The 69,373-nt window shown below is 37.8% G+C and overlaps 10 protein-coding genes and 2 pseudogenes across 11 annotated transcripts; 7 read left to right on the top strand and 5 right to left on the bottom strand.

Moving 5' to 3' along the window:
- The first annotated feature begins 12,526 nt into the window (after window positions 1–12,526).
- Window positions 12,527–14,497, top strand: LOC137726007 (peptidyl-prolyl cis-trans isomerase FKBP13, chloroplastic). Its single transcript, XM_068464857.1, has 5 exons — window positions 12,527–12,947; window positions 13,126–13,218; window positions 13,836–13,896; window positions 13,990–14,058; window positions 14,155–14,497. The coding sequence occupies exons 1-5, from the start codon at window positions 12,567–12,569 to the stop codon at window positions 14,217–14,219; spliced, it is 669 nt and encodes a 222-aa protein (XP_068320958.1). The 5' UTR covers window positions 12,527–12,566; the 3' UTR covers window positions 14,220–14,497.
- A 713-nt stretch (window positions 14,498–15,210) lies between these two features.
- LOC137725946 (uncharacterized) lies at window positions 15,211–16,940 on the top strand. The gene is made up of 2 exons (XM_068464791.1): window positions 15,211–15,479; window positions 16,611–16,940. The coding sequence occupies exons 1-2, from the start codon at window positions 15,263–15,265 to the stop codon at window positions 16,751–16,753; spliced, it is 360 nt and encodes a 119-aa protein (XP_068320892.1). The 5' UTR covers window positions 15,211–15,262; the 3' UTR covers window positions 16,754–16,940.
- A 3,282-nt stretch (window positions 16,941–20,222) lies between these two features.
- On the top strand, window positions 20,223–24,735 carry LOC137725607 (vacuolar-sorting receptor 6-like). Its single transcript, XM_068464350.1, has 13 exons — window positions 20,223–20,661; window positions 21,523–22,215; window positions 22,303–22,391; window positions 22,530–22,599; window positions 22,740–22,823; window positions 22,954–23,030; window positions 23,133–23,214; window positions 23,310–23,392; window positions 23,556–23,619; window positions 23,773–23,901; window positions 24,031–24,134; window positions 24,244–24,361; window positions 24,441–24,735. Exons 1-12 carry the CDS (start codon window positions 20,364–20,366, stop codon window positions 24,358–24,360), a joined length of 1,890 nt encoding a protein of 629 aa, XP_068320451.1. The 5' UTR covers window positions 20,223–20,363; the 3' UTR covers window position 24,361; window positions 24,441–24,735.
- Window positions 24,736–26,704: 1,969 nt separating this feature from the next.
- LOC137726640 (pentatricopeptide repeat-containing protein At1g12775, mitochondrial-like) lies at window positions 26,705–28,783 on the top strand. The gene is made up of 2 exons (XM_068465579.1): window positions 26,705–27,499; window positions 28,610–28,783. The coding sequence occupies exon 1, from the start codon at window positions 26,724–26,726 to the stop codon at window positions 27,492–27,494; it is 771 nt and encodes a 256-aa protein (XP_068321680.1). The 5' UTR covers window positions 26,705–26,723; the 3' UTR covers window positions 27,495–27,499; window positions 28,610–28,783.
- Window positions 28,784–29,850: 1,067 nt separating this feature from the next.
- Window positions 29,851–30,877, top strand: LOC137724668 (small ribosomal subunit protein mS33-like). Its single transcript, XM_068463407.1, has 3 exons — window positions 29,851–29,904; window positions 30,020–30,201; window positions 30,737–30,877. Exons 1-3 carry the CDS (start codon window positions 29,851–29,853, stop codon window positions 30,822–30,824), a joined length of 324 nt encoding a protein of 107 aa, XP_068319508.1. The 3' UTR covers window positions 30,825–30,877.
- Window positions 30,878–31,862: 985 nt separating this feature from the next.
- LOC137725978 (pentatricopeptide repeat-containing protein At4g20090-like) lies at window positions 31,863–34,952 on the top strand. 2 transcript variants are annotated; one of them, XM_068464827.1, is made up of 3 exons: window positions 31,863–34,033; window positions 34,734–34,789; window positions 34,904–34,952. In XM_068464827.1, exons 1-2 carry the CDS (start codon window positions 32,078–32,080, stop codon window positions 34,755–34,757), a joined length of 1,980 nt encoding a protein of 659 aa, XP_068320928.1. In that variant the 5' UTR covers window positions 31,863–32,077; the 3' UTR covers window positions 34,758–34,789; window positions 34,904–34,952. The 2 variants fall into 2 exon arrangements, with proteins under 2 accessions (XP_068320928.1, XP_068320926.1); XM_068464825.1 differs by having other exon boundaries at window positions 31,863–34,789.
- A 622-nt stretch (window positions 34,953–35,574) lies between these two features.
- LOC137725976 (cationic amino acid transporter 5-like) lies at window positions 35,575–37,600 on the bottom strand (annotated as a pseudogene).
- A 555-nt stretch (window positions 37,601–38,155) lies between these two features.
- LOC137725977 (uncharacterized) lies at window positions 38,156–41,362 on the bottom strand. The gene is made up of 10 exons (XM_068464824.1): window positions 41,033–41,362; window positions 40,861–40,917; window positions 40,705–40,767; window positions 40,540–40,608; window positions 40,274–40,366; window positions 39,935–40,039; window positions 39,786–39,863; window positions 39,545–39,673; window positions 38,957–39,062; window positions 38,156–38,694 (listed from the first exon to the last, which is right to left on the bottom strand). Exons 1-10 carry the CDS (start codon window positions 41,144–41,146, stop codon window positions 38,501–38,503), a joined length of 1,008 nt encoding a protein of 335 aa, XP_068320925.1. The 5' UTR covers window positions 41,147–41,362; the 3' UTR covers window positions 38,156–38,500.
- Window positions 41,363–42,518: 1,156 nt separating this feature from the next.
- Window positions 42,519–44,807, bottom strand: LOC137724667 (uncharacterized). Its single transcript, XM_068463406.1, has one exon. The coding sequence runs from the start codon at window positions 44,805–44,807 to the stop codon at window positions 42,519–42,521; it is 2,289 nt and encodes a 762-aa protein (XP_068319507.1).
- A 1,543-nt stretch (window positions 44,808–46,350) lies between these two features.
- On the bottom strand, window positions 46,351–47,481 carry LOC137724478 (uncharacterized; annotated as a pseudogene).
- Window positions 47,482–47,589: 108 nt separating this feature from the next.
- Window positions 47,590–54,284, top strand: LOC137724666 (receptor-like protein EIX2). Its single transcript, XM_068463405.1, has 3 exons — window positions 47,590–48,038; window positions 48,333–49,280; window positions 53,069–54,284. The coding sequence occupies exons 1-3, from the start codon at window positions 47,590–47,592 to the stop codon at window positions 54,282–54,284; spliced, it is 2,613 nt and encodes an 870-aa protein (XP_068319506.1).
- Window positions 54,285–55,443: 1,159 nt separating this feature from the next.
- On the bottom strand, window positions 55,444–58,259 carry LOC137725832 (proteasome subunit alpha type-4). The gene is made up of 2 exons (XM_068464635.1): window positions 58,165–58,259; window positions 55,444–56,333 (listed from the first exon to the last, which is right to left on the bottom strand). The coding sequence occupies exon 2, from the start codon at window positions 56,320–56,322 to the stop codon at window positions 55,570–55,572; it is 753 nt and encodes a 250-aa protein (XP_068320736.1). The 5' UTR covers window positions 56,323–56,333; window positions 58,165–58,259; the 3' UTR covers window positions 55,444–55,569.
- Between the last annotated feature and the right edge of the window lie 11,114 nt (window positions 58,260–69,373).

Here is a 69,373-nt window from a genome sequence, read left to right as displayed (position 1 = left end):
TGTGAGAGAGAGAGAGAGAGAGAGAGAGAGAGAGAGAGGGAGAGAGAGAGAGGATCACTGAGTCTCTCTTTGAGTGTTTTGGTAGCTTCACTGTCTCATCAACCATATGGCTCTCAATTAACTTGATTGTTACACTTTTCTTTAATAATAGTTAATTTGAATCTTACTTGATGAGTAAGAGTTTAGTAAGAAATTACAAAGCATGGTCCTCCTTAAAATGAACTGTTTGATTTGTGGAGTAACATTGCAATTAGTGAGGATCATATTTTATCTCTAATTAATACAGGGAAATGATTGCCCCACTCTTTTTTTTTTTTTTTTTTTTTTTACACACCCATGTTTTTGTAAGTCTCCTTAAAGATAATAATAATAAAAAATCAAATAGATGTGTGCAGAAAGAGAAAAGTCGTGCAATGTAAATCCCTTCTCTAAATATATTTCAAGTACACATCAATTGTGATATAAAGTGATCCAAAATATGATACATTATGTATCTAAGGCAATGGAATATAGGACCTTATGAGTAACTGCTCTTTGATCACTTGAGTTTAAGTCCCTTGCATATTATCAGAATATTTTTTCTATAGAAAGTTGTTATTAATTAGCACTCTACAATGTGTTGCACATCCACAATACGTTAAAATATAAGAGAGAGAGAATTAACCAGTGTCAATAATATCATAATTTCTATACATAAACTATTGAATGAATGATTGAGGTGATTAAATCCCAGAAAGCATGGTGAAAAGATGCAAGTTTAAGAAAGTGAAAAAAAAAAGTCTAAAGAATTACTTTACCCCGAGATTAATTAAACGTTTGATTTTGATCTTCTTTGCTTCTTCTTTTTTTCCTTTAAATTTTATATTTCAATATTGATTGATTCTCTCTCCCAGATGATATGATGTAACTACACCTTTGGCGAACATAGAAACAAAATTGAACCATACTATTTGAAATGAATATATTACATATAATTGATGTTCATTTGTGGAAGGCCTAATGATTTAAAGCGAACTACATCATTTTCTTCCACGCCACACCACATTTCTATATGTGTACATTTTTTTATGCCATTTACGTCTTATAATTTATAAATCAGAATAGGCGGCATTTGACATGCATCCTTTCTTCACTCAACTGTTGCTTGAAGGTTTCAATCATAATTTCTTGGTGTCAACGAAGAAGATGATAATTGGATATGTCTCCTTTCATCAATTTTCACCCCTGTCCCTTGCTACCCTACTTTCCTTAATTATTTGTTTAAAATTTAATTAATTGATCGTTTTCCCTCATAAACTAATTTTCTTTAGGAGGAAATCACGTGGAAAAGCAAAAAATTAAAGAGCACACATACTAAATTAAACCAGGCCATATCCCCCAAGAGATCATTACACTGAGAGCAACGACAACTTTTTATTGTTTTGTACAGAAATGGGAAAAGTCCCTTTGTCTTGTCGAATATGAAATGTATGGCTAAAGTGAAGTAATTAGTCTACTTAATAAACCAAATTCAGCTTGAGTAATACTGGATCACAAGGCTTATAAGGGTGAAAGTAACTCGTTTGCATGAGTGGCTGTCATAAAATTATAAAGGCTTGCTAGCAAGAAAGAGTGATATATAAGATTAGATTAAATAACTCAGAGATCAAAAGAACCTGAAATTCACACTATCAGGAACATTTTTCACCTATTGTCAAAGTATTATTATCAATAAGTGTGTATAATTTAATTGAAACCATCCTCTTCTCTTTCAATCCCCTTCCATTTCCTCCTCTCACATTCTCTATTTTGTTTTTCTCTTTCTATAAAAAAATTAATATAGAATGTTGACGTGACTTAACCGTGACCGTTCAAATAGGAGGAGAAAGAAGGAAAGGGAAAAAAAGAGAGGAGAGAATCCTACTCCTTACGTGTTGCCTTGTATCTCCCTTATGTCGTTGTCTATTGATTGAAACAATTTGTTTCTTGACCTATTAATTTATGGCTTTTATGTCACTAAAGGTATATCATTATGAGTCTACATATATAGTTATTATGTGTCAACGTCACGTAATGAGTATTTTAGACTCTAAGGATGTATCCGAAGAATCTCTGCTCTCCATCATACCCCAAGTCCAATCCCAATTCTTTTCCCCCTTTTCTTCTTTTGTTGTTTTGTTTTTGAGTCATCACTTACTGTTCTTTGTCTAACTTTTCGGGTTGCACAGATTGGCGAAACTACAAAGGACTGGGAGGGACGGTCGCCCCTCTCTTTTTAGGAAATCAAGCCGAGAAGCGACGGTCCGCCTCTCTGGTGTTGTCTGAAAACCTGCAAGGTGAAGTCATGGTTGCTGCAGGCTGCATCTCTGTGCAGCGCCTGTGTTTTGTTATAAACAATCATATGGAGAAGACCGTGTCCTTTGCCTTTATAAAATAAAAATAATAGATATTGAACGGCGTCGTTTGGGCATAAAAATATTTATTAAAAAAAAAAAAAAAAAAACACAACAGAAGGGGGACCACTCGTCCCTATTTATTAACCTCACATTCACTTCCCACATTCCCACCTCACTGCCATGCCTTCTGCCTTTTTAAATTTAAATTACTAATTCATAATTTAACATAAATATTTGCTTAATTGACATTCTTTATAAGAATTATATATGATTATTGATTAATAAGTAGATTTTTAGGCAAAATTTAGCTTCATTTTTCGAAAGAGTGCAGATTTTGTTAAAATTTGATGTTGGGAAGGAGTTGACGCATCAACAGTCTATTGGTTAAAGTTGCAGTTCTTATCTTGAAAAAAAAAAGGTTAATGTTTATTAGGTAGATATGTTTGCAAAAAACTCAAATTGGTATGATAAGGTTCTCTGTTTTCACATTTGGCATATCACACTACAGTGGCTTGTATCAAATATAGGCTTCGTTTGGATTCTAGGATTGGATTTGAATAGACAAACATATAAATTCAATCCTCTAGACCAGATGAGGCCATATAGTATTATGATCAAAGAGATGAACATCACTGCAATGCCCCCTTCCCTTAAACCTATCAAATAATTAGCATATTTATGGCATAAAATTTCGTCGGCAACAATTGTATTTTGTTTGTCTTGATAAATATATGAGCAAAATTAATAGATATGCATGATGCCCAAGCTGGGTGATTAACGAGATTAAGATTTTAGTGTCCCATGTTTAAGAGTCAAATGAAATATATTGTATGCTCATTAATATCTAACAAGAATGATAATGGACCAGCAGTGCATTATATAAGCTTTTCTGCGCATAATCTCACCGACAGTTTCTAAAATCTTCTTTCTTTTTTTTTTTTTTTTTTTTGGGCCTTAAGTTCTGATAATCATAACTTTGAAGAAATTTTAATGCAAAAGCCAAAACAAGCTTGATTATCCCCACTAATAAAATTGTTAATGTAATATAATACTGTTCATCACTCATATTATTAATTTGTAGGTTTCTTTCCTTGCCCTCACTCCTTTTCATAACTTTTTCGTATTTAACTTTCTTTGCCTTGGTTTAGTAGAACGATTAGCGTTAGTAGGTTAAATAATTAGTCGTTAGTGATAGAAATCAAACCTGCACATAATACATAAACATGATTGCTTCTCGCTACTGCTACTATGGTAAAGTGTGATCTTATCTTTGTTACTTAATTATTTTGTTGAATGTTACTAGTTTAATGAAGAGAATTAAATCTAAACATATCTTGGTGCTATCCTTATGGATCCCATCTTTGTTCACCACTCGGCCTAACTCTAAGGGCTTCTAATGACCTTTTAACCCAATATTTACTTCAGAGTGTCGTTGTGTGCTTCTGCCCACTTATTTCCTTTTGCGGTTGTACGGACAGAACCTTGTGACCAAATGCAATTACGTTACCTCAAACATATCCATCCACTCAAAAGTCAAAACAAATGCCAATAAGGAAAATGGCAAATATGTGCAGCTTACCTCTTACTAGGTGTTAGAATTAATCTTCAATATTACCCTATTTATTAGGTAAGAATTCTCAATATTGCACCAGCCATCAATTGGATGCAATGAAGAATTTGGGGACGTGAAGTTGGCTTACTGGTCTAGACATGTGTACCACAAGAACACCAAGAGAATATATAAGATCGGAATGCTTATGATTGATGCTTTATATATATGATATTGGGTTTTGAATCTTTTAATATATCTCATCAAGATTTGCTCCATATTTTAGACATGCATGCAGGTTTCTTATGCTGGCAATTGCCAATGTCTTGTAAACATGATCGGTAAAAACCTGAAGCAACCAAGCAGCCTTGTAGAATATATAATTTCCTCAAATGCTGATTCGCAAAAACAATCATTTATATGTGGATAAATATTCAACACCAATTGGGTTCCAGATCGAGGGATCTCAGAAGTGGCAGATACAACTACTAGAAAGACAGAAACTGATTAATAATAGTTTCAGCTTTGGAAAAACAAGGAAAAAGGATAAGGAGATGAAGTGTTTAAGTGAATAATCAAAGTTTACACTTCAAATTAATTAATAGATACTGTAAGAGAATGTATTGGCTGTCTAATTTGACTAGCAGTCAATGATTGCTTGACATCTACTATATCCATTGATATAATTCTTAATTAGTTACACATTAATCTGTCTCTATAGTTTACGTTTTGTTCCACTGTTTGGTTTTTTAAAGGAGGCCACGCTTTGTTTTGGTTCTTTACAGCTACCGTATAATGGCTATCTTGCAGCCACGGCAAAAAGAATGGTACAGCAACTGATAGACTGATATATATTGTTCACTTGGATTATTGGATATAACCCGATCGGTTCGTTTCCTCAAACCCACGTAAGGTTGTAGATAAGGGAAAGTGCATGAATTTCAAGAAGCCTATGGTGCGGTGAAAGTTCCACGAAAATATATTTTAGTTATGACAGTTTTCGTGCTTTTCGTAAAATCGATTAAAAACATGAATAACAATGCTTGTGAAAATGCAATTGTTCAGCTTTTGCAAGATCTTTTGTGTGCGCATTAAGAAAAACGTTATGATTGTTAGGACTGCATTAGGAAAAACGTTATGATTGTTAGGACTTTGAAGTGAAAATGCAATTGTTGAGTAAGCTTTTCTGGTGTAAGCAGAACTACTTGCCATTAATAAAAGCTAAAGGTATGCTTGAAGCTTGGTACTCGTTGGCCTGATCTAGCTGGATTTCTTTTTAGGAGAATACCTCGAGGTAGAACTGGTGGTGTCACGCCCTGATTCCGAGATACAATTAGAATTGGATCGTAAGACTGTAGCAATACAACATAAATACATAGAGTCATTGAGACTCATATATATAATATACAACAGAACTTTAGTAGAATTAATTAACAATATTCCTACTCTCGAGTGTATTGGCCACACAGCTACCCCACCTAAAACCTCTTCTCTAAACGCTATATGTTACTCTACAAAATAACCCTACATCGTGGGAATGATGCACCGGCCAATCCGGATAAGCTGCAATTTTTCTGCACAGTCGTCATTCAGTCAAACGTCACGTCACGCTTTAACGGAGCTCCTGATGCCCAGGTTAATAGTAGTATGAATATGAGAGCAAAACGTAACTTTATCATCTGAAAGTGAGATTAAAAAAAAATAATAATAAAAAAACAAAAAAAACCTAAAGATTGTAAAGTACGAATTTCACGATACTTAGAGCACTAAAGTGATAATTAGTGGGTGAAGATCTTGCTATGTCATCAATTAACAGAAAAGTTAACGGCTAGACTAACGGAAATATCAAAGTAGTAAAAGAATCAAACTTCAGGTATGAAAGTGTGACAAAAAAAATAAAATAGGTGTAGTAAAGTACAACTTTGGCGAAACTTGAGAGTAGTAAAGTTTTGAATTATCCAAAAAAATGATTGGGCTAATGCCATTATTAATGCCCACATTATGAACTTGGGTTTAGGTTTGATTTATATGTGGCCAATTCGCTTCTCCATGCATGAGCTTTTGCTTTAGGAGATGCAACAAGCCGGTGTGAGGCCTAATGAAGTGACTTTCACAGGAATTCTTAGGGCTTGTAAGACTGATCGAGGAAGGCCGAAAATACTTCAAGTTGGTGGAAGAAAGTGGCTTGGAACGTACAATTCAGCATTATGAATGCATGGTCGATTTGTATGGGAAGGCAGGACTTGGACCGTGTTGATTTGTGAACCGGCACAACAATATGGCCACAGCGAAGCAGCATTGTCTTTGTTTGAGATGATACGAAAAGCCAGTGTAAGACCTAATGAACTTACTTTTACAGGAGTTCTTAGTTCTTGTGTGCATGCAGGACTAGTAGAGGAGGGCTGGAAATATTTCAAGTTGATCAAGAAACTGGCTTGGAGCCTATAATTCAGCATTAGGGATGCATGGTTTTTTTATTTTTTTTATTTTATTTTTATTGTGAAAATATATTAAGAAAAAAAAAATAAAGATACAATAAGTTAGAGGGGACATGAAGCCAAATCCTAAGAAGAAGAAGAAAATTATTAGAATAAAAAAAAAAAATCAATTAAGAGAACTTCTAGGAGAAACGAAAATTTGGAAGCCATGAAAGATTATGAGCAATAGTTGCAACTGCACATGGCGGACAAGAATCCCACCAATGAACCCCAACCTAATCAACACCATAGTTTGCCAAACAATCTGCCACTTGATTTTCTTCGCCATAAATGTGAGAAAACCGAACTTGCATGGAAGAGAGGATGGTACAACAATTTGCCCAATCAACCGATAAACACCAAGGCACCTGAGAAGATCCATTAGAAAGAAAATGCACTGCTAAACAAGAATCACACTCAATCCAAAGAGAATGTCAACCCCTCTGCAAAGCCATATAAACAGCCTGAATAATAGCTTTAGTTTCTGCATCCAAGGTAGTCGCAATACCAAAAGATCCTGCAAAGCATCCAAGACAATGACCCAAGTGGTCACAGAAAATACCACCAAAACCAGCCATACCGGGAGAACCACAATCCGCAACTTTAACTTGAAAAGAAAAAGGAGAAATCAAAATAACCTCATGAATTCTAAGTGCCCTTGAAGGCCTTCCATGCGCTCCAAGCGCTCTAAGAATGCAAAGCTCATCAACTGAATTTAACATAAAACCCATACCCGAAGAATTCACCTCACAAACTTGCAAGCGAATGCCATTAACCAACTGATCAACTGTAAACATTTTTCCTTCAAAAGGGATTAAATTTCGAGCTTGCCAAAGTCTGTAAAAACCTGCCCCAATCATACCCCACCACAATAATTGAAGTTGAGTACCGAAACCACGCCGCAAAGGATAAGAAAAAAATTATGTGATATCGGAGAATAATGTAGAAACTTGTATGGCAAGGCAGGACTTTTAGAGGAAGCTTATGAGGTTATTAGGAAAATGAGTCTTGAGCCCAATGTCGTTATTCGGACTGCTTTTTTATCTGCTTTTAAGGAGCATAAACAGTTTGAGATGGCGGAACCAGTGGTTGAGCAGGTCATGGCAAAACGAGAGAACGATGGTGGGGTTTATTCTCCTCTCGAGTTTTTATGCTTTGGGTGGGAAGCGAGAGGATGCAGAAAGAGTGAGGAATTTAATGGACAACCAACGTGTGAGGAAGGTCGGGGCATCCAGTTTTGTTAGAAGTGGATAGCAGAAAGTTCACATTCCATCTCTCCTTGGGCAAGTTATGAACTTGGGGTGAGCCTTCAATATTATTACATGGTTTACTTGTTCACGAGCAACAGTAGTACATTGTCCGGAAAAATAACATTATCTGGTTTGATTGTTATGTTCAACTACTGATGAGATGGTGGATAGAATCTGACTGATATTCATACTAATCTTCCAGGTAAATCAACATTGACAGCCGGCATTTGATCAAATTTAAGCTGTATGTATCACGTGCAAACGGTTGATCGGATTTGTCTCCTCAATGTACTATAGTAGAAGTTACATTCAGTAGTTTCTTGCAAACCAATTTGTTGCTGTTTCACCCCTTTCTTCCCCACAATTTTTCATTCTTGGCAATCATTGTTGTTTTAGTGTGCATATTGTATTAGTTATCAGAGAAAAAAAAAGAAAAAGAAAAAGGCAATTAGTAGGAACGTTCATTTTTTAACATTTGATTGCATAGCGATCTGGTGTTGGTTAGTGTACATACTGTATATCTTTCTTTCTTCGCTAATACCGCAATGGGATCAAAAGAATTACACTCATCTGCATCCTTTATTAACTTGACTGCTAAAAAAAAAGTAAGAAACAACCAGGACCCAACAAGACGGACACAGGCCGGCACAAGCCGCACAACCAGCAAACAACCAAACGTAACAAACCAGCAAACAGCCAAACGTAAGAATAAGACTAATTCCTAGAGTCTAGGAACTGGTGTTGGCCACCACGGGAGCGCATATGGGTAACTCTCTCCAAAAATTAAATGGAATCTTTGTAGATAGCACTAACCTTCCTTCACATATGTGATACATGAAAATGTCTTTTCCGAATCTGAAATACACGGTGTCTTGATTTTTCGGGTGGAAATTTAACAACTCAACCCAGCGGTGCCTGTTGCTTAATTGTTCAGAGATCAAAGCAATATCTTTGGAAGGCAGGGAAATTCTGTGGACTGACCATATGCATTTGTTGGCTTTGTCGGGTGCCTCTGGTAATTTCAACTCCCAAATACTGAATTGATCATCACCACTCCATGTCACCTTACACATCCGCAGACACCCTCCACACTCACCTAGAATCCAATTATCTCCATAACATATGGCATCTGGCTCCTGAATGAAAAGATATTTAGGAATATTATCACCACTCCTAAAACTACCCCACGGATCCAACTCAAAAGTATAAACAAAATCATTAAGCTTCCAGTAAAATCTACCGTTGTGAGCAACAGCCGAATGAGAAGTAAAATTCAAAGGAAAACAACTGCGAATCCTTTGTTGGCCGCGTAACCAAGCGAACACCCTCCATTCACCCCTAGTCTCAGAAGAGATCATCTCCACATTGAACCCGTCATGATCCGATAATCCTCGCACAACCACCCACCTATACTCAACATTAAGTTGGATGATATTATAACTAGTACTGCTACAGTCTTTCTTAGATGGGGAGTTGTTATAGCATGGATCACACATGAATCCCACTCCTACGGGTTTAGTTTCACCATTGTGAACTTGAGGGGTGAGGGGAAGAGCGCGCAATCCATTGCCTGGTGTATGGATTGCAGATGTAGTAATCACGGTGAGGAGTTTTTGTGCAGCACAAAACTAAGTCATTATATGTAGCCACCACGATCAAGTTGTGCTCTTCTTTATCTCGAAAACAAGGGAGGAAACTCATCGGAAAATTGATCGCCTTGAACGCTGGATGCTCAGACGTAGTACAAGCTCCAAATCTGTGGTGGGTACGGGGTAATATAACTAGGGTACTTAGAATGGGCTTGTGCCGGTCAAGTTGGAGGTACAGAAGGCGGCCAACGAAATAAGAATCGGATATTAGACGAAACCAACGCTTTGACACACACTTGCATCTGAACGCAAGTTTATTGCATGGAAGTCGGCAAAGGATTTCAACCAATAACAGGTCAGGAAGATCATCAATACAATTCATGTTCATCTTTCAATGTCTCTATTGGACGTGATGCAACGTATTGAAGATAGAACTTTGCAATTGAAGTTTTGATTCTTCTACAAACATGTTCACAATATTTACAACCAATCCAAGTACCCTCTAACCAGGATTTAAGTTCGATATTTTTCGAAATTGATTGCATAAAACATTCACCATAACATGAAACCCTAATTTACGTTTTAGGAACTTTATATTCTACTTAAAACTATTTTTCGCAATTATACTATATTATTGTTGGTAAACTTAAATGAGAATGCTCAAAATTTTGCTTTGTTTTTGGAAATTAAATTTTTTTATTAGGAAATGCATGAGATGCAGTTCAAAACGTAAATGAGAAATACAAGAACACCAAGTTTAACCTGACATAAGAAACAACATGAAATGAAATGAGAGGTACACACGCCACAGGCTAGCAAACAACCAAAAGTAACTAAAAGGACTAGTTCCTAGAGTTTAGGAACTGGCGTCGGTCATCATGGGAGCGCAAATATGCGGACCTCTCTCCAAGAACCGAGATCAAACGGAGTCTTTGGAGCTATATCTAACTCTAACTTTCCTTCGCGAAAGTTGCCCGTGACAATGTGTTGATCAAATCTGAAATAAATGATATCTTGATTATTCGGGTGGAAACTTAGCATCTCAACCGTGCAGCTTCTGTCTTCCTGTTCAGAGAACAAAGGAATATCATCGAAAGGCTGGGTTATTCTATCGGCTAACCATTCAAATTCCCAATCTCCCTCGGGCGCCTCTTGCAATTTCAGCTCCCAAACACTGAAGGGATCATCAGCACCTAATCCCACCTTGCACATCCGCAGACACCCTTTGCACACACCTAGATGCCAGTTACTTGCGCTAATAAAAAGAGCGTCTGGCTCGTCGATGAAATGACATTTAGCAACATTATCACCATTACTATTAGCAATGAATGGATCCAACTCAAAAGTACATTCAGAAGTAGCAGGCAACCAATAAAACTTTCTATTGTGAGCAACAGCTGAATAAGAAATGAAACCTTAAATATCAGTATGAATATTTTGCAAGTGTTTTAACTGTTGTGGGCTGCATAACAGAGCCAATTCTCTCCATTCACCTCTAGTCTCAGAAGAGATCATCTCCACATGGTAGCCAGCATCTGACAAATTCCGAACCATTCGCACAATCGTCCACCTATACTCAGTATTAAGCTGGATGATATCAAAATTTGTACTGCTACTGTCTTCTCGAGAAGAGGAGTTGTAGTATGGATCACACATGAATCCCACTCCCAATGGTGCAACTTCACCATTGTGGACTTGTGGGGCGGGCGGAAGAAAGACTTCAGTTTTGTGCCCCCTAGCTCCACGTCGCTAAAGGCCAATATAACTAGAGTACTTAGGATGGGCTTCTGTTGAACGCTTTGGACACATAGAAAACGGCGAAGAAAAGAAGGATCGGAGATGAGACGTAACCAACGCTTCGACACACTTTTGCACTGAAAAACAACTTTACTGCAAGGAAGTCGACAAAGGATTTCAACCAATAAAGGGTCAGGAAGATCTTCAATGCATATCATCGTGATCAACTCTGATGGTCACTGGGTGATATACTATTCTGCTGCAGCTATATATTTACTTTTGGTAGCAAGCTTCCAAATGAGAGATTTTTAGTGTGACCGTCACATGAGGTGCTACACCATGTATCCCTAAATAAATGATGGGTTATATGTCTTAAAAGGTTAATAACTTAAAAATTAAAATTTTCCACCACTTGCATAAAAACACGTAGTGTACATCCGTATTCTTGTTATAACTAAAAATTTCTCCTTCCAAAGAATTCTGATGGGGTAAGATCGACACTTGGAAACATAAATTGGAGTGAAAGTCGGGGAAATTTATAGCAATGCCACTTGAACTTTTACTCGAGTTGCAAAATATCACCTGAGAGAAAAATATAGATTGCGTAAATTTTCTGTTCAAACAAGTTATGTACAGTGCGGGTGCCCCAAATTTTTATTTATTTTTTTAACACAGAATTATATTTAAGACGCAGGGTTTCACAATTTAAAGTTCCAATCTTTCACAAACAAACCCCGGAATTTCGAAAAATACAAAAATATCGAAAGCAAATTGAAACGAAAACAATATAAGGTACTCTGCACACACCTTAAACAATCTCTCAGGCCACCGGTGAACGGACGGAAATCTTGTATCCCTGGGAAGTTAGGTCAAGGAGAGAGAGAGAGGTAGGGGGATCGGGAGGGGCGTTGACTGAAATGAGCGTCCATATTTTAACAGATTCGGAATATCTTCATTTCTTATTTCTCCCAAGTATTTTCTCATTACCCAAAAAAAAAAAATGCAATGGTGTGTAGAAGAAGAAAAAGGGTATACGGTTTTTTCGGTGTGTAATGCACATGAGGCCACGCTTGAGATGATACGATAGTGATATTCACATTGACATATAAACTTATAGAAAATTAACGTACATAGAAGTGCTTGATAAGTTTGAAATACAATAGTTGTATCATCTCGAGCAAATTATAAGTTTCTTGTACTAATATACCTTTATTCTGTGACATATATCTATCGCGTAATAACTGTGTAAACACAAACTAATTTTAAGAGAAATTATGACGAATGTTGCAACAACTGTTCAACATGCGTGAAACGTAATTTATTCTGTCACATTTTTCAAATTCGCTATAGTTTTATCTTATAAATGATTTCATAATGCACACCGTTGTTTATTTTTGTCCCGTTAAATCCAATTTGGCTAATCCTAATTGGGCTTTCCAGATAGTCACTGACAAATCCTAATTGGGACATCTTTAGCCCATATGAGGTCCTACTTTGGGTTGGTCCATATAACATTCACCACAACTTTATTGCAGAAGCCAATCTTTGTTTTATCTCTCGGTTGGTAACTGGTTGGTTCAAAATTGCAAATGAATTCCTTGGCATCTTCACTTGGCACTTGCAATCCCAGAAACTTGAAAACACCCAGCATTTTGCTCCAAAGGGATCATCTCAGCACATCAGAATCCCCAAAACTCAAAATCTTAAGCCACCCACACAGAAGCTTATCTTCTTCTTCTTCTTCTTCCCAACAACTGCAGAATAATGAGAAGCCAAATTTGTTCAGCAGAAGAGAAGCAATTGGTTTTGGCTTCTGCTTTGGGCTTCTTGATGTGCTTTTTCATCCTCAGCCCACCAAAGCAGCTGAGGGGGCAGCAGCTTGTGAGCTAACTGTGGCTCCTTCTGGCCTTGCTTTCTGTGACAAAGTTGTGGGGTATGGCCCTGAGGCTGTTCAAGGACAGCTGATTAAGGTAATTAATCAGGAATTTATTTTTCCAGATAATCAAAGCCTATTACTGGATTCTACAAACTGGGTTTTCTTGTTTATGTATTTAAATTCTTGAAGCAAACACAATATTAAGGACCGTAATTATGATTAGGGTGTTTTTGCATGTGGGTTCTGAACAATTTTGTGAAACAAATGCACAGGCACACTATGTTGGGAAATTGGAGAATGGAAAGGTGTTTGATAGCAGCTACAATCGTGGGAAGCCCCTTACTTTTCGTGTCGGTGTTGGTGAGGTATGTCGCTAATTGTACATCTATGAGTCATATGAATGTGTTCATAATTTTCAGCAAATGTTGTGCCTAATTGCCTTGTCCAATATCAAATCAAGAAATCTGTTTTGTTTGAGCTATGAACTTGTCTAAATTTGGCGGTGTCCTGCTTTCGGAGTTTTGATTTGATAGCTCAAGAACCTTACTTGACGGTGTTTAGGGGCTTTCTTTGTGATAAATTGTTGCCTGAAAGGGAAAAAAAATGATCGAATGATTTCGGATCAAGCCCGAAATTTGGAGTATGTAATATGGATAGGAGAGGGAGCATTGTGTTGAATTTTTAAGGAAGTAGGACAATGGAAACAATGCAGAGCAGCAGAAGGTAGTATCTTTGTGCTGTTGCCAAGGCTTAGAACCATCTCTCCTTGCGCCGAATGTGTGCAACCTTGTGCCTATAGAACGTATCAACCTTCTTGAAAGAAATCACCCCATCTTTTGCAGGGTTCAGAATTTAACTCAAACGTAATTATTTTTACTGCATTTAGTTATCACATTACTTATTGATCAGTAAGTGTAGCACACATAGCGGTTTTCTCTACCCCTAGATTGAACTGAAGTATTGTATTCTGTAAATTTCACAGGTCATCAAAGGGTGGGATCAAGGTATTCTAGGCGGCGATGGAATTCCTCCAATGCTTGCCGGTATTGTACAAAATCCACGATTACACTGTTTACTCTTGTGTTCTTACTCATATAATCGGCATCAGGAAGTTGATTGTTTTTCAACTTGATTAGGGGGAAAACGTGTGTTGAAGCTTCCTCCGGAACTTGCATATGGCGGAAGAGGAGCTGGGTGTAGAGGAGGTAAGCAGTCAGTCAGTCATGTTAGGCATTTTCCATTTTGTTCCCTGTGTTTGTAGTAGAACCTGATGAAGTGTAACATTCTACGGCATGGTGCAGGCTCGTGTATTATTCCACCAGATTCAGTTCTTCTGTTTGATGTGGAATTCGTAGGCAAGCCATGAGATCGAAGCGACCGAAGGGAGAGGAAGCAGACTACCAGTTGATCTTGTGAATTGGTTTTCTAGTGGTAAAATGGAAGTCCGATACTCCGTGTCTTCTTGTTCTGTGGATATCAGTAAATTCATATGAGAAGAAGAGTACGAAATTTATGGCCATTATTCACTATAAACTGCTCTATTCTCCTCCTCTTTCATTTTAGTCCTCACTTAACCGATCATCTAAGTTTATTTCGTTTTTTGCTCCCATCTTAAATTGGAGAAAATGTGGTTTGTGACCCTAATATTGTCACTAGCCTACGCATTATAACATTGGTGAGAGACAGTATATATTTCATGATATAATATATGCAAGCTATAATATAGATGGGTGGAAATGATGTGTGACGATGTAATGCTAGCGAGATTATTTAGTTGAATCATATTTTGTGGATTACATGATGTGGGCATCCAACTCGGATGGCAGACGTCACTGAATCACCTCCATCCCCGAACTTTGGGCAACCATTACTGGAAATATTTAAGGGTATTTAAAGAATGGCGTAGGGGTGTTGAAATCGATATCTTATTGAATGGTGATTTACATACTCAAGGGACATAAATAAAAAGGAGTCATTTTTTTTATTCAATCCTGAAGCTAAGGAAAAGCGATGGCGGCGCATGAGAAAATTTTCATTGTGACGGGAACACGGGTAGTACACCAAGTGTTTTTATGTAAGTGGTAGGAAGTTTTAATTTTTAACACACATTTCCCATCATTTGTATAATGACACGTGGTATATCATCCCTTGTGACGGTTACATTGAAAAATCTCTTGAGGCGGAGGAGAAAATGATTGCGAAAATCACTTCCATTTATTAATGCATTCAGGGATAAAATTGGAATTCCAAATAACAGAATAAAAAGACCAATTCACCCCCAACCAATCAACCGAACCAATGGGACTCTACCGAACTATAAATACCAAACGTAAATACTGGTTCTGCCCTTTCGCGTTTCGCAAAACCCTAAACCCAAAAAGCAAGAGAGGCGAAGGCGGTGCAGAAACAATGGCGAAGTCGATGAGATGCAAGAGAGAAAAGAGGCTGAGAGCCATTCGCAGAGAGATGGTGGAGCCCTACTACGACAAGAAAGACGAAGCTAAGCTCGCTGCCCAGGAAGCTGCCCTCGCTGCCCCTAAGCTTCCCGTACGGCCGCCTCCTAAATCCACCTCTGCTATGGAGGTCACCACCACTAACGGCGCCTCCGCCTCCACGAGCAACATGGGTATGCTCTCTTTTGGTCGGTACCCGTTTTAATTTTGTGCTAAATTCAACTACCCATGTTCTAATTTGTACTTAATTTGTTGGAAATTATGTGTTTCCACCCATTTTTCTTCATTTTTTTCATTACCCATCTGCTAGTTTTGCTTAGATTTCTATCAATCCGCTTGCTTTTTGTGATGCCCTGCTCTTGCAATGTGCGATTTCGATACATATTGATTGAAAAAAATGGTCTTTTTATTGCTAACTCATAACATATATGCATCCATAGATTGACAGACAGTACACGTTTTGTGATGGAATTATTGTTTAGGGAACAACTGAAATTTTAATCAGCAACAGAGGGAAGAAAATTATAATTGGAGTGTTTTGAAAGAGTGAACATTTCGTCGTCAAAACTACTAGAGTAGGTTTGTATTTTCGGAAGATACTATTCAAAAAGTGAGTTGTGTACTTGGGATTCTCATTTGTAAGTGGGGACATTGTAGCTGGCTTAAACACTAGGCAGAAGCTTTTAGTATGGAACTTTCTTGGAAGTTAATTTCAGTTTACAGCATGATTCCGATGCTTGGTTAATACATGTTGTCTGAATTCAAAGTTGATTTTAACGTAAAATGAACAAATCGAATTAGATGGGGGCAGGGGGTGCCTTGTTTCAGCAGTTTATTTCAAGCTATGTAGATTTTTATTTTCTGCATCCCTTAGTGTTGGATATCTGCTCTAACTTTAACCAACTCTTGTCTTCGGAAAGTTTCTCAAGCGAGATAAAAGTGTAGGTCGGTTGGTGAGAATTATTGGCACCATGGGTTTTAGCATAGGTAATTAATAATATACGTTCTCTTGATCACACGTTTGGCGAGCTCATTTTTCAGAAAATTTAAGTGAGTACTTTTTAGTAATGTTTAGGTTGTATTCTCGTATTCTTATTCATAAATGTAATTATATGATGCCTGCCTTTTTTATGATTATATTATGCAGGCAAGTGTTGATTTACAAAGTTTGAGTGTCCTTTTTGAGATGCATAGCAATTCGCATTGTCATTGACGTACAGTATTTTCTAGCTACTCAGCATCAATTAATTTATCTGTCCGCTATTTTCAACTTTAACCATGCTGATGTTGTATTCTTCTAATAGATGTGGACATGGATGCTGTCAACGAAAGATTAGCTGCATTGAAGCCTGCTGGTGGGGTAAGTAAGAAATCCAAAAGGGTGTTCAAGGTGGGCAAAAGAAGGCGCCACGGCAAGGGAGGAAAGGTTAAGAGGCGTCATATTTAACTCTTTGATAGAAGAACAGAATGCCCAATTTTCGCCCAATACGATAACATTATCCTTAAGGCTGTCTTTGTGTTCGGTTTTCCTGTTATAGATATTTGAGAGTTATCATCCGAAAATTGTAATCGAGCACGTCATATGTTAACTTTGGATTTAAGCAGCATTTATGGATGATCTTCTGTTGAAATTACCCTTCTTCTCTAGGAATCCAAACTGTTAAAGCCATTTTGTTCTGATGCCATTCGACGGACCGGTATGCTGTAAGTGATGCCCCCTGTGTGCAAATTTTGTCATGCCGAGGTGATATGTCCTGTTTGTTTTTGTTCTTCGCCTTTTGGCTGCTTGAGCTGCCCAAAACAACCTGGGGTATAGGCTTGTTTTTATTTTTCCAATACAACCCATATTTGGTTCTGGCTGCTGGACCTTTGGGTTTCGTCGGCCTTGCCTTGGCTTTTGCTGTTGTTTATTGATTCTAATCTAATTTGAGCTAGCTATTCAGGATTACTGTTTAGTGGTATTCATCTTCATTTTTAAGTGAGAGGTTTTAAGTTTGATTTTTGATAAAGACGAATTTGAATCGTCTTATTTGCTAGACTTAGTGGATACTTCTCCATTAGTGTAAATAGTATCGTTAATTAAAAAAAAAAAAAAAGGAATATAAGCTAAATTGAGTGAAAAGAGAGAAGCACACCGCTTTAGCTTAGCAAACTGAATTACGCCGCCGATGTATACAGCCGTAGGATTTGTTGGACCGTTTGGTTTTAGTTGTGTCTAGACTAACTGGAATCAGTCAATTTTCGATGCGGGCATTTTCTTATATTCTAGTTAATGTACGCCCCCATTTTCTTCTACCACTTGTAGCTCTCAAGCCCCATAAAACACCGAAAACACGTAACCCATTTTCCCAATAGGACAACGGAGATAAAATACGAGTTTGTTTTATAGCAATAGTAATTAATTGTTGTTTTAAAGTCAATCTATTCATCCGTCTAAATAATATTTTTCCTTGTTTGCTAATAAATCAACTAATTAAAATCATATTTCAATAATCAATTCGATTCTCTGATTAGATCGGAGGCAAATGCCTAGGAAAAGTTTGCTTGGATTTATCTATGATTTGTTTATTCCTTATCTTAAAAATCCCAATTCTATTTTTTAATTCTTCAACTTAATTCCACTTACGTATGCAGCTTAGAATTAGGTAAAATTTAAAAGAAAAAAAAGGAATAAACACATACAAATGTGACAAGAGAACATCGCAATCCACGATCTCACGTCCCCCCAATAGGATTATAGAATTTTGTGATTTGTGTCATGAAGTTGAAGAATGATTCTTCATGTCGAACGAGATGCATTGGGTAGTAGAATAAATTCAATAATTTTATTCTAATTGCTTTGCCCCCTTAGGCACTCACACTTGCCGTGTAAGGACATCAATTTTCCCTTTACTGTTCTAGAGAAGACTTGAGATGTATAATGTTTTTAAGTCAAGTCTTCCACTTACTCTATATGTGTTCTTCTCCTTGCACAATTGACCCATTCTGCTGAGAATATGGAATTAGAGACTTGACTTACTCATAACCAAGGTTCTAAAAACGCAAAGAGGTAGATGGGCGGTGGGTTAGAGTGTAACGTCTAGGCGGACCTAAGCAGATTAGACGGATTTAAGTTAATTTATTATACGCTGTATATCTGATTTCATGCTTATACTTAAAAAAACACATAATTACATTGGGTTACATAAATTATAAAATAGAATGACATATAAACTATAAAATATTAGAACATAATGAAAACATAGGGAACAAACACATAATATGTGTTCATCTAAGTTTTCAACAAGTCTCTTAGAATTTATTGAAAAAATAAAATGCAAAATGAAAATAATTATCTATTTTCTGTCTAAGTGAGATTCGCGGCTTAGGCAGGTCTGAGCAGACTAGGCAAACATCTAAGCAGGTCTAAGCATCATTTTCTAATTTTCAAACGCTTAAGGATTAATCGGGACGGTGACTAACCGTTCATATCACTCTAAAACTTAATACATCAATTTGTTTTCCTCCTCAACCTTTATTTGCCCTGCACCAGATATTCCACATACAATCAGTCAATCCCTAATCAATCGTTTTAAGGCGTGAGACATGACTTAGTTAAGCTGATCTCAAAAGTTTAAAGTAATTTTGGAAACATATTAGTGTGATTACATATCAAAACACCACCCAACATAAATGAATGGAGTTGCACCTAACATATAAAAAATTTAATCTGCATGCATCATTGTGCTTTGAATGAATATGTTAAAAAAGTCTTAACTTTGATTTTCTCATGTAAAACTAGTTTAATTAATGGGAACTCTCTCTCTCTCTCTCTCTCTCTCTCTCTCTCTCTCTCTCTCTCTCTCTCTCTCTCTCTCTCTCTCTCTCATGCATTGCTTAAGGAGACTCAGTTTTGAAAGGACAAAAGCTTTTTAGTTAAAAAAGTTAAATAAAAGAGGTGGGTATTTATCAGATCTTTCAATCTCACTTAGTAGATGCTATTATTTTCATTGGCCACAATATTAATCATATTTATATTTAAATTAGATACTTTTTAGCGAGGCACATTAAACGTTTGTATTTTAATGTATGAATTCTAAAATGTTGTAGGAGTTTCTCTTTTTCTTAATAAGGTTTATTTCCTAAAAAGAATAAAAAAAAAGAACACAGATTTTGGCAGTCCAAGATTTGTCGATTTTTAGAAGAGAAAGGTCATTGATTTATAGTCCCTATATGAATTATATTTATACCTACACCAATTAACTCTCTAATGAAAATTTAACAAATAGCATTACCCTATTTGTACCTTCAAAATGAAGTAATAAACCTTAAATTAACATTAATCAACACACATGTTTTTCCTATCAAGAATTAGGTAATATTAATTAACGACTTAAAATTCATTTAAAGTTTCCTTGACTTCTCTCCTTCTCCCCCTCTCTCTTCCCTCTGCCAAGATTCCTATCAAGTATCAAGTAGGATGAATTTTTTTTTTTTTCAACAAACGATATTATTTACATTAAGAGGAGGGAATGTGCTTAGCCTCATAATGGGCTAGCAATAATGTAGTTCAAATTCGCCTTTGACGAAAATCAAATCTAATACCTCTCACTTACAAGTAAATATGAGGTGTCGTGTTACATTATTATAGAAGTGTTACAAATTTTTTTTCAAGTATTCATCTATTTATATTATGATATGTGCTCGTATTACAGACACACTCAAAAATCTCTCAACGTGTAGAAGTGGTTCCAATGACGCAGTCTACTAACCTTCTTCTCTCTCACCTGTCGTTTCCTTTACGTTATAGATTGAAAGAAAAACTTAAACCCCCTTTTTACACGACAAACAACCTCTCTCTCTCTGTCTCTCTCTCTGTGAACCGAACCGGACCAACTAACCCTTTCTTATTTTCTAGTCCGCCCCCCCCCCCCCCCCCCCCACCCGTAGACCGTTGCAAAGTCCATTCAAGGACGCATCGCCATTTTCTTCCACCTCCTCTATACCTCTCAAACCCCAGAAACACAGAAAACCCACTTCTTATTTTCTCAAAAATATACAAACAAGTCTCTTCTTGCATGGCTTTTCTGCCAAAGCTCACAGCTTTTTTTGTGGTGGTGTTATCAGTTTTTGAGAACCATGTGTTTGCAAGGTTTGTGGTGGAGACGGAAAGCATTAAGGTTCTCTATCCAATGAGCGTGCGCTCGAAGCACGACGGTGCTATCGGCAACTTTGGGCGGCCGAACTATGGAGGCTCCCTGGTGGGCGCTGTTGTCTATCCTGAAAAAGGGTCTTCCGGGTGTGAAGCTTTTGAGGGTGACAAGCCTTTCAAGTCGAGAAACTGTCGCTCCACCATTGTTTTACTTGATCGCGGAGGTAAATCAATCAATCATCATGTCTCTCTTCATTTATTAAATTTCAAACTCCGGGCAGGGCGGTTTGTAGTTCAAGTGATTAAGAGTATTACAGGGTCGCATGTTTGAATCCCCACTTACAATTTCGATTAGTAGGTTGACTTGAGATCATTTTCCATTATTGTTAAGAATTTGAATGATGAAGATGCAAGTTCAGCAAAGTGTGTCTAGAAATCAATTTGGTATGTGTTTGTTTTTGCATGGCTTGTTTTTATAGTTAAATTTCCCTTTTTGTTGTGTGTTTTGAGTTTCTTTTGAAAAAGCATATAGATTTAGCAAAAGGTTGAGAGTTATTTTTCTTGTTGGACTTGAATTTGTTTCGATTTGGTGCGTTTTCCGGCAAGGATGAGATGCGTATTTTTCCTTTTTCGGAATTCGGATGCTGTTTTGGAGATTGTGGATTTGAACTTTCTTTCGTGTGGTTGCTCTGCTTTTTCCCTTGTTCTTCCACTTTCCCTTCTATTTGGTAAAACCGACTTATCAAAAGTCTCTTTCCAGTCCCCCACTCTATTTCTCTTTGGCTTTAGCTTACCGTTCAATAGATATTGGTTTCTTTGTATTTTGTAATTCCTCCGTGCCAAGAGGGGCAAATTCTAGCAACCAGTCTATCTCTCTCATCGCGTGATGTGAGAGATTGAGAGAAGGGGATATATATACCTCGGTTGTATGGTAGAATCTCTCACCAATAGCCTTGTTTGATGATAGGTAACTTAACATTGTTTATATTGTTTGTTAGTGACAGATTGAATTCTAAGTGGGTCTGATGTTACACAACCAATGCTATTGGAATTGTAGTTTGAACTTTGTGCTACTGCCCTTGTAGGTTGCTACTTTGCTTTGAAGGTGTGGAATGCTCAACAGGCTGGAGCTAAGGCTGTTTTAGTGGCAGACAACATTGAAGAGCCTCTAATAACAATGGATTCCCCAGAAGAGAGCACTGATGCAGATGGTTACATAGAGAGGATTGGAATTCCATCAGCTCTGATAGAGAAAGCTTTTGGTGATAGCTTGAAGGAAGCGTTAAAGAAGAAGGAAGGTGTTATGGTGAAACTTGACTGGAGAGAGTCCATGCCACACCCCGATCAAAGAGTTGAATACGAGTTCTGGACAAACAGCAACGACGAGTGTGGGGCTCGTTGTGATGAGCAAATGACATTTGTAAAAAATTTCAAGGGTCACGCTCAGATTCTTGAGAGAGGGGGTTACACCCTCTTCACTCCACATTATATAACTTGGTTTTGTCCTCGGGCTTTCATCCTTACAACGCAGTGCAAGTCTCAATGCATAAACCATGGGAGGTATTGTGCACCGGATCCTGAGAAAGATTTGGGAGAAGGGTACCAAGGGAAGGACGTGGTATACGAGAACTTGAGGCAGCTTTGTGTGCATAGAGTTGCCAATGAGAGCGGCCGGTCATGGGTTTGGTGGGACTATGTGACAGACTTCCATATCAGATGTTCAATGAAAGAAAAGAAGTATAGCAAAGAATGCGCTGAGGATGTCATGAAATCACTTGGTAAATCGCATGTTTTGATTTCTGTGTAATGTGTACGGGAAAAATGCTTGTTTTGTGGTTTTAATAGCTTTAATCTGATTGCTGCAGATTTGCCCGTTGACAAGATAAAAAAATGTATGGGTAATCCTGAAGATGATATCGAGAATGCAGTGCTAAAAGCCGAACAAGAAATCCAGGTCAGACATACTTACTGCACATATCTTTCAAAACCACAACATTTACAAAGATGCATAAGCAAAATGGATTTGTATAATCAGCTTTTTAATTTAGCCGCAGAGTTATCTCATTTTTCCTTTTCGTTTTGTTATATTTAGGTTGGACGAGGATCTCGTGGTGATATTGCCATCTTGCCGACTTTGGTTATTAACAATGTTCAGTTTCGAGGTTTGTCACACTTTTGCCGACATTGTTTAAGCTTTTGCTAGAAACCATATATGAATTTACATTGGTTCCTTCATTTCAATTGTTGGAAACATTTAATACTAAATCAGAATCCTGAAGTTTGTTGTTTAACTGATCCGAAGGAAAATTAGAGAGAACTACTGTGCTAAAGGCCATATGTGCTGGATTTAAGGAGACGGCTGATCCTCCTATTTGTTTGACTGGAGGTTGGTGTTCTTATTTCACTTTCCATTCTATACTGTTTGATATCTGTTTCTTGATGATTGAATAACGTACTGATGTCTTTTTCCGTTCCTCTCCCTCCTCCCCTCCCAATCCACCGTGTTATTTCAACAGACCTCGAGACAAATGAGTGCCTTGGAAGGAATGGCGGTTGTTGGCAGGACATCCAATCTAATATAACTGCTTGCAAGGTATGCAGAAAATTTACATGTACATTCTACAGTTGAAGCCACTTAAGAAAATCTTCCTGCATTACAGATTTTAACTGCATGTTAATTCGTTCCTTTTGTCAGGACACATTTAGGGGAAGAGTTTGTGAGTGCCCTCTTGTGAACGGTGTTCAGTATAAAGGCGATGGTTATATATCTTGCCATGGTAGACCACCTCTTTATGACAATTGCAACAAATTTCTCCTCTTTATTGGAACATGTGGGTTGCAAGTCTCAAAAAATTTACTTTTTTCTTGACAGCTTTTGGACCTGCAAGATGTGCTATAAACAATGGAGGTTGCTGGTCAGAATCTAAAAATGGATTGCATTTCTCAGCTTGCTCAGTTCAGTGATCTTTATCATAATCTTTCACTTCATTAGTTGTTCTCTGTGCTTCTTGAACAGATTTCTCTTGCAATTTGAAGTTCTTAGACCTCAAAACTTCGTCATGTTCTTATTTTTTTCTTATCATAATTCTTCTCTTTTTTCTTTTCGAAACCCAAACAGAATTCTGAGTTATCTGGCTGCAAATGTCCACAAGGCTTTCAAGGGGACGGTCATAAATGCGAAGGTGATTTGAGTTCCACTATGACTAATAACTCTCAAAGATTAATTTTCTTCTTGTACACTAAATATTCAACGTTTCAAGGTTTTTTTTGAAATCCAAATATATCCGTAAATCATGTTTTCATCCTTTCTTACATTCGTTCTTACTGTGCATCAGATATTGATGAATGCAAGGCGAAAACCGCTTGTCAGTGTGATGGTTGCAGCTGTAAGAACACTTGGGGCGGGTACAACTGCGAATGTAAGGGAGGCCAGTTGTATATGAAGGAGCAAGATACTTGTATTGGTAAGACATCACATTTGAGTCGTTATCACTAATTAATTGTTGCTCGGCACGGGGCAGCGTTGATAGTGGGAATGTTTTCCATCCTGCAAAATGTATGTCTTAACTTTTTGTTCATCCATTTAAATGCAGAGAGACATGGATCAAGATTTGCCTGGTTTTTAACTTTCATGGTCCTTGCGGCTGTGTCGGGAGTTGGCCTAGCCGGTTACATCTTCTACAAATACAGGCTTCGAGTATGTCTAAAGATTTCCTTTGGCGAGCTCTATATATCCGTCTTGGTTTGATTTGCGTATTAATTTAGGAACTCTACCCCTGTTAATTTTTCTTTTACTTCAATCACAGTCTTACATGGACTCTGAGATCACGGCTATCATGTCGCAATACATGCCTCTGGACAGTCAGCAGGCCAGTCAAGTGCACACCGCCGACTCAGAACCTCAACGACAAGGCTCGGTATAAGGTAACTAATTCTTTGCCTTGATAAGCAGTCTTATCCCTTGTTAACAATTTGTCCTTAAAATTGTTGCTGCTATCTGCAGAAACACAAGCTAAACCACCTATTCCAGTGAAAGGGTATCCGTGAGCCGGACTGTTTGTACGCAAACGCTTCCTGTGGATACTCAACTCCATTTACTAGCACTTAGGTAAAGCAGTGAAAGCAGTGAAAGCTTCCATTCGGATACGGTATACAATAGTATAGTATGTATTTGGGAGATATCTGCTGTATGCAGGAGATTTTCTCCCCATAACACTCTTTTCTGTGTAGATAAAAGTGCTCAGATGTAAATTTCGGTTTGAGATAAAACAAGGATCAATATATGAACTCATCTTATACTTGTGATTTGTCATTCAAGGTTTTGGATTGTTTTGTATTCATGAATAACGATCATGTGCTTGGCAATTATCGTGCAAGGTAAATACCAAATTCATGAAAATTAATTGACAAGTAAAGCATGTGTGTGTGTATATAAAACAAAAATTTCACTTGGCAGCTATGAGTAGGTTTGTTTCATTTTTGAAGAAATCTCCTCTGTGACAAACTAGTATCCTCGATCTCAGTTAATCACTATCATTAATTAATTACTCATCTCATTTCACTTTTACATAAAGATGGGGTATTGGAAGGAACTAAACATACTAGCGGAGTATCTTTGAGAAAATGTTGGGCATCTAACGCAAAACATGTTTGAGACAATCTCTAACCCATGGTAACAAGGGGAAAAATTAGAAATTATGCGAGACTTGACAAATTATGCAGCAGTCTACATATAAGTTGTATAAAAACTTTCATTTCTGAGATGGAGCAGAAACTGATCTGATTGTGTTTGCGAAAATGAAAAAATAGTATCTTGGTTCAAGCCTCCCTGACCACGTTTGCAAAAATGAAAAATAGCATCTTGGATCAAACCTCCTAGATTTATCTTTGAGGAAATGTTGGGCATCCGACACAAAAGCACTTTTGCGACAATCTCTAGTCCATGCCAACAAAGGTGGGAAAAATTAGATATTATGCGAGACTTTACAGATTTGCAGCAGTCTACAGATAAGTTGCATAAAAACTTTTGAGGCAGAGCAGAAACGTAATCGCGTTTGCTAAAAAAAAAGAAAAAAGGACCTTGGATAACCTCCCAAATGATATGTGGTTTGATCCAAGATCCTGTGGTTAGAGGCAGAGCTAAATTGACCTGATCGCGTTTGCGAAAATAAAAGAATAGGACCTTGGATCAAACCTCCCAAATGGTGGGGCAACTTGTTTGCATTATGATACACACGTTTCGGACACAAGTGATTGAGTTTAAACTGTTTTAGTTGGATAAAAAAAGATGTGTAGCAAAATATAAAACAAACTAGCATATGAACTGTTTTAGTTGGATAAAAAAAGATGTGTAGCATTGGATAAAAAAAGATGTGTAGCAAAATATAAAACAAACTAGCATATGAACTGTTTTAGTTGGATAAAAAAAGATGTGTAGCAAAATATAAAACAAACTAGCATATGAACACACACAAAGTGTGTGAGAAATTTTTTTTTATTTTTGTTTTTGAAATAGAAGGAGAGAGGAAGGGAGTGATAGAGAATGTGGGAGTGAGTATTATTATTATTTTTTAATTAGAGATATGTTAGGATTACATGTAGTTGAGATTTTGAAAAAAAAAAAAACAAAATTTGATTGTGTGAAATTACATTTCTACCCCATATTTCTTATTCATGTTTTGTTTTAATTAGAAGGTTAAACTGACAATTTTATATAATTTTAGTTGATAATGAGTGTTTTATTAATTAGTAGAGATAAATAAAGTTTTTGTGCGATTCAATTTCTGTCAACGAAATCTGGTTTCTTCGAATTTGTTAATGTTTACACAAACGAAGTGTTAGAATTACTTCGGTTTTTCAATTCTCTTCTATGATATTTACTAACGCGTAAAAAAAACTTGTGTTTTCATTATTAAAAAAAAAAAACGTGTGTTAATAAAAAAATGCAATAAAAAATAAAAAAAAATCATTTTTTTTTATGGTAACTCATTCTACATTTTAGAGGAGAATGCTATTCACATCTTTATTTTTATATAATATTTTTAATTTTTTGTTATTAATCTTTTTTAATTTATTCGAATAGGTTTGTGGTTATCACTTTCCTATTCACTTTTAACAAAAAAAATCATATTTTTACTTTTTCCTTTATTCATTATACTTTTATTTATACTTTTTCATTAAATTTATTTATTTATTTTAAATTTTTGGTTAGTTTTCTTTTATTCTTGGTTCGTATGTACATACTGTTTCTTCTCAAACTGAAACCGGACTTGAGAGAAATGCAAAAATGACAATGAAATCAGTTCAGAAACCATTGCAAATCCTCTCCCGTGCCTCAAAATTCACAACCACACCGCTCTCATTTTCCATCTCCTCTTCAGCTTCTGAGTCAATCACTGCACCAAAACGAACCAAACAACCCCAACCTGAAAGCCTAACCCAAGAAGATCTCACAATGATCAACCTCCTCCTCCCGCGCCTCTGCCTCTTGAACCACCTCGACACGGCGACCCACCTCGCCATCACCGCCCTGCTCGCAAACCCACCTCTCGAATCCGTCTCTCTCTCCGTCCTCATCCACTCCTTCACTTCCCAACCCGACCTGGCCCGACCCATGTCGCTTTTGACCCGCCTCAGACACAACCCGCCTTCGCATCCCCACCTTACGCCCATCGCAACCATGCTCATTGCCTCATACTTCAAGAGAAACAGACCCAGAGAGGCATTCAAGATGTTCAGCTGGTTGGTGAGGCCAGGGTCCCAGTGTGTGCTCGATGAGAGAGTTTGTGAGGTTTTGGTTAATGGGTTTTGTAGGAAAGGGATGGTTTGGGAGGGTTTGAAGGTTTTGAGGGCAATGCTGGGTGCGAATATCGTGCCGGGAGGCGGTGTGAGGAAGTGGGTTTATAGGGGGTTGTTGAGGGAGGCTAGGATTAAGGAGGCAGTGGAGTTGAATGAGGCTTTGGGGTGTGTTGGGGTTGGGGCGAATGGCGATGAATCAGAGGGCGTGAAGAAGGTTTTGGCTTTGTTAGATCACATGCTTTTCAATTGGACAGACTAAATCAGGTACAGATTTCTGGATTACTGTACTGAGTAGCATTTTTAGCTGAAAGGGTTCTGCTTTTGTGCCTAAACTGCTATCTTGGAGTATTACCTTTGTTCTGTCTTCCATTTGGTAGAATGATGTTGTTATATAATACTATAACAACATCTGTACGTTCACATACGAACTATGCAAACAGAGCCTTTTTCTGTGAGATTTTATGAACTGTGTAGATGCAAATATCAATTCTTTTCGTAGGTAGCAGAGTAGGCACCCTCAGTAACTCGGAAAATTGTGATTGTGTGTGCGCGTCGCAAGTTAATTACTCAAAATGAAGTATTTTTATTTTCGTGCATTATATGGAGCTGAAGTAAATGTGTGATCTTGAGTTATAGTGACTTGGAATTATGTTCTCCTCCAATGTCCTACATTTGTTATGTGGTTCACATATCTTATCGTTGACATTATCCTTTGCTTCCCCCAAGGATACATCTTTCCCATCTGGATAACTGATTTTTTAAACGCCAAACGATCAACAGCATCATGCGATCCATTTGTGCTTCACAATAGTTGCAAAGGACTGATAGTCCTTGCCTCTGTGGGGTTGGACTCTGTTCTGATTGTTTTCTCAAGCTGCAGTAGAATTGGGCTGGTTTGGTATTGCTGTGCTGTGAGAATAAGCTCATTTTTGCTGCTTCATGTTTTCAGCTTTTTTTCACCAAAAACTATGAAAATAAGCTGTTTTTAAGTGTTTACCAAACACTTTTTTGAGCTTAGCTTTTTTTGATACCCACGTTTTATAAAAGCACCTCAATACCAAACTAGTACTTGATAGTTGGTACCATCTTGCTTGATTTCAAGTAAAGACTTCTAATTCTATCGCTTATATAAAGTATCTTTATGTTGGAGATGTGTTCTGTTCGAATCTCTAAACTGAACAGTGCATCCATAACCTCTAGGTCTGTATCATGCCTCACCTTCTATGCTAGTGGTATGCAATGGTGAGTTGTGTCATAACTGTTTAATAAGTTGCACGTGAGCAACAAGTCTCATTTACCCCTTCAGTCTCAACTGCGTGTGTTTGATCTCTGCATCGATACTAATATTTCTAAAACTGACCTTTGAGGAGTAAGGCGTGGTGTTTTTGTGGAGATTGTTGCTTCTTGCATTCATGACGGTAGCAAGATTCTTGAGGAGCTCTTGTATCTGCCGGTGCAGTTGCATTGCACGGCCGAAGACTTCCAGAGCTGCAAACTCGGTCCTGCATCTTGCACAGGGTCTGTCCGTTCAAATTCCATTTTCATCTTCTGTTTTAGAAAGCAGTCGAGCAGAAAGCATTGCCCCGTTGTCCGCCGTAGAAATGGTGTTGACTGCTTGGTACCAGCATGGTAGAAGAATGGCGTTGAGATGTGAAGAAATCACCGATTTCATCTTGCCGAAGGCGCAATAGGTTTGAGTGGCACTGCGGCCGAGTTGGTCTAATATTAGTTGTGCGATATCAAAGACTAAATAGATTGCCTTAGGTCCTAGGAGTAGGATGCATGTCACTGTAATTTTTTTTTTTTTTTTTTTTTTTTGTTTTGCTTGATCCTTCAAACATGAAATTCGAATGATGTGTTTGTGATATTTGCCAATATGGCACAGGAAAATTAATGACTTCTTAGTTCAGTTCCATCGTCCAAGAGCCAACATTTTAGCAATTCCCACGAACCAAGTACTACATTTTGAGTTTGCCCCTGAACTTTCAATTTTATTTTTAGCCTTGTAATATTTTAAAACGTGTCCATTTGCGCATGCTGATAATCTGTTAAATTTTCTGTCAAATTAAGGGTTATTTTTGCTTATTTAAGTTAAAACCAACCGAAAATGGTATAAATTTAAAGACTAGGAGGGCAAATTGGGATGTTCCAAAAGATTGGGGACTTAGAACCAAATTGGAAAAATAAAATTAAAAAATTACAAAATAAATTCAGACCAGAAAGAAAACAGAACAAAGATGGCTAAGGTAAAAAGATTAAAAAAAAAAAAAAAAAAAAAAAAAAAAAAAAGCGCAAAAGACGTCTTTTCTCGTACTCCTGCGGTTAAAAGTTAAAACACGAGAACAGAGGACAGTGTCAAAGTGTTTCTTCGCTCACTTCAAACACTCACTCTTGTTCCTGCTGCTGCTATCAAGTATGTCTTTGGAGTTTCAATCCTAATTCTCTGTCGTCTCCAATGGCCTCTTCTCTTCCTCTTCATCAGCCCTCCCACTGCCTCATCTCCAAACCACAGGTCCTCATCTCTCTCTCCCTCTCCCTCTCTTATTTTTCAACATTAATTTTCCGTGTCACTAATTTTGATGTGTATGTGAAGAAGCAGCTGAAAGGCTACAACAATGGATGCTCCCCAAGACCCAGAAACTATTTCCCCACAAAAGACGCAGAGAAAGGCGTTCGCTTCCAACCCATTAAAGCCAAAGCTGCCACTGAGGCTCCTCCATTTTCTCTCCTTCAGCCTCCACAAGCTGAGGACTCTCCCTCTGAGGTAATTCACCCAACTCTGAGGTAATCAATACCGGGGTGACTGAGGCTAGGGCGAGGATATTCGGGCACGTAATTAACCCAACGGGCCCGAGATCTGCCCATAAGATTCTGCGCAAGAAGTTGATCGGTGAGAAAGTTGCCCAGTGGTACCCGTATGACATCAAGAAAGATGACCCCCGAATCATGGCTATGGAAGAACAAGAGTACTCTCTCTCCCCCTCCCTCTCTCTAATGTCTACTAAACATCTGTTTTTATGTTTTACTGTTTTATTCTTTCAATGTATAGCTTGTGATTTCGGTAACAGACCATGGTATTATTTATGAATATTTGCATTATGGGATGTCATGCATTACAGCACTACCGTATTTTGTTTATGAGCTAACGGAAGACATGACCGCACTTAGTGGGATAAGGCTTGGTTGTTGTTGTTGTAGCATGGAAGCGGGTCTTATAGTGTTATGTACAGTTTCATAGTTAGATGCTCTGTACAATTGAGTGAGCAACTAATGCATATTTCGTAGGCAACTGAGTGCTTATTACCAAAAATAAGAACTGCTTCTTTTGCTGCCTTGCGTTCGAGTGATGCAACCTAGCTTTTGATCGATGTATTTCATCTTTGTTCTGCATGAACTTAACGGAATGTAACTTGTGCCGATTTCATGATTTGTATAATAACAACTGTTAGTAGCTTTTGGTGACCAACAGTCCTGATGATTCTCTACTTGGTGTCTTTGTAGGCGCTTATCCAAGCTTGAAATGTTGAAGCGTCGTGGAAAAGGACCACCGAAGAAGGGTCAAGGAAGGCGCGCTGCCAAGCGTAACTAAAAGTAGTACTTTAACATGTTGGGTTTAGTTCTTGAGTTAGTGTTTTGGATAAGAATACTAGTATTTGGATTCAATTTTTTCCTAAGATTCTGTTTCAAGATCCATTTCATTTTTCTGATCCAAGAAGATTTCAGAATTCAACTCGTTTTCGTTTGTCAACGATGCTGAAGCAATAAATTTGGTAGTGAAACCATGTGCTGGTGATCTATTAGTATTTCTCAATTTCTTCTTCTCGTTCTTCCTTTTCCCTTGTCTTGGTTGTTTAAGTTGATCCTCATGTCCTCCACCATTGCCTTGCACTGAAGCTCGGCCGCTTGCCCGGCATCCCCATCATTCACATATTCTATGATTTGATGTGGAGGCAGAGCGCCGGCTGCAATCTTGTACCGGACGCGGCCGCTACCAGCGGCTTTCACGTCTTTCAGATACTATGATCTAACGGTTCCGCATGTCATTGCCATTTTTTGGTCCTCTGGGGTTCAACCTTACCAAAGGCATTATTCAGCTAACTAAGGTTTTGAAATGGACGTTTTGAAATTCTATTAATTTACACCTTTTGGATGTTTGAACGTCTAAATATTTATTACGTTTATGAGTTTTTTGGTCAATGCAGTGCAAATGTAGCTTACACGTCATTGAAGTTATGCTTTCAAGCTCAACACATCATCGATTTAATGAACATTCAAATAATTCATTAGACAAATATATAAATTGATGCAATTTCAAAACTTCAAATATCCATTAAGTTTATGAGGTTTTTAGTTAATGTAATGCAAACGTATCTTACATGTTATTGGAATTACGAGTTTTATGCATATCATCTCATCGATTTGATAAACATTCAAATAATTCATGAGAAAAAAATGTATATATTGATACAAATTTAAAAATCTTAGGTGGAAATAATATGAGAAAAATTGAAAACGAAGCCCAATTTGAAAGTCACCCAAACATGGAGGTGTCAAATGTAAACTTCCTTTTGTTTTGTATTTTGAGCTGCTTGTAAAAACCGGCGTCTTCTTCCAACCAACCAGAACTTCTTCATCTTACCTTCCTTCTTTCTGCTGCTCTGGTTTAAAGGACCGTGATATTCTGAGTTCGAAACCACTCAGCGAGTTCACTCCGAGAGTTCGTCTCTCTCTGAAACGCCAAAAACCCATCGAAACCCAGTATTTTGATCCCGATATCTCTCAACCAATTTGGAGTTTTATGCAGGTTTCTATCCAAAACGCAGAAGAAACCCTTCTAATCCCATGCCAAAATGCTCAACCTACCACTCGAAGCTCCTCGGCAGCTCAATCCCACATGGCGTTCAGAAGCTGGGTCTCTATCCAATCCCGCCATGTGAGTTGTTAACTTCTTCACTTCTCTCTCACTTTTCAGTTCTTGCAATTCCATCGAACCAAGCCCTCGAAGCTGAACCTGTAAATAATGATGAAGCCCAGCCCCCAATTTCTGATGAAATGTTCAGGAAAGGTGCCAAATTGGGTTCTTACAGATCGGGTGATTCCACATTCTATTCACTCATTGAGAATTACGCGAATTCGGGCGATTTTAGGTCCCTGGAGCAGGTATTGGATCGAATGAAGCACGAAAGGCGGGTTTTTATTGAGAAGAGTTTTATTCTGATGTTTAGAGCTTATGGAAAAGCGCATTTACCCAATAAAGCTGTAGAATTGTTTTATAGAATGGTGGATGAATTTCAGTGTAGACGAACTGTTAAGTCATTTAATTCGGTTCTTAATGTTATTATACAGGAGGGTCATTATTCTCATGCTTTAGAATTTTATTCCCGTGTTGTTGGTACTACAAACATAAACATTTCGCCCAATGTACTGAGTTATAATTTGATCATCAAGGCCATGTGTAAGTTTGGATTGGTTGATAGAGCGGTCGAAATGTTTAGAGAAATGCCGAGTAGGAATTGCACTCCTGATGTGTTCACGTATTGTACGTTGATGGATGGGTTATGCAAGGAGAATAGAATTGATGAGGCGGTCTTTTTGTTGGATGAGATGCAAATTGAGGGGTGCTTGCCGAGTCCTATGACGTTTAATGTGTTAATTAACGCATTGTGCAAGAAGGGTGACTTGGCCCGTGCAGCGAAACTTGTTGATAATATGTTTCTCAAAGGCAGTGTTCCAAATGAAGTCACTTATAACACCCTTATTCATGGTTTATGTCTCAAGGGTAAGTTAGACAAAGCAGTTAGTCTTTTGGATCGAATGATTTCGAATAAATGTGTGCCTAATGATGTGACATACGGAACACTCATCAATGGACTTGTTAAGCAAGGACGAGCAGTTGATGGGGCTCGACTGTTGATCTCTATGGAGGAAAGAGGGCGTCATGCAAATGAGTATATATATTCAGTCCTTGTTAGTGGACTGTTCAAGGAGGGAAAATTTGATGATGCGATGACATTGTGGAAGGAGATGATGGAGAAGGGATGTAAACCCAACACCGTTGTCTATAGTGCTCTCATAGATGGCCTTTGTCGAGAAGGAAAACCAGATGAAGCCAAGGAAGTATTATGTGAGATGATGAGCAATGGTTGCTTGCCCAATTCCTTCACTTATAGCTCCTTAATGAGGGGGTTCTTTCAGACGGGTCAGAGTAAAAAAGCCATTCTTTTGTGGAATGAAATGGAAAACAAGAATTTTATGCGTAATGAGGTCTGTTACAGTGTCCTAATTCATGGGTTATGCAAGGATGGGCAACTCAAAGAGGCCCTGATGGCGTGGCAGAAGATGTTGGGAAGTGGGCATAAACCTGATGTTGTGGCTTATAGTTCGATGATTCATGGCCTTTGCAATGATGGTTTGGTTGAGCAGGGTTTGAAACTTTTCAATGAAATGCTTTCTCAGGAGCCTGAATGTCAACCAGATGTTATCACTTATAACATACTTTTCGATGCCATCTGCAAGCAGAGTAATATCTCCCTTGCCATTGATATTTTAAATAGAATGATGGATAGGGGTTGTGATCCCGATTTGGTTACGTGTGACATCTTCCTGAGAACTTTGAGAGAAAAACTCAACCCGCCTCAAGATGGAAGGGAGTTCCTAAATGAGCTTGTGGTCCGGCTGTTAAAGCAGCAGAGGATAGTAGGTGCTTCCCAGATTGTAGAAGTAATGCTGAAAAAATATTTGCCACCCAAAGCCTCTGTTTGGACAAAAGTTGTGCAAGAACTTTGCAAACCTAAGAAGGTTAGAGCAGCCATTGACAAATGTTGGAGCAACCTATATTGCTAGTCTTAAAGTAAGGCTTTTATTTTTTTCTCATCAAAGCTTGGTTAGACTGTGACTGGAACTATTTCTTTCTTTCTTAGGTTGTCACAGCTAGGTATTAAACTCTTAAGAGTAAAAAACAGGAGGTGATGTCTTTTCATTTCATATCTCCCATATTTTCTAACATACTAAAATATAATCTTTAATGGCGTGCAGTCTGCTTGCCTTTATATAGTTGGCTGTCTACCCTGTAACTTTGAAGATTGTTGATAATACAAATTTTCTTTGGATATAATGGCACATAGTAAGCCGTGGAATGGAAAATCAATATTAGTTTCTGCTGCATAGAGTTGTGTTACTTTAGTATCAGTGATTGTTTTCTAACCTATTTTGCATATTGGGTTCGCATATTTTAGTTTCTGTCCATTGTTTTGGAGGTGGAAACCATCTATATGAAATAATGAGGCTAACTTTTGGTTGAAGGATTAATAATGCATATGTGATCCTGCCTTTCTTAGGTACTTAGAATTACTACCATTGGCATTATCTGCTTTACATTTCTACCAATTTGTTCTCATATGAAACTTCTGAAAAAGTAGATTGCTTGAAGCTCTCTTACAGTCGACAACCTTGCAAATAGTGATGTTTGGACATCTGTTTTATGAAATGTGCAAAACAGGCTGCCTCATTTTTATTCCCCTAAGCAGCATATGTTAAATCTGCAGATGAGCAAAGGTACTTGACTGAAACTATACGAACTGCAATTAAATCTCTTATTAGCCGTTTGTTTCTTCTTCTTTTTTCTTTAGAAAATACTATCAACTAAAATTTAATTTTCCTTGGTTCTAGGTTGGTGCAGGTCCTGGGGCAATAACCTTGTTGGAGAATATTGAAATGTGGTCATCGATTTTCTTGAACCTTGAATTACTCGTATTTTTCTTCACTTTTTCCATTTTGTGTCTAAGACTAGATAGCTATTAATGCATTAACGCTAAAAGGGTGAAACAACTTTGTAATTTGACACACAATCTAACAGTGGTTATCACGAAATTGCCCCTACAACTTTTACTAGCATAACGAATTTTTATTATCTATTTGCATTGTAGTGACACTGTTGGGTTAGTGGTGAAATGTGTCTGGGAATTAACTTTCTCTTACTATTTTGTACCGCTTTCATTGCTGAGAAGACTGAGTACAAGTTAACAACAAACTTTAACTGAGACTATTGTAGATTGCATATTACAAAACAAAATATCCAGATAGCTATTTATTTTGGTGTGCCTTCTCTCTTCCGACTGTGGCAAGGATGCTACGAACCCAGCCTTCTATATTTTAACTTTTGTACGCAGATTAATGCATTTGATAATATTTTTCATATGTTCAGCTTGCATTCTATTTCCAGCATTATTCTGACATTCGATACTCGTTTATTAGTAATCATCACATTGCTGCAAGTAGTATAGTTTTGTTTACTGTTACACTAAGAACAATTTGTACTCGGAACACGTTGCATCATAATATGAAAAGAAACTAAAGAAGCATTCATAAAAACATTCAGAGAGTACTATGATTTCAAGGCTCTGCCTTTTCTCTGATATTGCTGCCATTGACTTTCAGGGATTCCGCATGTCTTGCTTATGGGCCATATCATAAGTTGCATGCAGACCAAAGAAGACGTAGTAAATAAGCATGATTACAGTGCAGATTCCAAATCTTTCAAAAGCTTTAGGACCCAAAGATCCATAAGAAAGATGTTTGTCGCAATTGACAAGGATGGCAACCAAGGAACCAGCGGAACTGCCCAAACTTTTGGTGACCTCTGTTGAGGTAAAAACACTGCCATCGCCAAAGTACCAAAGAACCAAAGAGGAACTGTCACGACATAACCAAACCAACCATTGGGATTCAGTCCCCAGTAAGCTGAAGTCCCCATTGAGGAAGCAATAATGATCAGCAAGAAAATGACTAGCTTCAAGAGGTGCTGTTGTGGGGTCATTTCTCTCACATAGTACCTCCTCACTAGAAGTGCAACCGCCATCATCATGAAGATAAAGAGCATGCTCACTGATAACAGGCTCACCAAGATATCCAAGCTCATAAAGAAAGCAATGCAGCCACTTGAAATGGCAATCAAAACTGTAGCGTTTATGGGGGTTCCTGTCTTTGGATGAACAAGAGCAAACCATGGTGGAATCATGTGGGCTCGTGCAATATGAGTGATATACCGTGCCTGCCCAAGTGTCCCAACCAGAAGAACAGTGGTCATTCCCTTGAGGGCACCAAGAGCTACCAGGTACTTGGCCCATGTCAAGCCCACACTTTGAAATGCTACAGAGTACGCCGCATTGGGGTCTATATCTGTGTATTTCTGCATCATAGGTAGAAAAAGTGCCATTAAACAGTATCCAACAGTGATGATTGTCATTGATCCAAGCAATCCTAGCGGTATGTCTCTGGATGGATTTTTTGTTTCTTCAGCCATGGTGGCGATATTGTCAAATCCTACATAAGCAAAGTAAACAATTGCAGCTGCTTGAAAGACTCCTTTGGCCCCAAAGGGAAAAAAAGGCTTCAAATTTGATGGCTTGGCGTTGAGAAACGATGCAATTATCACAAATAAAACTATAACAATATTGACTGCAGATGCTATCCAGTTTAAGAAAGAGGTCTTCCTTGTGCTGATCATTGCAATTGTTGCAGCTATTGCCAAAACAACACCAGCAATTGGGTCCAGCAGATTGAAACCCGCCGCCAGATTTGTGTGGATGCGTAACGAGTTGGAGGGACGATTCAAGAGGGATGTGAAGAAGGAAGTCCATGCTCTAGCAGCTACTGCACTTATGACAATGCTCTCAAGAAGTATGTTTCCTGCTGTTATGAATACAACAAAGTCCCCCAATTCTATCCGCAGGTAAGCAAATGCTCCACCAGCCGCCGGGATTTCTACTGAAAATTCTGTATGGCAGAAGACAGAAAGCATTGCCGAGAGACCAGAAACAACATAGGACAAGACAATAGCTGGTCCAGCATGTGTATGAGTTTCTAGGCCAGTAAGCACAAAGATGCCTGCACCAAGGACCGAACCAAACCCAAACCACATGAGATCTGACCAAGTAAGGCAGCACTTCATGTCGTTCTCACTTTGTTTCCGAAGTTCCCCAATCTGATCGTTATCATTTGATCTGCTGAGGAGACGGTTCTTGAACCTGTGGCCTGTTTGTAACAGGGCTGTTCGGTATGTACTCCAATTCTGAAAGGATTCTTCTGGTAGGAAATCTTGTTTGCTGCATCTCCAGTAACTTCTTTGCTGGACGTCTTCACCCCCCACTTCCATGGAACCCATTACTCTATTTTTCCTCGTATTTTTCCTTAACACTCAAGGCATTGTGATATTTTTGAGTGCTGTCCTTGTATCCTTCCTTAACAATTTTAAGGTTAGTGAGTAAGTCCCAAGAGTTTTAATCTTGTCTCCTACTTCTTGGATTGTTTCTTCAATTATTGATATGCATAACTCTTGACGTTTACCTCTTTTTTTTTTTCTGTACAAACGAGAGTGAGGGACGGCTAAATTGAACCCATGATCTCGTGTGCAGTGATAAACACTCGTAACCAATTGGGTTACCAGTCTCTTGCATAACTGTTGATTGGAAGTGACTGAAATGATGCAGGTGGGGCTGGTTTTGTGGGATTGTTTGTTGATATGACTTGTCATATTTGATACGCGTTTTGTTCTGAAAACTGCATTTTGTGTTGAATAATGTTTGCATATTGTCATTTAACCTGAAGATTGCACTGCTTTGATCGGTTGTATTGTCATCTACCACAAAATTATGAAGATGCTGCCGGGCCCCATTAACTTAATACAGGATTGGCATCAGGAAGTTTTATAGTGACTGTCACATTGTCGCGTGATACCAACAAGCCGGATAAGTCGAATTTGTTGGTTCAAAATCAAACGAGTTGGTAGAACTTCATGTCATCTAACTTGACTACATGTAAAAAAGTCTTAGATTCGACAGTACTGAATCGGAATCAAAAGTAACATACTGAACAAAATGCTGAAAACTAACACAGTAGTAAAAAAGTCATTCTATTCTCCGAACTTTCACAGAAAATGGCAGCAAAGAAAACCTTAATACTCGAGCTCTATCGTGTGGATTACATGTTCAAAACTGTAATTCTTCTGTAGTTAACGGAAGATGAAGTCTACATTTCCATTCAAGGCTTGCTTTCTCCCTCGGTTTCTTATTACTCGATGTTGTAGGCTGCTGGTAGCGATAATATATTCTTCCTTGGTACAAAGAAAGTTCTTGTTTATGTTATGTTTCAAGCACCTCACCTCTTGTTGAATCGGACTGCAAAACCACGCTTTTAACATCCATCCGATACTAAAAGTTTCTTCCTGAAAAAGTCTCGCACCAAAAATGGCATGAATAAATAAAAGAGTTATGATCTCCAGGATTTCCATGCCTTGCTCATTTTAGCACCAAGATATCTCATGCCATTAATGCCACCAACAGCTATGAGACCAGCGACTGCCTGTCTTGCACTTGAAACCATGACCTTTCGCCTCAAAATACTCTGCATGCATTTAGCAGCCTCGTCTTTGGATCCAATCACAATATCGTGAACAGCTCGACCTGCATTTGAAGTAAGTGAAACGTGTAATGATTGACTCCAATCAGGAGTTACAAGTACTCTGTTAAACTGCCATCCTAGCTAAGTCAAACACTATCTTTGTGCCACACAAATCTGGAAGTTTGTGATGAATTTTCCTTTCCTTTTCTAACTAGCGAGGTTTTCCTAAGAAACTTCGGGAATGGTTATGATCATTACATATGAAATTAGATAAATACTTCAAATACCTTTAGAAATGTAATGCAGATGAGTTAAGGTTCATACCAGAGCCGCACAGTGCTTTCTTCTCTCCTAGCTTCATCCCCATTTGGCTTCTGACCATCGGGGGCAGATAAGAAACGAGAGATCGGGCGGCTGATAAACTACAATCCTGTTTTATCAGGCAATAACGTATATTAATCTTTGAACACAACAAACAGTGAACTGTAGACTAAATTAAATAACTTTCAGAAGAATTAGCCATATACTGAAGTCTTTAAGTTGATATTTAGCTTAAATTAAAAAACATGCAACCAAAGATCCATGAAATCAACCATTTAAATACTTTTAACGTCTAAGAAACTATAAAAAAACACTTTGACAATAAGAGTGATTGTGGATAAAAGGGTTTCACAGAGATCAAAGTTGCAAAAAAGGTTAAACAAACTACAAATGTTTTGACTTCCAAAAGCAGGAGCTAGCAATTATAATTAACAAAGATGAAAGCAAAACCGTGTTGTATACAAATAAAACAAGTATACGTATTTTTGTCAAAAACATTTTGTATGCTATCCATTAGGCAATAAAAGTTGGAGAGATAATGTTGGATCAACTCATCAATCCCACATTGACAACCTGAGGGTTATAATATACCTGAGATATATATGGTTGAGGATTCCCAGATAATGACCGTCTCAACAACTCTTTGGTCTCATAATCTTCTATGAATGGCTTATACATCGACTGGAACAATTCAAATTGCCCTTGTACTATTTTCTTCACCTGCAGCAGATCATCTAAATTAAAGAAATAGCTTAAGTTTGACTACATAATTAGAAGACCCACCAATTGAATGCAAGTTTGTGGATTTGTGTAACCTGAGATTGAGCTTTACCTTATTTCTGTCCTCTGCAAAAAGCATACGCACATCACCCATGTACGAGAGGCTACATATTTTGGCATACAGATCTTCCTGCATTAAATTAAGTATGTAATAGAACTTCAGATATTCTAAACTGATTGAGCAGTGACTAAGAATAAGACCTCAGTGAAATTGGATGGCAAAAGAAGGAGCGCAGCAGACATTGCAGCCCTCAAATTAACCGAGTTTACATTTTTGATATCCAAATTATCCAAAAGTACCTGAACCTGTTGAAAAAAAAAAAAAAAAAAACATTGAAAACTCCCACTACAACTGGAAGTTCTGGTACTTGGATTTTCCTCATGTAGCAAACAGTGCTACTAGAAGACAGTTGAGAAAAATGTAACTAAGCAGGAATTAACTAAAACCAAATAAGCGGACAATTATGGAGCTGAAGATTAATGTCCCACAAATACAAACCCACACAACAAAAAAAGTGAGAATCAATGAGAAAGACATACTGGCTTTTGTAATCGGCCACTCAAATAGAACCTCTCCCAACTTAGCACATCCTGAACCAAGTTGTCCATGCCAACAACCCCATACTTATACATCTGTAAAAATTACATAGTGTTAGTTTGTGATGAATCACGAAAAGATACTAAGATGCAAAAGATTGTGGAATGTATACCGAAGTACTAGAACAATATCAGTTTAAAACATGGAAAGAAAGCTCATATGCCTAACAGTCTATACTTGAACATACAAGCGGCTGAGTGATCAATACCTTGTCATTCCAACTAACAAAAGGATTGAAGTGCACTCCTACCCCGATTTCATCTGCAACACCAGTAATCTAGCATGCAAGAATATAATATGTCAGAATCAATGAAACTACAACTGAATATGGAAGAGAGAGAGCGAGAGAGAGAGAGAGAGAGAGAGAGAGTACCAGACTTGCTCCACCAAGGAGCACCATCCATGAGGCGTAATGATTGTTGTTCAATTTCAGATTCTACTTGTATAATGCACAAAAGAAGTAAATGCCGTGAGAAGTTATCGATACATCAAAAAGATACAAATAATGAGTTGTAGTCTAAAAGCTCACCTCAGAATGCCATTGCTGGGGATCTGATACACCAAGAATGCAATCCACCATAGTTGACTGCCACCCCAAAATTCACAAATGCAAAGCAAAGCTTCAATATTTACACAGTCAAGTTAAAAAACAACTGGTTAAATAGTAAAAAAGAATTGCAGAAGCAAAGTAAAAAAAAAACCTTGGCAGTGGAAGGATGGCTGGGGTGGAGAGATGAGCCATAGACACAGCAGAACTCAACAGGGGGAAGAGTTTTGAGAAAACTCTGGAGCTGCGCTTCGTCGTGATTCTCCATAGTCACACTAGCAATGCACACAGAGCATTAAAATTCTGAAGAAAGACTGAAGGGGAATTTCATCAAACAGGTGGAGTGCAGGCCAAGAGGTGGTCTTTCACCTTCGGTCTCAGCAACACAAGTTCGATAAAGTTTTCGACTTTTCAAATTCCCAAAGCAGTTGAACGAAATACAGATTTGAATTCGGGAACGACTAACGAGCATCAAGGGTTTAGGGTTTAGGGTTTAGGGTTTTGGTGGATCGATTGGATACTGGCTGCAAGCATGCAGGTTTTGAGTTCGCTGAGGCTAAAAAGGTCATTTCATTTCAATTTTACTTGTAACAGGGGAAAAAGAGGAAAACAAAACTTTCTCAAATTGCTATTTGAGGAAAATTGTAGAGGTGTCACATTAATAAATAATTAGTTGTAATTTGTTATATATGGTAAACTCAATTATTTTTCGAGTAAAAAAATAAAGCATGCATAACACGCATGACTTATTTTTAAGAATATATTAATCTTTTCGAGGTTATTTGTATCGATAATTTGTAACTTGTTGGTAATTGATGTAAGTAGTTGATTAACTTGATAGTCAAGAATTTTTTATTATTTTTTTTCGAATTCAAATTCTCCTCTTTGAATAAATTAGTATATAATATTGTTTGTAAATAAAAAATTTATAATTCAAGTAACAAATTATAAATCAGGTAAAGTTTATGTTGCAAATTCGATAAAAGTTCCCCTTTTTTTTACTAACAACATTGTTACTACTAACAAAATTCTTGCTTTTTAGCCAACATGAGTTGGTTCAGTTGGTGAGGTTTCTGCCTTGTGTGTCGTCTAATGAAGATTTAAGTCTCGCTACCAAAAAGTCTGTATTGATGGACGATCTATAAAAACTAACAAAGGGGCACGAACCCCTATGTAAATCCTCAAAGAAGCTTGTATTATGACGTGACCCTGAAATGGGCTCTCCCCCAAAACTTTTGTTCACCAAAAACGATTGTTGCTTTTTTTTGGTAGATATAAAGAAGCGTTGTTATGCTAAATGAACCATGTCCAAGTCCAATGGCACCTCAGTTATTTATTTCCTACTTTTACCTTATTACCCCTTATTCCCCCAAAAACATACCAGAGCGGAATCTCATATCCAAAAACAAAAAAGCAAAGAAACAGAAGAGAATCTAAAACAAGAAGTGATGAATAAAAAAAAAAAAAAAAAAAAAAGGAAAACAACTCAGATACATTTGCACTCAATCCATCCCAATCACAATGCCATGTACGACACCAATCTGTCAAGATGTCAGAATTCCGGGAGAGCCCCAAATACAAAATGCAGTTGAATCTCCTCCTCACCAAATGTAATTACAAAACCAAACCCCCCAAAAAAACTAGGACCCTCCAGATGTTCCTGAGGACTCAGCAACATCCTTCAATCTCAACGTAACCGCCACTTCTTCGATCATTTTACCCCTCTCTCCCACACCATCTACGGCCCTGCTCAATCTCTTTAACCATATGTCATAGTCCACAGGATACGGTGTTCCACAAAGGCTGTCCACATAGTCAGCAAATGCCTTGAGGAGAGGTGAAACCTCACCTAGCTGCTGCTGGATTGAGCGCTTTGCCCAGCTCGTCTCCCTCCATTGTAATGCAGATTCGATCGAGTCCTGCTGCTGCATTGCTCCACCGCATACAAACAACATGAGGTAAACAAGGCTTTCTGCGTCTGATGATGGACAAAGTTTCCCATGCTGAAGTGCATGTGATGAAGAGAATTGTAGGTTTATGGCTGGACTGTCTCGGTCTTCCAAAACTGCGCGGCCCCATGATATTGGAACATAGAAACAGCTGTTTCTTGAGCCTTGTTCGTCAACAACCCGAATTATGTTTTCCGGACAAATATCACCATGTTGCACATTTGGCATTGCTGCACTTCTTAGAGCAGCTAGGCAGTCTCTGCAGCAGCGAATTGCCTCCTCGGGGGAAAGGGGGCCATCTTGAGAAACAACGTATGAAACAGGTTCACCAACTGGAGATGTCACTAGTATTGGAGTCCCACACAACGGATGATCACATCGACCCCCGGGGGTCTGCTTCTTGCAGGGACCAGAATGCAAAATCCGCCCTGAGGCAATCATTTCCGGCAAATATGTGCTTGTAATTCCCTGATGCTTGAAGATGTTTAGCACTTTTGTTTGCCTCTGGACTTGGTACCAAAGACTCATGTCCTCCCAACAAGGTTCAAGTCTGGTCGGATGCGCACCAATGTATAAGGTCAACAGCTGCGCCGGACAATCTACACAAACCGCACTATAGAGGTAATGGTTCCCTCCCACCAGAGACTCTTGTACTTGGAAAGCTTTCTGCCCCTGCTGTTGATCTTCCAGTAGCAAAACTTCGCCCTGATTAAGCCTTAAGCGCGAAGCATTGTGTTTGACAGCTCGACCATTAGTTTGGTCAACTTCAACAATCTCTTCTTGCTGGTGGCTAGATTGTTGGAAGGGAACCAGAACATTCCCATTCTCACTGAGGCAGAACTCCATTCTACGCTTCTGAAGGCGAAGGCTATGATCTGAGACTAATGAAGCTACTGACTTCCTTGGCAGTCCATTCCATTGTACAATAGCATTGTAAGTTGCCAAAAGTACCTGCAGAGTTCCTAGGTCCCCCCAATTTGCATTCCCGAATTTGTTCCATATCCGGTCCACTGGAGAAACACAAACTTCAGCATGATTTTTGATCCATTCAACTGCAGACTTGTACGGATAACTTGAGCTTAAATCGAGTTTACTAAGATCACCGCCAAGTTTAACCACCCCTCCATATTTAGAATCCAGAACCAAAAGGAAAACAGAACTGCTCTTTGTAGCTCTAACCTTGCTCAAACACCTAGAAACAAGTATATGAAAACCATAAAAGAGGGCTTCACAAATAACGGGAGCTGATAATTTCATCTCATTTCCAGACAATATATCAGGTTTAAACAGGGCAAACTCCATGATCTGATCCCATTGGACTTGCTGATCACCCCCAATTTTCGATATCAAAGATAAACCGCAGAGCTTTCTAAGCCCTCCCCTTGATATTGCCTTCTCTACACTATAAAACTTGGATCCAAGAGAACGCGGACAAGATACAAATAGCGGCAGCTCACCTCTTTTATGCCAAAATGCATGCCATAAACCACTCACCACAGCATGAAGGAAGTCTTCCAACGCAAGATACTCATCTTCATTTGGATCACCGGAAACATAAGGTGAGCATGGCATCCGGACGAGTTGCTGAAACAGAACACCCTCCAATGCCACATCAAGCTTGCGCAATTCATCAATCATGAATGGGGGACTGAAACCAGTGTCCGAATCCTCACACGAATTCTCCGAAACCCAATCCTCAATACAATGTGTGAACAACTCGAGGTCAGCAAGTTTCCTTGCATAGTCCTTTAGCCCGTTGGACACTCTTCTGGAAGAAGAGGCATACCTGCTTGAAGCTGAAGCGGCGGACTGTGTGGAAATAACGGAGTTAGACCTCCGAAAACTACCATTCGAGCTATGGCCCGGAGACAGCAGTCCCATGTCATTTTGCAGCAAACCAGATGTGAACTTTCTCAAACTTCCACTCAAACTTTGCTCCAAAGACGAATCGAAATCGTTATGTTGGTAACCTAATTTCATTGCTAACATTCAACAAAACAAAACCCAGAAGCAGGAGTACAACAATGAACTGATGATTCAGAGATCTTTGAGGAGTTCAAGACTTGCATTTCTCACAACCCAATAAACAAAAACATGGTTTACAATGTCACATCAAGAAGATTGAACCCTCATTAAACCAAAAAATGTGCAGAAAAAATGAAAGGTGGGAAAGAGATTGAAAATTTAGTGAAAACCCAAGAGCTTGGAGAGTCCCATTCAGATCTCTGAAGCATTGATGGCTGAAAAAGTGGATGGGAATGTGAAAAGCATTTGAAAAATGCAGATGGGTTCTTCTTCTCATCCTTAAAAAATGGATGCTTTTTTTTTTACCAGAGAACAAAAATGGCTGCTTTTTAACCCCAAAAAATGGTTGTTCTTCTTGTCTCTAGTTGTAGGTGTGGTGGTGCATTGGCTTTGGAAGGAGAGTCCAAAAAACTCTCAGCACCTCTCAGCGGAGAGAGAGAGAGAGGGAGAGAGAGAGAGAGAGAGAGAGAGAGTGAGGGAGGGAGGAAGGCCCGTAGAGCTGGGACAGCAATAGAATAATAAAAAGTTGAGAAGTGGGGGAGGCAGAAGAAGTGCAACAACAGCGACAAGAAGAAAAGGGGTTGAAGGCTGAAAGGAACCCAAGTGAGCTTTTGTCTACTATCCCCACAACGATGGGGTCGTCTTGGTAGCTGGCCCCTTTGGTCCCATTCGACCCAATGACAATGACCATTCTTAATGTAGTTAAAAATTGAAACAACTTCTGAGTTTTGATCCAAAAAAGAAATTATAAATAAAAAAAACTAATAACAAAATCATTAGTTTATACATACAAGATTCTAATTTTCTAACAAAACGATACTTAAAAACTATTTTAATTTGCAAGAATAGATTCAAATTTGGGTTCGAGGGACCGAAACAATACTCTGACCAACTAACGTGACAAAAATTCAAACTTGAGTACAAAGTTGTGAGTACACTGTTCTGACCAACTGCTATTTCCACGTCTCCGACATGAAAAACATTCTTGAGTGGTTTTTAAAGATGATGAATATAAAAAACAAAGGGGACAATAAAAAGTTTGGAGGGGGGGCAAAAAGGGTCAATTAGAGTCAAGTGTTCATCTAGTGATGTAAATTGTGTCATAGAAAATTAGCTAAAGTTCTCACTTTGGGTGGCCAAAATCTTGCAGGCTCACAGCTCTCATCTTTTCCTGCAATCATCACAGACAGTTGGATTGCAAAGGTGTATGCTTGCTTTATTAACGTGACTGATTTCCGGATTAACCACCACTTCCTGAATCTCACAAAGATCTTCAATTATTTGCTACTTGCTTGCAAAGGAAGCAAAAATGATTGAAACCAAAAGCATCTCTCTTCCTTTGTAGTTTTGCTACAAGTGCTACAGTCTCGATTCATATGGCACAGAAACAAATTGCACAAACAGACCCGCGGCCGAGTACTAGTTAACGAAATTTCATTGATTACGGGTAAGAGATTACAAGTTAATAGCATCACCGGCGAAAAAGCCCCTCTGCAGCTCAGCTGGCTGACTTCTCTGAAGTAAGCCATTCTTTTGCAGCTTCCAAGTCGGGAAGGACAACTGCGCCAGATTCCCTCCACTCATCGGCATCAGTTGTCTTGAACCTATCCAATAACAATGCAAGCATCCCAATGCTGTTGCTGGGACAGTCTTTGCACATGCTGTCCCCTATGTGCAGAACCTCGTCCAGTGACAGATTTCCAGCCCTTTCGAGCGCAAGCTCATAAATTCTCGGGTTTGGTTTCTCCACGCCTTCTATACCAGAGAACACTCCAAAATCCCAATCAGTTCCCTGAATAAACAATTGGTACGATACCATCAGGAAGAGAAAGAAACGAAAGCAAACCAATCCTAAGGGATGTGCATACTGAAGGCTCAAGTAGTGCTGCTGAAACAGAGATTTAAGTAACTTACGTGGTGCACACCCAAGGCTGGAAGAATTACATCTCGATAACGGTATTCTGCATTGCTAATCATTCCAACTTTAAGACCTTGTTCATGGACCCATCTTAGAAGGGGTTGGGAGTCAGGAAAGATAGAATAAGGAGCAGAGGAACCAAAAGGATGCATACATACGTCGGTTCTCAAATGTCTCCTCATCGTACTGATATCCAGCCTATCATAAAAAAAAAGATGTCCATTTCAGAATAAATGAACAAGGAAATTATTCGAGAAAATATAAAGTCCTAGCTGATACTATTTATCGTCTAAATTCATTAGGGGTTGATGTTTTCATTTTTCCAGATTAGCAAGTTCTGTGAGTTATTCAGAGGCACCACAAAACCTTGGCATCACATACAACGGTTGTCGAGAAGCTAATTATCACATCGGACCGTACCAAAAGATTGACAAGCCATGTCAAATATCTTACCCTTATAAAGGAGTCTCTAACACAAGTTTTCCACCATCTGATGTTGGGCATTTTCGCAGCATGCCCGAATCATGGATACTTGGTGGCCATGTCTTTATATGCATATTTGAAGCCCTCATGCACCCTTTTGTAGTCAGGGCATTCCAGCCCAACAGCTTTGGCTGCCATGCAATAGTATTCACCAAGCTCCCCCTTGTAAGCTAGCAATGTACCGGTAACATCCACTGTTATGCACTGCAACTTTGCCAGCAAGGACATTGTAAAACTAAGTATCTAGGAACTTTCAGTATACGATGGGATCAAAGCACCAAATATTGCTGGAGTCAACCAAGCTCTTCAAGGAGTTCCCGTTATCACTGCATTTTCATGGTAGATTTATTAGGTTATGATGGGAACGTTCCAATTACAGATAATATAATTGACGAAGAAAGACAAGCGCTTCTCATCTTTAAACAACATCTTGTTGATCCTTCTGGTAGGCTTTCCTCTTGGGTGGGTCACGATTGCTGTCGATGGGAAGGAATTCCATGCAACAACAGCACTGGTCATGTCGTGAAGATGGACCTCCGGGATCCATATCCATATACCCAATATGATATGGAGTGGAGCGAGTCGGCTCATGAAGGGTCTCGCTTGAGAGGTAAGATAAATGCATCTCTGTTGAGCTCGAAGCATTTAAATTACCTGGACCTAAGTGATAATGATTTTCAAAGCAATCAAATTCCTAAGTTCTTTGGGGAGCTTGAAAGTTTGCAGTATCTCAACCTCTCGTCTGCATCATTTGAGGGAGAGATTCCCCCTTCTCTTGGTAACATGTCAAGCCTCAATTTTCTTGACCTTGGGTGGAATCAACTCTCATCGTCCAGAAACTTGAATTGGCTGTCTCACCTCTCTTCTCTAAAATACCTTAATCTAAATGGCATTGACCTTAGGAGCACAGGAGGCAGTTGGGCGTATGATATTTTCGTGCTTCCTTCATTGTTAGAGTTACACTTATCTTCGTGCCTAATTGAAAGTCTTCCACTCATCTCACTGCAACACATTAATTTGACATCACTTTTAGTCCTTGATTTGTCACAGAATCATATAAAAAATTTTGCATTTCATAGTTGGCTTTTTAATCTTACCAACCTCATAACACTAAATCTATCCTTTAATGATTTGAGTGATACCCTCCCTAGTGAATTTGCAAATTTCAAATCTATGAAATACCTTGATTTATCTGAAACAGGTTTAAAAGGTCAAATTCCCAAATTCATTGGAAATTTATGCAAGCTAAAGTTTTTGAGTCTTACCCAAAACAATTTTGATGGCGGAATGGAAGAGTTTTGGAAGTCTTTCTCAAATTGTCCAAATAATACATTAGAGTCACTAGATTTATGTTATTGTGGGATGCAAAGCCAACTGCCGGCCTCCTTAGGAATGTTTAAAAGTTTGCAGAATCTCAAACTTGGAGGAAATCATTTGTGGGGCTCAATTCCAGATTCTATTGGAAACTTGTCATCCTTGAAAACACTAGACCTCTCTGATAATGATATGAACGGCACCATTCCAGAAAGCCTGCGACAACTCTCGGAGCTTGTTTTCCTATTTCTGTCTGATAATTCATGGGAAGGTAATCTGACTGAAGCCCATTTCATAAATCTTACCAGATTACAATATTTTCTAGTAAGAGACAAAAAATCCCACATTTTTGACGTGACCTATGATTGGGTTCCTCCCTTCAAACTCCACACAATTGAGATCATAAACTGTCGGGTAAGTCATGGTTTTGGGGTATGGCTTCAATCTCAAACTGAACTAATCGATGTCACTCTTAGTGGTAATGGAATATCTGAAGATTCCATACCAGAGGAATGGTTGTTGAAGATATCTTCCCAACTCATCTTTCTAGACTTATCTTATAACCAATTTCGTGGAAACTTTCCATCCCATTTGAAATTTCCAAATTTAGACACCATTGATTTGAGTCATAATAAGTTGAAGGGCCCACTTCCACTTTGGTGGTCCACTAATTTCTCTGTCCTTTCTCTTGAAAGAAATTTATTTTCCGGGCCAATTCTGTCACGCCCCAATCCCGACATACGTACAGAATTGACACGTGGCGTCAACAAAAATCCGTATCTATCATATCCCACCTCCGGGATATGGCCAAGCACAACCCAGTAATCGAATCACATAGTTATTTTCGTATGCTTTATGGCTGCATCTAACCTCCATGTTAGACTGCCTACGTACCCTAGACAGGGATCAAGCCATTCGTAGTTCGTCATGCACAATAATTGACATATAACACAGTCCGATTAAGTCGAAAGGTATAACATTTCTCAATCAGTCAATAGAACTTGACAAACATGAAAATACTAGACTCAGGGTTACATAACAACCCATCTGAAAATCATGATTTCCCCTCCAACAATATATAGGCCATTATGTCACAACATGATACCGCAATTCACAACATATATCATTTCAAAGAATCAACGATGTATAATACCATTCTCTAGCCACATTTATCAACAAGTCTAGTCATAACAATAACCATGGTATCCAACATAACAATCCCACATGACGATTAACATATCCCACTTCAACCCTCACATAAATTCCTCACGTTTCCCGCATAAATTCGCGTTTCATAGCGAGTAACATATTTAAGAATTAACAAAGAACATATTAACCTCTAGAAACATTAATCAACTAAAATACTCATGATAACTCCACTCATATCCAACGTCATTCCACAATCACATCAATCAATAATGTCAACCATCACATCATCAATAACACATACAACAAGTCGAAACGCAAGGCTAGAGCAACACAATTCAGTTGAAGACTACATCTTTGGAAAAGGGGATTTTGGACCGCACAACGGACCAAGGCTCCAAAAGGGATTCCGGACCATCACTCAACGGAATCCAAACAGAACTCAGTTCCAATCCACCCAACCGAATTGAACGGAAGTCCAAGAAACATAACAACGGCTCGAAGGAACAAGACATGATTCAAGTTACCCAATTCACGAAACTCAACGAAACAAAGCAATATTTGAGTAAAACCCACATCACAATGGGTCATCGGTCATTTACTAGCCTCACATCTCCCAAGCAATTCAATATGCATTACAATCATGTGTCATAGCCATTTCCAATACCCAAGTTACATCACATTTCACTTCATCATACTAATCACTATACTTCCAACATTATAATTCAATACATAGCTTGTAACATATCAAGGAATCACGAAGTACAATATTAACATTTAATTACGTTAATCAATCAATGAGATAACATATCATTTCACGAATTTAATTAAAGAACTCTACATAATTCCCAATTTGGGTTAAGAATAATAACATGGTAATTCTAATTTATTTTCACAATATCTATTGTGGGTAATTCCCATCTACTCGAATTTAGGATTCTAAATCACCTTACGGAATGAACAAGAGCAAGGTTTCCAGACCACTCAACGGAATCCAACAACATTGGGTTCCGGACCACTCAACGGAACCCAAACCAAGATACGATTCCGGACCGTCACTCAACGGAATCGCGGAGTGGAGTAGGAAGAATTCCGGACCATCACTCAACGGAATCCAAACCAGGATACGATTTCGGACCATCACTCAACGAAATCGCAGAGTAGAATGTGTAACACCAATCGATAAAACAAGACATGGATCAAGTTACTCAAGGTACAAAGACTCAATGAAACGAGAATGAATAATGACACGAGGGTTGAAACATGTTTCGAAGCAACAAACCCCATAACAATGGATTAAAGGTCCACTACTAGCTCTCGCATTTCATCACATCAATCCAATCATACAATACAAACCATATTTCCAATCCACAAGTCATATCATACTTACTGAAAATAGATCACTGGCCACAAATAAAATAACACTTCAATAGAATTCACATTTAATTAACATAGGTCTATGGCGTATGTATATATATAATTCACATTTCAATATGCAATTCGAATCACTTTTCCACAATATTACCCATCCATAATCAAACCACATTTAATAAAAAATAGATCGATGGCCAATTATAAAAGAAATCACATTTTAATAGCTTAGTTTGGTTAGTAATGTGTGCTACTTGTATTTATACTCTTGATTGTACTTTTGTGTTCCGATTAGGCTCTTCAAAGGAACAAAAATTAATATTATCTAAAGAAAGTACACTGATTATGGAATCTACCACTCAAATAATATCACTCAATTAGTAGTAAAGAAGATTAGAAAGGAAACTGGAAAAGAAAATAGATGTGGCAAAAAGAAGTACTCTACTTCTCCACAAAATCTGCAGAAAATAGCACTATTAGACCAAGTTTAGGCTCCCTTTGGGACATTCCAAACTAAACCAAATCATGTGATATTATATGGGTTTTGAAGCTTGTGTTCTGTACTTTAAAAGCATACAAAGTTTGTAGAAAATGGAGCTCTAAATTGGAAGTTATGCCAAAAGGAAAAACGGAGTCTTGAAACTGGAAACCCAATTTTCTGCTGCTGTTTGGCAGCCCACGACCCAAACTTAAAGAAGGTTTTGATCAACCAAAACTCAACGAAATTGAGTGAAACCAATTGGGTTACGATCATGAGCATATATACTTTCAACACACTAAAAATTTTCTCCAAAGGAGCACATGAAGGCCTAGAAATTAAGAGCCAAATAAGGCTACTCGAAACTTGAGTTTTCTTTGCAAAGAAATCAATTTTCTGCAACTTACGTAACAACCCACTTCCAATTCATATCACACATCCCAAAATACTTCCCGGTAGTCCAGAAGTCATGTACACAACATCCAAAACTAACATGACTCAAAATTAACCAGACATTGACCTTTGAACCAAACCCTTGATCAAGAAATTTGATCTACACACCCAACAATTGAATCTTTGGAAACCAAGCTAGACATAGGTTCACATGGTCACTAGAAGGTATTTAAAACCTAGACAACACTCGGGAACGATCCCACGCACTGCCACACGCGGTGGAAGCCAAGTTGGAGAGTTTACAAACCCCGAATTTCAACCTTAACTAGAGGAGCTCAAATTTATGTGGTAGCTAGAGCTCAACAAGGGAAACACTTTTCACAACTAGGCCGGCGATAAATTCTAACCGGAAACAGTCCAATTTCACTGGAGAAAACCGGATTTCTAGGTGTTCTAAACACCCAACTCTAAAATGAATACGAAAGCACAAACTAAGCATACCCACTTGAAGATTATGAAGAGTAGATGAAGTTTCATACCTCACTCGAAGGAAATCGTTGCCGGAATCACCGGAAAGATGATAAATCCGCCGGTAAGGTCGTGGACTTTGCGACCTCGAACTGCACGGATGGAAAAAGAAATGGGAAAATATAAAATCACAGAGATGTAGAGCTCGTTAAGAGCTTTCCAGGGACACCAAGATCATCCAAAACGGAGCTCGGATGAAAAAGATACAAGCGGGTCAAGTTTGGTGGTTTTATGGGTCAAATTTCCCCCTAAAACGGTTTTGTTCAGTTTCCCCCTCCCATTTTCTGAAATCCCCCCAATTTATAGCATTTTGGTAATATAACCAAAATGCCACCAACTTCAAACGACTCTAACTTCTCCGTTCAGACTCGGACATAAGATCTGTTTGCGCCTACGCGCTCATGGAATCGAACTCTACCTAACCAATTCAAGAGTTGACCGAAAAGGTCGAGAAAATTAGAAATGACTAAAGTACCCCTCACTTCGTTTTCTTAAATTTGGAGAAATAAAGAACTAGTTCCAATCAAATCTTCGAAATACGTCCAGAATAAAATAAAATAATAATTTTGGGGACGGGATACCACAAATTCCCTCCAATATTGACCAATTGATGCCAAATTTAAACATTCTCTCTCTTGCTGAGAATAATTTGAATGACACTATTCCTTCCTCGGTTTGCAACATGCGAAAATTGGAAGTCTTGTCTCCAAGAAGCAATCAATTTTCTGGAGAATTCCCTCATGCATGGAGTGTGGAGAGCCATATGTCGATTCTAGATGTTAGTCAAAACAATCTCTCTCATAATATTCCCACTTCATTGGGGTTATTAAGTTCACTGCAAATATTAAAGCTCAACAACAACAATTTTGGCGGTGAAATTCCTGATTCCTTGCAAAATTGTTCTAGCTTGATGAGTATTGATCTTGGAGACAACAAGTTATCTGGCAAAATACCACAGTGGATAGGAGGATCAAATGTACACATGTTCTTTATGCTACGATTACGGTCCAACTATTTGAGTGGACATATTTCCCAACAACTGTGCAATCTTCAGCACCTTCATATCCTTGACCTTAGTAACAACAACCTTTCAGGTACTATTCCCATGTGTTTGGAGAATTTGACTTCGTTGGTGGATGATCCAGATACAAACACTATTACTTTTGGTGAGCAAGCCACACTCACGCTAAAAGGAAGAGAGCTTGATTACAACACGACCCTAGGTCTTGTAAAGATCATTGATCTTTCATCAAATAATTTAGAAGGTGAAATCCCTGAAGAAATAAGCAGCCTCATTCTATTGGGCACTTTAAATTTGTCCATGAATCAATTGACTGGAAAGATCCCCTCCAAGATCGGAAACTTGCATTGGCTCGAAACTCTTGATCTCTCACACAACCGCCTCTCGGGACCGATTCCTCAAAGCTTGTCATTTTTAACCTCTTTGTCCCACTTGAACTTGTCTTACAACAACTTGTCTGGAAGAATTCCTTGGGGAAACCAGCTTCAAACACTCAATGATTCGTCCATTTATATGGAAAATCCATTGCTATGTGGGACTCCTCTCTCAACTAAGTGCCTTGGTGATGACACTTTCCCAGCTAAGGATGCAAAAGACAAGAATGAAGATGGAAATGATGATAAGTTGTGGTTTTATGTCAGCGTGGTACTTGGCTTTATCGTAGGCTTTTGGGGCATTTGTGGCACATTGATCTTAAAGACATCATGGAGGTATGCTTATTTTCAATTCTTTGACAACATCAAAGATAAGGTAGCACTAGCAATTGCAATGAAAGATTGAAAGTGGCTTGTTTCCAAAGAATGTTTTATGAGATTTGATAATACTATGATAATCTGATGTTTTTTCCTTTCTACTTTGTGTTTTTGGTACTTGTAATTTATGTATTGAATAAAAGAATTCTACCACTTGTACTGCATCAAACAATGGTTCTCTATTATCTTCGAGCGATTCATTTGCCGACATTCTTTCTTGGGGTCCGGTAGGAGCGTGTCCTTTTTAAGAGGCTTTGAGTTGCCATTTGTTCTCTTTCATTTCAGATGGGATTCATTGCAATCTAGGGATCAAACACAAGTACAAGAAATAGAGATAATGAGCTTAAATTATACTGCAAAGGTAAAATACAAACTCAATCAAAGATTCCACGCGACGTCTCATCCTTTTATGCATGAAAACCTCTGAACACTGCAAAACAATATGTACAAAAACATAATGAGATCAAACAAATGAAGAAATACATATATATTAATCAGTGAAGACATATATAGGACGCTTCCAAGCTGCAATCACAGTCAATAAGTTACAGACGGACATAACATAAAAGTTGCGCGGGACAAGGACTAGCAGCATGAAAAAGTTGGTCCGCCATTACTTATAAAAGTTGTGCGGGACAAGGACATTACAATATCAAATACAGAAATACATACATATTAATCAGTGAAGACATAGTACACTTCCAAGCTACAACCACAGTTGGTAAGTTACAGACGGACAGGGAAAAAAAAAAATTGTGCAGGACGAGGACTAAAAGCATGAAAATGTCCAACACTTATAAGTTATAAATGAAGTCTGCTGGTGAACAATGTATGCAGGCAACGAACTTACCCAAGTTGAATCACCGGAAAGAAGGCAAATCAATATTGGACACTTGTAAAACTATGAAGTAATCAAAGTATAAATCATATGCCCAACGGTCTCCAAATTGAATGAAATATTTTTCGGATAAGATATCAAATGAAATATTTTGTGGATAAGATTTTAGAATATGATAGCATTCAGATTATCCTCGCTATACAACGAAGGCATGGTTTTTATCTTTTACCCAGATTGTCACTTCGCGTTGTACTGTTGTTAACGTGTTAGATTCCTATGCCTAAGTTCCATGGGAACGTATTTTGAAGACCAAATTCCATCGAGCTTTAATACTAGAATTCAGAAGGAATTGTAGCAAAGCCAAAATCCATCATATGTTTTGAAAGAAATTCATACAAAGTGATGAAACATACAATTCAAATGTTATAATGCCAAATCATATTCTGAAAATCACGTCTAATTATAACAACGAAACCTAAGAGGCCTCGGCGGCAGGTTGAGTCACTCCACTCTTCACCAACAGTTTGCTCAGCGCATCTGGCGAGCACACCTGGTACTTCACTTTACCCGAAGGCAAGACAAAGACTTCCGCTAACTCAAGCTTATCGGATGTCAGACTAGTGCTGTCCATTGTCTTGCTGAGCACCTTCAGTGCAAGCTCAACCGCCTCTTCCCTTGTTATTTCATCCTTGTAGTCCTGCTTCAGCATTGACTGTGCTGCCTGGTTGTTTGCTCCAATGGCTGCAGCCTTCCAGCCGCCATAGTTTCCACTTGGGTCGCTCATGTACAGCTGAAAGCCGTAGTTTTTGTCCCAACCTGCAAACAGAAACGAAACGCCAAATGGACGGAGCCCACCAAACTGCGTGTAGCCTTGTTTGGTGTCACAGAGAGACTGGACTAGTTGCTCAACTGGCATTGGCTCTTGGTAAGCAAATGTGTAGCGCTGTGCTTGGACCCTGGCTGTGTTAATCAGGATGTTGGCATCAGACATTATCCCAGCCACGGCACATGCAACATGGTCATCAATCTTGTACATCTTCTCTGTTGATGTAGAGGTCTGAAGGAGCTTGGAAGTCACCTTCTTTTCACCTACCAACACAACTCCATCTTTCGACAATATCCCAATTGCGGTCCCCGCATTTCCAATGGCCTCCATAGCATACTCAACTTGGTACAAACGACCTTCAGGAGAGAAGATCGTCGTGCGGCTGTCATACCTTCGAGACATTTGATATCACACTGGAAGAATTACAATGAAATTGAATAAATAAAAGCCCACAAGACGTATCAATGGCAATTATCAAAGTTTTTTATAAGAACATGGAATTAAACGAGTCAGGAATGCATCAAATAAACAAGTCATCCTATAGAAACAATAGAAATACGTAATTGAACAAAGAAATCATTGTTAACCATAAAAAAAAAAAAAAAAAAATTGTATTAGAAGAAAGGAATAACACTATTGAAGTGGCTCTTCAAATTAACCGTACAGTGGAAAGGAAGAAAATAATAGTTCTTGCAGGTTCCAGTTAATAAAGTTAAATTATTAAGACAGAATATACATCAGTAACATCACTGAGTTCCAAACTGGACTTGAAGGGGTAAACTTTCCACAAAGTTGTCGGATTTAGAAATAATGCATAAAAGACTGAAATTCTCTGCAAGTTTTTGTAGCTGCATTTTCAATCTAGCTGCATAAAGCTCCTGTTCACGTTATGCTGCTTCAAATCCAGTTGTTCCCAATAGCTGAATATCAAGGTTCCAAACAAAATTGCATACATATATGCCGCTGAATTTTCGGTGAATGGAAAGCTTTCTCCTCACTAATGGCCTTAGCAGGTATGATAAAATTTCAATATGTGGCAAGATTTCCACCCTTTTTTCTGTTTTCATGGATTGGGAATACAGAAAATATTGGTACGTGTCTGCCGATATACCAACCTCCTAACAAACAAATATAAATAACACTTCTTGTATCGTCCACTTTGATGTTATTATCTGCAGTGATCACTAATACATGCAGCAAGAAAGTTACTATCTACTCCTTTAAGTGAACCGCTCAACTACAGGGCCAACTGTTCACGTATTTGCCAGAGTCAAACAAGTCTTACAGCAGTAGAAAAACCACACCAACTTCCACATCAATAAAGATATTATAACGTAACCCTTCAAAGAAACATCTCGACACAATGGACAAGGCTACTAGGTCAATAACTAGCAGAATTTAAGCGTAGACTACTTCTGAGTACAATTTGAAAAGGAAAAGAACAGAACTAGACCCATAACCAATAAACCTGATATTAGCTAATTTACGAGAAGATTCGAATTTAAACCTGAAAACTATATAAATTGTTCCCAGTATCCAGGCTAAAATCCTATACCTTAATTACAACCATAGCTTATTTCCAGTCTTTTCTGACTCTAATTTCCTACCAAAACTATCGGGAATCGATAAAAAATACTACAAGTTCTATAGCAGTAGAAAATTCCTACTAATTTCCACATCCAATGAAGATACTGTAACTTAACCATTCAAGGAAACACATTGAATTTATTTAGCACCGTCGGCGAATCAGAAAAACCGACAAGCCTACTAGGTCAAGAACAAGCAAAGTTTACGCATTCAAAGTCGAACGGAAAGCATTGGAATTAGAATCACAACCAATAAACCCGATATTCGCTAAACATACGAGAAGATTCTACTTCAAAACCAAAAAGATGAAAATTTGATCTCGTTAACAAGGCTAAAGTGACGAAATTCTCAGGAAAGATCAAAATACTATCAATATATGACCTTGAAAAATCAGAAAAGAACAAAATGCTTCATCTTTTACCTTATTCGACTTCTAAAACCGCTGATGAAAAGAACCCAGAAAAAAAACTGTCACTAATTCCTCCTAAACGGCGAGTAATTGGACTGATTGAAAACAAACAAACGGTACCCAGCTGGGGTTTTCCTCGCTCTCTAGAACCCCAAAAATTTAAGCACGAATCAACCATGAAAAGTAATGCGTATGTAAATTCACGACAAAAAATTCAAGTGATTTACACAAAGAGAAGAGAAGCGGACCTGAATGGGTAGATCTTGAGCAGTAGGGAATCGGAGAAAGTCTGAGCAGCAGCAGCTGTGTTCGTATCTCTCTCTCTCTCTCTCTCTCTCTCTCTCGTTTTGTCTTGCGCAAAAGGTTAGTGCTCATCAGTCAATCTGGGCCGTTGCTTTAAAACACGACTTGGATCAGCCCAAATTTATACCCGAACCTTCGGTTTTCGACCCGTTATGTCTTATTTAAGAGCCCCCTTTTCTTGATCACCTGGATTTTTTTTTTTGATTGACGGTCGAAATTTCCTTCATGTAACGATATACTTGTGAGTGAATAAACTGATATCGAATTTTTTAAGAATAAAAATTTGAGACTTCTATCACTTAGTACTATAGTTTAGTTATATTCCTTTTCATTTGTAAGTGAGAGGTTTTAGGTTCGATTCTCGTCAAAGATGAATTCGAACAACATTATTTCTAGTCCATTAAGAAGCTAAGCACATCCCTTTTTCTTAAAGTAAATAATGTCGTTTGCTAAAAAAAATGTGAGATCTTTTACTTACAAAATTAAGTAAAAAAGTGTTAGGACTGTTGCTTTTTTTTGAAGTAAAATAGTGAGATTTTTTTTAAGTAAAATTAAGTAAAATAGTGAGATTTTTTTTTAATGAGAAACCCCAGAGCATTTTTTTTCTTCTTCAATTTCTACTCTTTTACTTCATTTTTTTTTCAAATAGTTTTCGAAAGAGATCCTTGTAGTATTTGTAAACTCCGACTTGAAGAGATCCTATAAGAAAGTGTTAAGACTGTTGCTTTTTTCTTTTTTTTTTTCTTTTTTTTCCCTTCTCTATTAAGTTGTTGCCAAGTAATACTTGGGATGCAAGTAAGGTTACTTGAATTCTTGTAATCCAAATACAACTAGGACAAGTAAATATATCCTAACTCGGAAGAAAATCATGAACGAATTCTTCCTCTCCAACAAATTTGATTGTGTTAAAATCATTTTTCAAGTCTGTATTATTACTGCAGTCTAGTGGTATTTCTCTTCACTTGTAAGTTTGTGTTCGATTGATAGGATCCAAATCTCTAAGCCCTTAATCAACGTGCCTGCAAGTAACACAGAGAATAGAGAGGAAGAGGGAAGGAAGAGAGAGTAGAACTCCTGAATTGTTTTTGTTTATATTTCTAGTGTGCAAATTCTTAATCTCCTTACAAACCAAAGAGCAAGTGCTCTTATACACGAAGAGTGATTACTGCCAGCTGGCACTTCTAACAAATTCTCCTAATAACAAATAAAACCCTCAATTGCAACTAACTTGACTCTTAATTTGTGATTAAGATAATCACAATCCTAAGTTCATCACATTTTGATTCTCGCCAAAAAAGAATTTGAACTACCTTATTATGGCAAGCCAGTGTGAGGGGGCCTAGTTCACTACATCACTCCCTTAATGTAAAAAATATCGTTTGTTCAGGAAAAAAAAAAGTTTGCATTAGTGCTACTAAACTGATCAACTACATAAGTTCGAGCTCAAAATTGAATAAAATTTTGCAACTAGATTTGGCAAGGGTGTGGCAGCCTGTGCTACACTGCAACACATGGGCAATACTTGAAAGCCCCAGTAGTAAGCTATTGTAGTATACCGTCCTTTTAAAAAATTAATATAATATCATGTGAACGGTTAGTTTGCACACATCAAATATTTCACTAACATCTGCTTAACCTTTTGTGGAGTGGGGATAAAAAATAATACTATCTAAAATTATACAAACCGTAAAATTTGGGGACATGCCATTACAAAAATGGATAAATTTTTTTCATGAGTAATCCATCTTCGATCATCTAAGTGGTCATAATTTTATATTTTCTCTTTAGACGTACCTTGATTTAGTATGTTATTTATTTCAATTCAATTATGTGTACTAAACGAGCCCATAACGAGTGGAGTGCCCTATCTAGGACGTGCTTAATGTGACATTGCAACACCCAGTAACCAATAACTTCAATAATCCGCATGGTTACAAATTTGCGTTGCCAGACTATGCAATAATAATATTTTGTGTAACTCCTCTCTACGTTTAAAAATGTTCGACTTGCACATCCACATCCAGAACTTGGAAAATGTGAGAATCTGTGAGTGAGCTACTTACCAATCGTTAATCCCAACTTGCTATAAATTTTTATGTGGTTTGATTACTGTAGTAATTTAGGGTAAAATTAACATGATCTTGATATTGGAAATTCATTTTCCTTCCCATTTGATCCTCTACAGATTCTATGCCAAATGTCAAACCACCCCGTATTTCACTCTATTCCGGCTGGTCATCGATTTTTAAAGGATCAAACAATAACCAGCAATTTGATATTTCAAGTATTTCCACAGTCCGAGTCATAAACGCGAGCACAAAAACCCTAAAAATTAAAGGCCGGTAAGGAAAACCAGTTGATCACTTGATCTAATCATCTTAAGAATTATCTTTGTAATATATTTGTAATATTTACTTTCTTGATTTAGTCTAGTAGATCAAATCTCACCAAATGGGGATCACGGAATCCTAGCCTTAGAAATAGGTGTGGTTGAATGTTGTATTTGTATCTATATCATGTATTGTTGACAATGAGAGCAATCAGAAAATCATTCACCCAATTACCTATTATTCAAAGAAATGTGCTATCTACACATCAATTTTTACTTCTCACACACTCCTTGTTAATTTCTATCATTTGATATTCTTCAATTCATCTGATCCAATGATCAAAGATTAAAAGAGTGTGTGAGAAATAAAAAAATATGGGTGAATACCCCCTTATGTAAACTCTTACCAAATTCTCCGTTCAATCTTCCTTAATTTTTATTCTTAAGATTGTATCAGAGCACCATCCTAAGACTATCTCCAACCGAACGAGGGCCAAAAGGCTCGTTTTAACCCTCTGGCCCTCTAAAATATTAATATTTTAATAAACAGTACATGGTCATATTTGTCTCCATCTCTAACCGAGGGCCAAAGGGCCATTGGGCTCAGTTTAGCCCTGTCACAAAAAACCATCTCCAACTAAGGGTCAAATGATCATAGAGCCAAACATAATTTATTACTTAAATTTAATGTTGTTTAATGTTGTTTCATATTGTTTAATATTGTTTCATGTTACTTAATTTAATTTAATGTTGTATAATGGCTTAGGAAGTTAAAGGAAAAAAAAAAAGAATTGTTCAAAAAATAAAAAATAAAAAAAGGCCTACCATTCATGTCAGATATAACTAACAGGAATAAGTACAATTCTGTCAGATATAACCGACAAAAATAATGAAAATTATGGCCAGCCCGGAGTTGGCTGGCTGTGTCACGTCCCGGATCCGAAGTCGGTAATAAAAGCTCGAACCCAAATCCAAAACGTGAGTTAAAAACTAAATAAATAAAATAAAACTGAAATAATAGAGTGAAAAATAAAATTCTTCTTATAAAAAGAAATCCAGAATTTTTTGCAAGGCTAAAAATAAATAAATACAATTCTAGCCTCACATCTAATTCGTTCTCATCCCATCTACCCTCTTATACTGTTTAGTTCGTAAACCTACATAACAATATAGGGGTGAGCTTCAACAGCTCAATGAGGACATAACCTTGTCCCAGTAAATTGACAATATTAAATTAAGTGTCACGAAATCATATAGCCAAATATCAAATCATTATTGCTAATAATGCATGAATGCAATGCAACCTCTTCAATTACCCTCGTTAATTTATATAATAAAACACTCGGACATGCACGTCCATACCGTGCATTTTACCTCTGCAGTGATGGTTCGAATGTTCTAATATACAAATTAACCCCTTGTAACTCAATCATCCAAATTTCCCCTTTTATTAGTCATCTTGCCAAAACCCTTCGTTGCCAATCCCGAATTACCCAAAAGAAATTCTACACTGTGGGCTCGCCTGAGACTTGGTACCTACTAAGAGTTTAGCTCAACTACACAAAAGATCATTTCCAACTACCCTCATTTCCAATTCCTTCTCACCTTTGAAACTCCAACCACAAGACCAATTATGAATGATTCACAAATACTTTCATTTATCATTCACATATACCATAGTACATTCTCAACCAATAGCATTTCACCAATAATTCCATAACCAATAACAAGTAAACATGCAAGAGTAGTATTTGTCCAATTAGCAACCTAGATCACATTAATCGATCAACAAGATCGATAATAATAATAATATAATGCTTCACGAAATTTAATAAAGCCAATCTCCGTAAAGGTTTGCCGTATTTGCCTTACCTGGATTCCAAAGCATTGCTCCGAGATAATAACACAAGAAGCCACAACTGATAAGCTCCTATTCACAAGTATAAGAAAATCACTATATGAAAGACAAGAACTTTAATCCCAGTCAAAGCACTTGAGATTACTAACTTAACAACACCCATTTCAAATGCCCTTTTGGTTGATCTAAAATAATAACATGGTCATAACAGAACGTTTGAATGAGTACAACTTGCAGAACAAGGGACATGTGAAATACAAATATAAATATGCATGCTGTCTTCTTGGTGTATAACCTGGGAACATAACTTTAGCCAATAATTAAATAAAGTCTTTCATATGATTAATGAATAAGTATATTAAACCACATATATAAGCAAATTACCAAATGCATGACATGAACTCTAATCCTAAGCTTATCGATTCCGCAATACTAATTCACAAGTTAATTACTATATGCTGATCAACTCCAAACACATGCTTTACTTGATACAGTTGAAACTATACCTATGAACATATGCAGATAGTTCCATGCCGAGAAAGCTAGCTTGGTTTACTCAGGCTTGTGCAAAGTTATATGCATGAATACCAGCATATACATAAATGGTTTCTCTCAAACCAATAAGAAAGATATATGTTCGAATTAATATGCTCAAGCCCTCTTTTATATAACAACCTCTAATAAAGGTAAGAGATCATATTTAGCATGTGATAATTATGTATAGGTTCAGTCCTATCACTTTTGTGTAGGTAAGATGATCTCCAATTGTAAAGTCTGATAGCCAAACGTCTATGCAGATATACATACATATATAATACAAACCAACAGAGATGAAACACGACTGAGTTCTGTTGGAAACCTGTGTTACCTACCTGTGTTATGTGGGACTGCCAGTCCCACATTGCCCATACACCATCTACAACAACTCTTTATAAGTGAGTTCACTCACTTATAGTTTGAATTGAATTGGGCCAAAGCCATGGACCTTGGGCCTTAGACTTGGAGAGTTTGGGTGTATATATTAAATGTCAAAGATGGGCCTTGGGTGTAGAATTGGTTAATTTGCCTCCTGGAAATAAACCAATAGGACACAAATGGATTTTCAAGAGGAAATTGAGACCGGATGGTACCATAGACAAGTACAAGGCTCGTTTAGTTGCCAAAGGGTATCGTCAAAAAGAAGGACTTGGCTACTTTGACACTTATTCACCAGTCGCTAGAATAACATCTATAAGGTTATTAATAGCTATAGCGTCTGTGTACAATCTTGAAATACATCAAATGGATGTCAAGACTGCATTTCTAAATGGTGAATTAGACGAAGAAATATATATGGATCAACCTGAAGGTTTCATTATCAAAGGTCAAGAAAAGAAAGTTTGCAAGTTGATTAAGTCATTATATGGACTCAAACAAGCGCCTAAGCAATGGCATGAAAAATTCGATCATAATATGATTACGAATGGATTTGTAATCAATGAAAGTGATAAATGCATTTATGTTAAGAAAACGAAAAATGCTTGTGTTATTATATGTCTATATGTTGATGACATGCTTATAATGGGAACAAACAAAGATGTGATTAACTCCACAAAGAAAATGCTAAATTCTAGTTTTGACATGAAAGATATGGGATTAGCTGATGTGATTCTTGGAGTTCGAATTCTAAGGAATTCCGATGGATATGTCCTAACTCAATCACATTATGTGGAGAAGGTTCTAAAAAGATTTGGACATTATGATTGTAAACCTGCAGTAACTCCTTTTGATCCCATTCATAAACTTACTAAAAACGAAGAAGAGAGCGTATCTCAATTGGAGTATACCCAAGTTATAGGTTGCTTGATGTACATTATGAATTGTACAAGACCTGATCTTGCTTATTCAATAAGCCGACTAAGTAGGTATTCAAGTAATCCTGGAAGAGATCATTGGAATGCTTTAATAAGGGTATTAAGATACTTAAAGCATACAATGCACTATGGCTTGCATTACACTCAATATCCCCCCGTATTAGAAGGATATAGTGATGCAAATTGGATTTCAGGGAGCACAGACAGTAAATCCACAAGTGGATATATATTTACACTTGGTGGAGCAGCTGTGTCATGGAAATCATCCAAGCAAACATGTATAGCACGTTCAACAATGGAATCAGAGTTTATAGCCTTAGATACAGCTGCTGATGAAGCTGAATGGCTTAAACATTTTCTGGAAGATATTCCATTCTAGCCCAAGCCTGTGACTGCAATATGTATACATTGTGATAGCATGGCTGCACAAGGTCGAGCCAAAAACGCTGAATATAATGGGAGGTCGAGACATATAAGGCGACGACATAAAACCATTAGACAACTACTCAAGAATGGAACTATTTCCATTGATTATATTAAATCTAAGGAGAATATTGCCGATCCTTTGACAAAAGGCCTATCCAAGGATCAAGTGGCATTTACATCGAGGGGAATGGGTTTAAAGCCAACTCAATGAGTTATAACTTGACGGAAACCTAACCTAGCTGATTGGAGATCCCATGGTCTAGGTTCAATAGGCAAACTAGTTGAGGGAAACTCAAAGTAAGATACACACAATCTTTACTCATTCTTATGATGGAAAACAGTGTGTTGCCTGTTAGACGAAAAGGGTGAATAACTATTCTTAATAATGCTAATATCTTATGATTAAGATGAATAGAACAGGATATTCTTTATTAGCATTACCTATATGAGATTGATGTGGGGTCGCATCTTTGAGAATTGGTATGGCTACAATTCTCTAAAGGTCTCATGAAATCAGGATATGTTCAGGACCAAAATGAACTCAACCGTATGAATTGACGTGTGTTCAGATGTGATATGTGTGGTACTTATTGTTTCGATTTTACTATAAGAATGATCAGTTCAAGATAGTAAATTCACTGCTTCATTAGGTAAAACCGATAAGTACTCACTAGAGAAGGTTCAAGTCCAAAAGACACCTATCCCGATGCGTATCATATCTAAGTTCTCTGGAAGTACATTACTACTAATGTAGCTAGTATCTTATTTTCAATTCAAATGTGGGGTATTGCTAGAGTTTGAATAGAAAATGTGGGGTATTGTTGGAAACCTGTGTTACCTACCTGTGTTATGTGGGACTGCCAGTCCCACATTGCCCATACACCATCTACAACAACTCTTTATAAGTGAGTTCACTCACTTATAGTTTGAATTGAATTGGGCCAAAGCCATGGACCTTGGGCCTTAGACTTGGAGAGTTTGGGTGTATATATTAAATGTCAAAGATGGGCCTTGGGTCTTGGGGCTCTTGGGCTCGGATGGACGAAAAACACAAGTTACGTTTTTTATTTTTTGGATTCAGCTTTCCCGAAACAGTTTCATTCAGTTTTTAATTTGAATGAACAGTTGCATTCAGTTTTCTTTTTAACAAAAACTGATAAGCATGAACGGTTGGGAAGTTCAAATGATGCCATTATATATATGGTTTGCATTACAGAAACATAAAAAAAAAAATTCGTATAATCATTCCTCAATTTTCCTCTGAGAACAACACAACCAATTCGCCAAGAATCCGAGTTTTAGTGCAAGAACTTGGATTAGATAGTTGTATCCTGCAAGATAGACGTCCAAGGACTGCTGCACTGGTGTAGGGACGAATTTCTGTCTTAGGAGATTGCTTCTGCAAGCCTCTATCTGCAAGAAACAAGTCAGTGATTTGTGTGTTTATATATAATTTCATTAAGTGTTTATGTTCTAATATATTGTGTTTGTCGTTGAGTTTTTACATTCGAAATAAAACTGTGCAAATTGTTATATAATATACACTTGACGTTTGGTTGGTTCTAACAAGTTCTACATTATATAGAGCTATGGAAAGACTAGAGAAAATATGAGAATCATTACCCATATTTATCCCGCTACAGATTTGACACCGCCGATTAAGAAGCACCTCAGCTTCTGGTTTCTTACTCCCTTCTCTTTCTCTCTCTCTAACCAAAGACCACAAAGCACCAACTTTCTCTCAGTTTTCATGCTTCGAAAGAGGAAGCAGAGCTGCAGAGATACCTAGCTATTTATAGCAAGAAGAGGCGGCAGCTCGCTCAACATCCCAATCCTAACCTTGTAATATTACACCAACTAAAAGAAGATACTTAATAATATACTATAAAATATTTAGTCGGTTTGGAAGATGAGAGATGAAATATACCAGAAGAAAGAAGAAGAATTTGGAAGCAGACCTCTCGGTGAAGGCCGATAACTAAGGTAATGAAACTGGGCTATGTTATAGTCCATGTCCTAATATAAATAATAATTAAAAAGTGCAGAATAGGCTGGAAACTAGACTGATTGATCCAAAAAGCCATTCATAAAATCATATAAAATAATTAATCAACTGAAATAATTTAATAAATTATAATCCAAAGCTGATGAAATTAATTATAATATTTAACACATAATTATCATATAAGTATTTTTTTTATTTTTAAATACAGGTCTTCATAGGCTGGCTGAGTTGTGCTAGCTGGTTGGCCCTTTAGCCATTTTTTGTCCAGTGGGGCCCATGAGACCTCTACCACGCATCAATATCTCATCAACATGCTAGTCAATAGCTCAATAACATGCTAGCCAATAGCTCATCAACATCCCTGCACACGAGTCGGAACCATCTCTAGTAGTCTGTACAACAGGACTGGGTGTAAATAAGTACGCTCAAGTGCTACGATCACGTGAAGACTGTGCGAATAATCGCGGGTCATCTACGAGTTGGAACCACCTAATGTGGTCTTTACGATAGGCATGTGCACCTACCTTGGACTGTGCCCTGGCCACGGGCAAGAGCACTAACACCGGGGTGCAGGTTTATGAGCTTTAAATGCATCTAATATGGCATGTACAACTCACAAGCAACATGTATGACAATGTCAGAGTTACCTATCATTGCAACTTGTACGACAAGGTCGGAGTTGCTTAAAACATAAATATAGTCATGTCATAACTCAATCATTTCAAATAAAATGTAATCATAACCATGTCTCTCACATTTCAGAACATATACTTACTTGAACTTACTTGTGCGTCCTGCGTTCACCTTCGTATTTCAAAGCATTCACAATAATTATGCGCAGTAATATATCTATGGATATGTCATGATGCAATCCAAAACTTAACCATATTGTAGTGCTTTCCAATATATAAATATGTACATATAATGTGGCGTAAAATGCTTAACTAACTAACAATGCTTACGATTCCATACTTCAAATTCTCTATTTCTCACACACGGTTTTATGACCACATTTAACCAACAAATCATAAAGATAAAACTCACATTTTCACCCATTCCTTCACAAGGCTTTTGTCTCCAATATTGTATGGCTGCATCTAACATCTAGATTACCTACGTACCCTAAATAGGGATCAAACCATTCGTAGTTCACAATTCCATAATTCAAACCAAATCCGAATATATTTATTTAATCCAACAAATACTACAATAGTACTATTATTCAAACCACCGCAGTTAGCTCTCAAAAGCATCATTAGAATAATAACATTTGCATAAAAACATAATGACGGCTCCCTGGCCGTGCGCTGCCGCACCAGCCACCGCGGGCGGCGGTCGGCCGCCCCGGCTCGCCCAAAAACTGAACTATTTTTAAAATTTCCTAAAAATTACAGAAATAAAGATCTCAAAGAGTAGAGTAAACTTTATACCCGTGGCCAAGGCCAATTTGGCCGGAAAACACCTCAAACTGGCCACGAACCGCCAAAAACCCTAGAAATGGGTGCTCTTGATTCATCCTCAATTCGATTCCAACGCTCCATTCAATGATTGGGCATTGCTTTAAGCTTCAAAGGAGTCTATTGGTGGTGGCAATTGGAAGAAATCTTTTCACAATTGATGGATTTTGGGCAAGGTCTCCCGCGACACCCATCACTATTTTTGTACCAAAATACTATCAAATTCCCTCTAACTTTTGGTGGAACAAGAAGAGAAAGGGCCAAGGTGATGACTGGGAGCAGTTTATAGGTCCAATTCGTTGGAAAATTGGACGATAAATGGCGAGTAACCGCCGGTTTGTGGAAACGGGTTGCACGGGTCAAGGAAGACCCGTTTGAGTTCTCTCCTTTTCTTATTCTCTCCTTTCCCTCCTGCTCTCCTTCCCATTGGTCCTCCTTTCTCCTCCTTCTTTCCCTCCCCAATTGGTCTCCCCTTTTTCTTCCATTCTCTTCACTCCTTCGTTGCCATCAGGCAGCCCCTCATTTTTCCTCTCCTCCACACACACACACCCACATATCATATAAAAAAAACTTTAGTAATAATAATAATAAATAGTGTAAAATAAAAAATTGTATTTCATTCCAAATACTTTCGGGTTCATAACTTAATAAAACTTCAACCGTAACTCCAAATTCACTTCTACCTGTGCCTCCACATTCGTAAGGTCGAGCTCTATCCAAATATGTCAAGAAATATGACAAAATATACGAGAATCACATAAGTCTTCGAAAATCATGCTTTGCCCTTAGGATATTGCCATAATTTCACGTAATAAAATTATAAAAATCATACTTTTAGGGACGGGCTGTCACACCTAACTATCAAACTTGTTTTATTGAAACCTAGTTGGTATTTAGTCTTTTATCGAAGTCCAAGACATTACTATAATAATGTTTTTTTTATGTAGGTTGTTATATTTTTTAAATTAAAAATTGAAATTTGTAGTTCTTTATATTAATAAGACTTTAAATAAAACCCATAATTTGTGGGTTTAAAAATAATAAAAGATAAATTATACCCTAAGTATCTTGCGCGTGCGCGTGCACACACACACACACACACATATATATATATGGGTACATTATCAAATCAAAACTTGTACCACCACACACACCAAAAAAAAAAATAAAAAAATAAAAAAAATAAAAAAATAAAAAAGAGGCTTAATAACATTATTAAATTTCTT

This window comes from Pyrus communis, chromosome 2, assembly GCF_963583255.1.
Source record: "Pyrus communis chromosome 2, drPyrComm1.1, whole genome shotgun sequence".
In the NCBI taxonomy this organism is placed as follows: Eukaryota; Viridiplantae; Streptophyta; class Magnoliopsida; order Rosales; family Rosaceae; genus Pyrus; species Pyrus communis.
This window is presented reverse-complemented; position numbering and strand designations above follow the sequence as displayed.

Excerpts from the sequence above, each read along its gene's own strand:
- LOC137726007 (XM_068464857.1), top strand. The coding sequence starts at position 12,567 with ATGAATTCCTTGGCATCTTCACTTGGCACTTGCAATCCCAGAAACTTG. Across the intron at positions 13,897-13,989 it reads AATTCCTCCAATGCTTGCCG|GGGGAAAACGTGTGTTGAAG; the intron begins GTATTGTACAAA and ends CAACTTGATTAG. Across the intron at positions 14,059-14,154 it reads AGGAGCTGGGTGTAGAGGAG|GCTCGTGTATTATTCCACCA; the intron begins GTAAGCAGTCAG and ends GGCATGGTGCAG.
- LOC137725946 (XM_068464791.1), top strand. The coding sequence starts at position 15,263 with ATGGCGAAGTCGATGAGATGCAAGAGAGAAAAGAGGCTGAGAGCCATT. Across the intron at positions 15,480-16,610 it reads CGCCTCCACGAGCAACATGG|ATGTGGACATGGATGCTGTC; the intron begins GTATGCTCTCTT and ends TTCTTCTAATAG.
- LOC137725607 (XM_068464350.1), top strand. The coding sequence starts at position 20,364 with ATGGCTTTTCTGCCAAAGCTCACAGCTTTTTTTGTGGTGGTGTTATCA. Across the intron at positions 22,600-22,739 it reads TAACAATGTTCAGTTTCGAG|GAAAATTAGAGAGAACTACT; the intron begins GTTTGTCACACT and ends ACTGATCCGAAG. Across the intron at positions 23,620-23,772 it reads GGACGGTCATAAATGCGAAG|ATATTGATGAATGCAAGGCG; the intron begins GTGATTTGAGTT and ends ACTGTGCATCAG.
- LOC137726640 (XM_068465579.1), top strand. The coding sequence starts at position 26,724 with ATGACAATGAAATCAGTTCAGAAACCATTGCAAATCCTCTCCCGTGCC.
- LOC137724668 (XM_068463407.1), top strand. The coding sequence starts at position 29,851 with ATGGATGCTCCCCAAGACCCAGAAACTATTTCCCCACAAAAGACGCAG. Across the intron at positions 29,905-30,019 it reads CACAAAAGACGCAGAGAAAG|GTAATCAATACCGGGGTGAC; the intron begins GCGTTCGCTTCC and ends CCCAACTCTGAG. Across the intron at positions 30,202-30,736 it reads ATGGCTATGGAAGAACAAGA|GCGCTTATCCAAGCTTGAAA; the intron begins GTACTCTCTCTC and ends GTGTCTTTGTAG.
- LOC137725978 (XM_068464825.1), top strand. The coding sequence starts at position 32,078 with ATGCCAAAATGCTCAACCTACCACTCGAAGCTCCTCGGCAGCTCAATC.
- LOC137725977 (XM_068464824.1), bottom strand. The coding sequence starts at position 41,146 with ATGGAGAATCACGACGAAGCGCAGCTCCAGAGTTTTCTCAAAACTCTT. Across the intron at positions 40,367-40,539 it reads TTGTTAGTTGGAATGACAAG|ATGTATAAGTATGGGGTTGT; the intron begins GTATTGATCACT and ends TAATTTTTACAG. Across the intron at positions 39,063-39,544 it reads CTCAACCATATATATCTCAG|GATTGTAGTTTATCAGCCGC; the intron begins GTATATTATAAC and ends CTGATAAAACAG.
- LOC137724667 (XM_068463406.1), bottom strand. The coding sequence starts at position 44,807 with ATGAAATTAGGTTACCAACATAACGATTTCGATTCGTCTTTGGAGCAA.
- LOC137724666 (XM_068463405.1), top strand. The coding sequence starts at position 47,590 with ATGGTAGATTTATTAGGTTATGATGGGAACGTTCCAATTACAGATAAT. Across the intron at positions 48,039-48,332 it reads CCCCCTTCTCTTGGTAACAT|TTGGCTTTTTAATCTTACCA; the intron begins GTCAAGCCTCAA and ends TGCATTTCATAG. Across the intron at positions 49,281-53,068 it reads AGAAATTTATTTTCCGGGCC|AATTCCCTCCAATATTGACC; the intron begins AATTCTGTCACG and ends CGGGATACCACA.
- LOC137725832 (XM_068464635.1), bottom strand. The coding sequence starts at position 56,322 with ATGTCTCGAAGGTATGACAGCCGCACGACGATCTTCTCTCCTGAAGGT.